The sequence below is a fragment of the Prionailurus viverrinus genome, chromosome B2, assembly GCF_022837055.1.
Source record: "Prionailurus viverrinus isolate Anna chromosome B2, UM_Priviv_1.0, whole genome shotgun sequence".
Classification (NCBI taxonomy): domain Eukaryota; kingdom Metazoa; phylum Chordata; class Mammalia; order Carnivora; family Felidae; genus Prionailurus; species Prionailurus viverrinus.
In genome coordinates this window covers 103,939,697-104,011,785 of record NC_062565.1, presented here as the reverse complement: position 1 = coordinate 104,011,785, position 72,089 = coordinate 103,939,697, and positions in this window count along the sequence as shown.

Here is a 72,089-nt window from a genome sequence, read left to right as displayed (position 1 = left end):
ATTAAATAATGGTTTAATGCAATGTTTTTTAAAAATCAAATTAATGTAAATATTTGTGATAAAAATTATCAAAGTTTTAAATTACTAATGTCACTCAATGTAGATACTGTGAAGCATTGGCACCTGACTGCCAAATAACTAACATAAACAATAAATGCGCCAACTGCATAAGAACAAAAGGCACTTCTGGATTTGTGAGGACTGGAAAGAGTTTTGAAGTAGGAACTGACCTGGATTTCAAAGGACAGGCAGAAGGGGCCAGTACTGGAAGCAGTAAACATAGTCACGTTTCCTGTTTATGACGAGCAACCTGTAAAAAGGAGTTAGTTTTATTCACCAGGTTTTCTCTTGGAGAGGGTATTGTTTGAGTTTGAAAGATTTCTTTTCATTAGGATCATTGGGTGCGGTTTACATTTCAAAGACATATTTTGAGTAACAAATCAGTGCACTTACATAAGGTATTTACAGATAGTCTTTTATTTTAATAGTGGCAAAAAAAAGCCCACACATATAAAATTCATCTTCCCAACAATTTCCAAATGCACAGGACAACAGTGTCAGGCACAGTCACATTGTTGTGTGAGTTGTGTAACTGATGCCCAGAATGCTCACATCCTATATGACTGAAACTTTATACTCACTGAACACAGACAACTCCCCACACCCCCACTTCTCCAGCCCTTAACTGAAAGTCTTTGTTTTAAAGATTAAAGATCGTCTGAAGTAACATTATGACATTTGGAGATAGAAGCTGGGTAGATCTAAATCTTCTCTCCATAAAAGAGGAAAGTGGAATCAGAGAGCGAGATAAGTAAAACCAGTAAATCTGGGGACAGTGTTGTCCAAGGGCAGAAAGAGGAATCCCTGGTTTGGGGACCATACAGTGAGGGGCAATTGAATGAAGGAAGCTCAGTTTTTTGTTATTTGATATGAACTGTAATCTGCCTCCCAGATGCCCCTTAATATATCATCAGTATTGTTCACTAATATTTTTGTGGAAGTCAGTAATGCAGGGGAATTTTAAAGAGGATGGTGAGGAAAGAGTAAGTATCTAAATTGCACAAGAAAAGAAATAAAGTATCTGTCATCAATTGTTTTGTTGGATGATTTTCACAGTTTGTAAAATGGGTGTAGAAGTCTTTTTGAGCTACTGTGGCTGTAGACCAAATGATTCTGATACATCTCCTTCCATTTTCCCCATAAAATTGGTGAAAACTGATGTTTGCACTGAGAACTGAAGAGAAGAACATTGGCTAGTATTTGGGATGCTTATGCTACTTCCTTTGTGGATAGTGTAGATTGTGAAACAATCCCCTAGACTATGCTCTTGGGTTCCATTCTTTGAAGCAGAATAAGACAGTTATCTTTAATGGAAATGGGCAAAGACATTAACTCTTCCCCACTCTTTGGCATTACTTTGTGACACATTAACACACTGAATGGAAAATTATACACTTGCCTTTTACTATGAACCAGAAAAAAAATCTGCTACGTCTTCTTCTAGGACTTGACCTTCCAGGATATAACCCAGATGAAAGAGAAGAGAAATGAGAAAAGACATACTGAACTTGACATATTTAGTTTGGGGGATATTGAAAACAAGGAAGGAGGCATGAAAAGTTCTGGTAGCAATGCAGTTGAGGATGTAGTCTTTCATGCACTAAAGTTAACCCCAGAAACATCGGTACCTTTATCTTAGCCTATTTGACCATACGATTCAAAAAAGATTTTTCCTTTATCCAGCAGCCTTAAAGTAGATCATTGTTGCTGAAATATTGCAACTGGACTGTACTTATTAACCTGAACTATTTTATATTGCAACATGTGAAAATACTGAGAAACAGATACTGAGAAGGGATAAGGTCATTCATTCCATCTCTCCAATCTGTAGCAAACATGAGATCTGGAGAAACTCTTTCCAATTTAAGGCTAAAAACAAAAGCAGGCACATAATAACAAGGAGCCTTGAAAGATATTAAATCATTAAAACAAAGGAAAGAGGAAGAAAGAGAAGAAATAAAGAGAAGAAAGAAAGAAAGAAAGAAAGAAGGAAAGAAAGAAAGAAAAGAGGGAGGCAGGAAAGGAGGGAGGGAGGAAAGGAGGGAGGATGGAAGGAAGGAAAGAGTTTGATGAAAATAAGAACATGTTCCTGAAAATAATTTTAAGAATATAAGGAGAATACTTTAAAAAATGTTTTTGTCCATAAAGGTTCTCAGCTTTTTAACAGTAAATATCTCACATGACATTAGGTGATAGGAGACAATGGAACAGTATCTATTGAGGCAAATATGTTGTGACCCAGGAATTTTATATTGAACCAAATTGCCAGATGAATATAAAAGGACAGAAAGACCTGACTCAGAACATTTAAAACTTCTGTGTATATTTTTTGAAATTGAACCCAAAGATCAAACATAATTATAAACTAATCAAAGACAGGCACTCAAGAATGAAAGTACATTGTTCCATTGTATAGGTATAGAATAAGTAATTAATCTCATGTTTTGCTGAGACTAACAAAGTTAAATTAAATTTGCCCTTTCTGAGAAGTATCTGTTAAGGCCTGGATTCTGACAAAGGCTGACTGGGTTCAAATTGGGTATAAACCATTACTAGATTTATGACTCAGTTTCCAAATCTGACATACAGAAATATTAATAGTATATGCCTCCACAAGTTGCTGTGAAAGTTACGCATGTAAAATTATACGTCTGGCACATAGTAAGTCCTTGGTCAATGGTAGACATTATTTTGTCAGCTCTTCAGATAATCTAATTTTTTTTCATTATAATAAATGATGTTTGATTCATTTGATATGTTTCCTTTTATGCATGCCATTACTTCTATTGGACAATTTCCTACAAATAGAATTTCCGGGTCAGAGTATGTGAACATTTCAAAGACTTTTAATACTAACTCTTTGCAGCAGAGTATATGAAAATATTATGTAAGAATAAATTTTTCCTTCTTCCATTTGAAGATTGTTCCTCTAATTTAAGTACAAATTTGTAACTAATAGGCAACAATATTATGCTGTTATTTACATTTTTAATTGTGAAGCTGACATTTTGGCATGATTAGCAGCAACTTACTTTCTTTTGTGAATTGCCTGTTTTTTCAGGATCTGTCTTGGTGTTTTGCTTGCTGATAAATAAGCCGAAGTTATTTTTCAAAAAAAAAAAAAACATATCCTTAAAGTAATAATTATATTTTAATAGATTATCTAACAGTGGATTAAATTAACAAAGCCTGAAAAGTATTAAAATAAACTTGTTTTCCTTCATTACAGAAAATCATAAATATCATATTATCATGACTGTAATAAGAAGCAAAATATAGTCTAACAAGTCAGAAAACAAAAGAAAGCAAAAAGAGAGAGGAAGTTAAATGAAGGAGAACTAAAGAATTTGCCTGAAACATGAGGACAGAAATCCAAACATATCAGAGATAACAATGAATTTAAATAAATTAATCTCTTACCTAATGGCTAAGTTTTTTAGAAATGGGTTTAAAAAAATTTTTTTAACGTTTATTTATTTTTGAGACAGAGAGAGACAGAGCATGAACAGGGGAGGGGCAGAGAGAGAGGGAGGCACAGAATCGGAAGTAGGCTCAAACTCACAGACCGGACCTTGAGATCGTGACCTGAGCTGAAGTCGGACGCTTAACGACTGAGCCACCCAGGCGCCCCTAGAAATGGGCTTTAAAAATAAAGTGATTCAAGTACACAGTGGTGAAAAGAGGCCAAATTAACATCAAATGTTACAGAAAAATTAAAAGTACACTTTAATTTTAAAGAAAAACTGAGAAATTTTTACTTAAAAAGGGAAAATGAGAGGATAATTTTCACATAAGCGATTTCTTAAATGTTTAAGCGTAGACCATTTTCTTCTTCTTCTTTTTTTTTAATTTGATACTGGAATAAAAGTCAAAAATTATATCAACCTTTCTACATAAATATACCTGTATAAATGTATACAATTAAATACATCTAAAAATTGAGGAATTGATTATTCAATAACCTGAGTATTTGGGGGAGGGGGAACCAAGTTACCTGGCTTGCAACTCATACAACACCCAAAAGAAAATCTGGGTCATTTAAATATTTTTAAAAGTAAAAAATGTAGTCATACAAGCTAGAAAAAAATAGAAGTGGATTTTCATTGGTCTTAACTGTGCAAAAAGTTTTTCTAAGCTTACAAAGAATGATAAGAATTATATACATGTGCACATCACTAAACTTGGCACTATAAAAATAACATCATTTCAATGCAGAAGAATACCATAAATAAGTTATAAGGCAATTTAAAAACTAGGAACATATGGGCCACAAATATGATAAACACTGGGTTAGTGCCATATATAAAGTCATCTTAAAATAGATGGGAAAGCACTAATAAACCAATAGAAAGGCCATGAACTGACAATTCCCAGAATGTTCATCCTCATTAGTAATGAAAGAAATTAAAATTAAAACAGCAGTGACATTGTTTCAATATGAATTGGTGAAAATGTTAAAAACTTATAATTGTCAATATGGCTGAAGAGATGAAATTGTCACTCTTATGCCCTCGTAGTGAGAGTATTTGTTATAGGAACTTTGAGTGGTTGGAAAACATATGTTAAGAGCTTTAATAATGTCCTCAATTGACCTGGCTATTTTTTCCTGTAGTTTTTTTTTTTAATTTTGTAAAAATGTTTATTTATTTTTGAGAGAGAGAGAGGGCATGAACAGGGAGGAGCAGAGAAAGAGGGGGACAGAAGATCCAAAGCAGACTATGTGTTGACAGCAGTAAACCTGACGGGCTCTAACCCAGGAACCGAGAGACCATAACCGGAGTCGAAGTCAGACACTTAACTGACTGAGCCACCCAGGCACCCCATTTCCTGTACTTTTTCTTAATGAAAAAAACCAGGCATAGATGTATATATGTGACCCTAACATATAAGAACATTTATCAGGTTATTATTTATGAAAGCAAATATTAGGAACAATCTCAACAGATTCTTGGTAGATAAATTATACGACATAGTTATAAAAAAACTAAATATTGGGGCGCCTGGGTGGCGCAGTCGGTTAAGCGTCCGACTTCAGCCAGGTCAGGATCTCGCGGTCCGTGAGTTCGAGCCCCGCGTCGGGCTCTGGGCTGATGGCTCAGAGCCTGGAGCCTGGTTCCGATTCTGTGTCTCCCTCTCTCTCTGCCCCTCCCCCGTTCATGCTCTGTCTCTCTCTGTCCCAAAAATAAAAAATAAAACATTGAAAAAAAAATTTAAAAAAAACCTAAATATCATTAAAATTAGGTTGGAAGAGTATTCCATCTAATGATAAAATGGTAATTATGTAATATTTAGTGAAAAAAATTAAGAGTATTTCATCCAAAATCATTTATGTAAATATGTATCTGGAGAGCAAAATGGAAGGGACTATTTCAAAATATGAATAACAAAACATGAGATGGCAAGTAATTTATGTTTTCATATTTACTTTCAGTAATTATTCATTATTACCATATAATACTTCTGTTACCAAAAAAAAGTAACACGAAATACAAATATCAGGATGTAGAAGTAGTATGGGATGGAAAGGAGAGCCACCCTCTAAAGACATGGCCTTAAAGAGACATGTACCAGGATGGGCCTCAGCCGCCCCTCAGAGCATCTACACAGGCTATTGTTTGCGGCTGCCATAGCGTTGGTATGGATCTCAGAACAACAGTGCTGTGTAGAGCAGAGCTCATAATCATTTTGTTCTATTTCCCAACCTTAACATAGTATTTCTAGCTCTATCATGTATTCTCTATATATGAGTGTGTGTGTGTGTGTGTGTGTGTGTGTGTATGTACAAAGCATATATATATATAGTGCTTTGATATGTGTAGATGTATGCTGTTGGGGAAAATATGTACATATTTTAAATTACTGAATCCACAAGCCAGAGGATGTTACATATACTAATCATCAGAATTATCTAGGATATTTTTTAAGAGTAATATACCCTTGTCTCATACATCGATATTCTAATCAGTCTGGGCGTGGTAATTAGACAGCTTCATGTATTGCTGTGTACCCTGTTTAAAGCTGGGAATCACTGAGCATAGACTCAAAGAAAGATTTTCATGTACATATACTTCCATATCTTGTTCAATAGGCCTTGGGTTTTTATTAGATATGCTCTAAATTGAGCTCTAAATTAGATATGCTCTTCAATTGAGCTCTAAAGATTCTGTCTCGGTCCTTGTATGAGTCAAGATTCTCCAAAGAAACAGAAGCAATAGAATGTGTATAGAGAAGCAAAGAGAGACTTATTCTGAGGAATTGGCTCATACCATTATGAGGGCTGGCAAGCCTGAAATCCGCAGGGCAGGCCTATGGACTGAAGACCCAGCAAAGAGCTGTTGCTCTCCTGAGTCTGAAGGCATCTGGAGACAGAATTCTTTCTTCCTCAGGGACCTGTCTTTTCTCTCAAGGCCTTCAAAAGACTGGATGAGGCTCACCCTCATGATGGAGGGTGATCTGCTTTACTGAAAGCAGTGTTTGACCAAAATCTGTATGCCCCTTCCAAGCCAAGTTGACATATTAAAATCAACCATACGATCTTCAAGTCAAAAATGATAGAATATTATAAAGTCATTAAAAGCAACTATGTTCATTTCCTTGAATGGCATCTTCTCTAATGATGTCCAAATAAAATATTTTTGGAAATAAGCAACTTATAAATATCCACTCAGGTTTCAGATCAAGGAGTTAGGAGATACTTTTGGTATAACGAGCTTTCTCAGATTATTAACTAGTATTCCGCAACTTTGTGTATCTCAAGTTGTCAAAATCTTCTAAACTGCCTTTACCTCAAGTGGGTAGGAAGAAAATAATTCATGAGAGAGGAACCCAGATATGGGTAACTGCAGTTTACTGCAGTCTCAATGGTTTTTTATTTATTTTTAATTTCAGGAGGGGTTATAAGAATGTAAAAGTGAGATTTCCTGTGAATCTCCAGGTAGATGAGGCACAGTCACTGCTTCTTCCCACCCCTGTGCTTTCCATCTCATCTGCCTGGTACATGCTCCAGTACATGTAACACTCTTATTATTTTTCATCATTTCCTGTGGGATGCTTGCCCAGGGTCTCAAGTGAGATCCACCACCATACTGCATGCTCTGTTTATTGCAGAACTAAATGAAGCATGCCGGGCAGCATCTGAAAACAATTAAAAATAATTGAAATGAGCTGTGGACTCTACTAGTCTCATTAAGCTTTATATTTCATCCACCACACATTGGGGATTTAGATCTGAACCTCCACTCCCTCAGGCCTCCTGCTGGCAGAAGGGATTCCTTTCCCAGGGCAGATAAAGGGCCATTGGTTTAGGATGTAGGAGCTGCAATCTATGACCAGGCAGGGAAAAGGCCTGATGGCTGCCAAGAGGCTTCTGTGAGAGGAGATGATGTCTCTCTCCACTAGCTGCCTTTGAGCAGCTGCTTTATGAATTAATAAACATCACTATGAATATGCACATATCCCTTATTAAGAATTCACAAGCACATTAATCACGCTGCTCAAATGCAACTCAGGATATTGAAGTTAGTTTTTCTGTTGCCTTTCTTTGAGAGAGATAGGAAGAGAGAGACAGAGACAGGGACAGACAGGAAACTAAAATATAAAAAATAATATTTTAAATATTTTTATATAAAATTAGACGTAATACAAATTTTGAAATAGTTTCTGAGATGATGCCCTATTTCCAGAGTCCACATTATGGTAACTTGGACACAAATAACTGAAATATCTCAAATGTTAGATTGGAACCCATTCGATAGTTAAACTATGTTAAAATAATACATATAATATTCTGCAGAATATAAAAATGGCTATCCTGGAAGACCCTATTTCTGACTGGATAAAGCCATTTCCTTTTTTTTTTTTTTTGTACCCAGGAAGGCCAGGAAAGTTTAGCTGTGTGAGGTAATTATTCTTGGTGAGATATTTAACATGATTCAGTGACAGGTATGAGGAAATGAGATTAGTTCTTACCATGAAGAATGACTTAGATGTGAGCTTGGAATAATGTGTGTATAAGAAAGATAACGGTAGGTATTTTATTAAACTGATAGTACTTGTGAAGATTATTCTATAGGCAACACTGTGGATTTGCATGTTTGACAAAAAAAAGAGCACTAGGAAGCTTCAAAGTATAATTGACCTTTTAATTTTCTCTATTTCAAAAAGATCTGATTACCCTTAGGCTTATCTGAGAATTTTCTTCCCCTGTCAACATTAGAACACTAATATTAACAATTTATTCTAGATAATCATGGTGATGAGACTTGAAGAGTTAGAATCTCTTCAGTTTCTTCTTTAAATTTGTATGAGTAAATTAACCACAAGAGAAACTCCAACATTTCAGATAGAGGGCCTTTTTCACATAATGCTGTAAATTTGTGCTCATTCTCATCAGAGCTGTATTCGTCAGTAACACCTCCCTCTCTGCCTTGTCTAAAGACAAACAGGAACTTTCCAATTTCTTCCTCTTTACAAAACATGTTCTCTATGATAACAACAGGTAGCACTTATTGAAGGCTTGCTATGTGCCATTCACTGCCCTCCATGCTTTGTTCGCACTCTTTTAACACAGTTGAACTGTGAGGTAGGAGACTCTTGTTATCTCCATTTTTGCACATACAAAGATGTAGTTGAATGGGGAGAAGTAACTTGCTTCTGTAACATTTAAAGGCAGGTCTAGGACTCAGACCCTAACATTCTGGCTCTTGTATCCATCTTCTTAGCCATCACACCTACTGTCTTCATAGAGCTTGTCTATTTTCCAATCATCTGATTTAGGGGCAAAGGCCAAAAGAGAAGAGAAAACAGGACACCTTTGAAGATATGGAAGGAGGTCAACAAATCTGGAATGGGGGAAGCACAGATTATGAGGGAGTTAGTTGAGAGTGGTTTGAAATGAGGAACAAATCGGGGTCTGACATGCCAATGGTCACATTTGTATTAAGGAGCGTGGACCTCATCTCACAGGAATAGGAGCCTGTGCAGAGTTTTAATCATGGAAGTTGATGAGTTTTTGCTTTTCAAGCCAATACTGATTGACAATTTATGAGTAAAATTAGGGATTGCATTAATTAGGCTACTGCCATGGTCCAGTCAAAGATGTAGCTCAATTTTTTGCCCTGAGCATGCTAAGGCAGTGTCTTATTTGGACTCCAACAATGTGTAGATAGGTGGAGTCACCAGAAATAGTCACCATCACCATATGTATGAATCATAGTAGGCCTTAACTACGTTTTAATTTCCTTACCTCTTTCTTTCATAGAACTAAATGAAAAAATTTCCTTAAATCTTTCTCACACTTTTCATACTTAGTGTGTTATGTAGACACTCAAGTAAGCGAGTACAGAATACCAGGAAAAAATTATCTGCTGTAGGGGATTGGATTTGAATTTTTTTTTTTAGCTCACTTAATAGCTCTCGGTTGAAGTTTTTCTAGTTGTGCCACTTTCCCCTTCTAGGCCTGTGGCCAACACTAATTTCCACTACTACATGAAATTGCAGCCCCCTATTGAAGGGAATGTGAAAATGATTTTGAGATGATTATGGCTCTATCATTATGTTTCTTGCATCACAAATCTCAGATTTAAACCATGAAGACAGTTTAAAGGAACGACAGCAATCAAGACAAGACAAAATAATATAAAACACAAAATTCTCTATATCCCTAGAGTCCTTTTGTCCTTTATTGCTCTTCTTTAACTTGTTTAGGAATAAAGAAATCTCACTTACAGGTTACAGTCCCTTTTTGAAATTCTAGCATATGGAAGTGATTCCTGTTGTCATCAGCAAGAAAGTGAGCACTAAAATTTGAGAATAAAACATGCAATAAAGAAATAGGACTAGAGGTTATTTTTATGAAATGCTTTTGGTGGGGGCAAAAAGTTTCTAAAGCCTGGAAGCAGAGAGTGAAAAATAACTATGAAGGAAATAACTGGAAGCTTATACAGTGGAAGGAAGTGATCATGGTCAAAATCAAGCTATAAATGCAAATATATGCAAGAAATGCAAATATATATAGAAAGACTGATAAAGATATAGATATATCAATGTTATATTTAAATGTATATGTATATATAACTATCTTGCATTTATATCTTTGTCTCCTTATGTATATTTTTGTCTATATACAGATCTTTATATCTATCTACAAAAATGATTAAGTAAAAGTCATCTAAACTTAAAATACTTAAATTTTCTACATCTTAGGATCTGTCTAGCTAGTCTAGAGAAACAAGACTCCATGACACTCAATTATAACATCAAGAACATTTGGATAAAAGAGTAGACACAGAGGAAATGTCATTTGGGATTCATTTTATCTATAATTTGATTTGTTTTGATTAAATCCTTCTGGAACTAACAAGGAGTGGAAGTATGTATGATGGATGTTACATTACCAAGTCGCTCACAAGGAGAGAAAATGAATTGAAAACAATTGCACATTTTTACTAACTTAACCATATTGAAAAAATGAGATTCTGTTTATTTGGAATGCTATCTTTTAAATTAATTTCAAAAGTACTTGTAAGGGCTTATTTATGACCTCATTCACGCAAACTATTGTTTTTCCTATTAAGGTTTGCTTACTTAGTGGTACACTTCTTTCCTATCACAACATATGAGCTCGTGAATTCTTTACAAATAGTCTTTGAAGAGGCTCAACAATTCAGCGTCCACTTTAGAGCCTTAGTGTTAGGCTATCTTTGTGAAATTATGAGTTTGAAAGCACGTCTAATTTGTTTTATATATCATGTAGTACATATTTACTCTGTAGAAATTTAAGTACTTTCTGATAATTGATTGGACTGGAGCTGTACTAGTTTTGACCGTGTCACCTTTTTTTTTTCCTGATGTTATTCGGTCTACATTCACCCCAAATACTCATATACTCCCAATTTAATAGATGAATGATTACCAAAAATAATAAATGAACTAAATTTTACAACATATATTGTTAATGACAAAGATGGCTTTAATGTTCTCCTCAGCTTGACTAAAGTTTCTTCCTGACCATAGGTCCTGACCTCCCTTTCCTTAGAGCATTCACTCTAGAAACCTTGGAATTGTAACTTTTTCTCTGCCTCTTTGTGATATAAATCTTTACTGCCTAAAAATGTTTTTCTCAAGGACCTGAAAGCCAAACCTTTACATTGCAATCAAGAAAAATAGAGCGCCTATCTCCTAGTCTCTGTGTGAAGATAGAAGTCTAATTTTGATAAGGTAAACAGCAAGATAAAGCACAGAGGGATTAATCACATTGGCTAAACCCCTTCCAACATCTTTTAGTATGTTACCACAAGCTAACCCCAGATTTAAAAATTATTTACAATAGCCAAAATATGGAAGCAACCAAAGTATCCATTAATAGATGAATAGAAAAAGCTGTCACACACACACACACACACACACACATGCATTCACACACACACACACACACACACACACACACACACACACATGCATTCACACACACACACACACACTAGAATACTACTGAGCCATAAAAAAAAAATCTTGCAATTTGCAACAACAGGGATGGACATAGAGGGTATTATGCTAAGTGAAATAAGTCACACAAAGAAAGACAAATATCATATGACTTCATTTACATGTAGAATCGAAAAAACAAAACAAAACAAAACAAAAAATACACAAACAAAACAACACAGAGTTTTAAATACAGAGAACAAATGAGTGGTTGCCAGAAGGGAGGTGGGAAGGGAGATGGGTGAAATAGGTGAAGGGATTAAGATGTACAAACTTGCAGCTACAAAATAAATGAGTTAAAACAGAGTTTCAAAGTACAGCATAAAGAATATATTCAATAATATTATAATAATGTGGTATGGTGACAGATCATAATTACACTTACCGTAGTGAGAGTTGAGTAATGCATAGAAGAGTCAGATCTCTGTGTTCTACATCTGAAACTATTGTAACAGTGTATGTCAGCTATTCTTCAATAATAAATTTAAAAAAATTCCCCTGCCTTTTTTTCATTGGAGTTGAGTTGAATATCTTTCCTCCATCACAATAGTCTTTAACCTTATTGCAACAGTACTGGATAAAGTCTTCCTTGCTTGTCTTACTTGTCTGGTGCAGTTTTCTTTGACGGTCTCAAATTTTATGTTTTATTTTCAAATATTTTATTGATAAGGTCAAGGATTTTTCCAAAGTATAGTTGAATATGACACCAAAACATGATAGGAAAAAATAAAGGTAAGAACTTTGTGTGTATATTAAAATGATTTTATACATTTAATGACAGAAAAAGTCATTAAGTCAAAAACATAATTTTAATGACTTTTATATGGATCCAGTTTTATGAGAAATGGATATCAATAATGTATGTATTTGTATGTGCATGTGTACATCAATACAGAAAAATATATAGTAGCCCCCATTACAAAGCAAAATTATTATATAATTTAAAATTTATTTTTTCTGGTTTTCTGATTTTTAAAAAAAAATTTAAGCTTAAGTGCCAATGTTTAAAATTATTAAATGCTAATATTTAATTATTTAACTAACCAAGATAGATTCTATTGTTGGCAAAGGCTTCGGGTGTATTCATCAGTTATGCCTGATAGCTCTCTTCTCCGTAAAAACCATAGGGAGAAACCTTAGTGCTCTCTGCAGGAAAAATTATAATGATAGTTAAGTTGTCTCAGTTTTCTAAAGCCAATATGGAAATTTTCTATGGAAAATTCAAAACTTCCCTTAAAAGTTTCTACTAAGCTAATATTGAGGGAATAGAGGGAATTCCTGAGCCTCAACATATAGAAAATAAATATGCCCTACAACCACAGGAATCCGTCTCTGTCGATTAAACATGAAAAAAAAAATCCTTACAAAAAATATTCTACATCTCCGTTCTCAAACCTCATTTGTATACCGGTCAAACTGAAGTCTTCTTTCCAGGAAGAGTAATTTACCACTTGAACGATTTTCATTCTTGTTTTATATATGGACTTAGGGAAAAGCAGACAGGAAGGCAAGACTGTGGAGTGCTGTGTCAGTTGTCAAGGTGCCAGAGTGACTCTGTCTATCATTTTTGCACATGGATAAACGTTGTGGTTGTCAGGGAGACTTTCTCTCATTTTCTTCAAACTTCTTTGTTTGTCGGGTTGAAAAGTTCCATTACAATATGGCTGTGCTAAAGCCATATGCCCTGCAGATGACTAACAGAGGTTCACATGGCTACCAAAATAGAATGCCCACAGTCTGGTAAACAGCACTGGAGCCTTTAGTAAAGAAAAGCAATGATACACTGAGTGGGGAGAAAGTAGTCTGCATTATTGTACTATTGCACTGTCTGTATTTTTTTTATAGAAATGAGTTAAAGAGAGACTGAAGAAATGTTTGCGTTGATGTGTTTTTAAAAATTCAGTTGCTAAATTATAAACATGTTGCTTTAAGAGAAGCTGAAAGGTGTTAAGAAGATTATTTGCATAATAAAACAGATTTTTTACATCACAAAAGAATTTCAAGGGAGAGCTTAAAAATAGGTGTCTTTAATCTCAAAGTCTAACTACATTTCCATTTCCAAAACTTAGCTTTCTGGAACCTCTAAAAACATTCATCTATTTACAAAGTTAGAATTTAAAAAAAAAATGTTTTTCAAAACATAGGGACAAATCTCATAAAAATGGTTAAATGCTTACAAATAATTGTAAGAATGTTTATTAGTTCCTATTGATTGATAGACAACACTGATCACAGACCATTTTCTCCATCTACTTTTAAATCTTTTACTTAAGTGAAAATAATTGATATGAGATAACTCATGGTTTTTTTTAGATATAATACTTTTGCAAACATAAACTCTGTGTGATCAAGTGTTCCTTTAGCCCTGATAGATTGTAATGTGATTCCACTATCCTGTGTGACTTGTGAACGAGCTGAAAACTCATTCTCCTCCTGTAAACAATCCTACATGGTTCAGCAGCTATCTTCTGCCAGAATCACTGATATGGATGATCGTTTTTTGACTTCTAACCTCTGCATGATAGAGATTAAATGCTAGATGAATGGAGTCAGTGTTGTCTAGTATTGTAACTCTAATAACTACGTTAGGATCTGGGGGAAGGTGGGAGTGAAGCAGAGGAGGAGTGTTCGATAAAGGGAAGGAGGGATTAACACAAACAGATTTCATATCTCTTACCCCCTTTATTGAAGTCTAGATTAAGTAGTTTATAACCTAGGTGCCTTATGGCTTGTCTAACTAGCTGGTGGGTGCTACCACATTTCCTGGGTTATATTTGTTGACCTGCTCTAGCTTGCTAAATGCTTTGAGATTTTGAACAGAAGGTGAATCTCTAAGACCACAGTAATGAAATCACTATGTCTTTCTCTGTAGATAAAGAAACTGGCCAAATGCATACATTCACTTGCATTTAAACTGGATAAAAAACCACTTTTTCTTTGTATCTTAGCACCATTTACAAAATGTATGTCTATAACAGATATATTTGGAACTTCATCTGTTTCTATTGTTAAGAGAATATTATAAAAATTAGCGTTATACTCTGAAAAACCAAAGCGCTAGTGGAAATTTTTTTAGAATTTGATAGGGCAAGGGCCTGCAAAAAAGGTAGTTGGAATTGGACAGAGGGAAGGCACTTCAACTTTCCCTGATATTCATAGATTTCTTTGAATATTTTATATTTTATAAATAAAATTATTTTTTTAGAAAGTAATTGCTTATTTATAAGTATTTTATTATATAAAGAAACATGCCTAACTTTTAGTTGATGCATAGACAGTTCTAATAATATGAACAAAACTTCTTTGAAAGACCCATTTATTCTGCTTTTCTCTCTGTGCCTATGGTAACACCTATTGATTGACTTTTCTGCATATATCTTTGAGAAGCCAAACTTCTTGTTTAATTGGGCGACAACAAACCTACCACATATTAGTTACTTAAGGGGAGAGCATTCCTTTCAGCAAACTGAAAATAAAGTAATAAAGAGACAGTAAGGCAACCTGAATTATGATTAGAAACACCGAAAAGATTGGGAAAATTATTCAGAGAACATCATAAAACTGAAATTTTATTATTAGTGGTCAGGAAGATCTACAGAAAATCATCTTTGAAAAAAAAAATGCTTAAATGTTGCTTGTAGAATTTGAAGATAGAGAGCAAAGGGAGTGAGTTAAATGACCACAGAGACTTCGGTCCCGGAGCCGGGCGAGTGTGATGGATTCATCTTCTTGAAGAAAACTACCCATCAGGAAGACCAGAGACTTAGATTTTTTCATCAGACATACTCTTCCGTATGTCTTCAAGATGCACTGTCAATTGTTTTTCACAAGATAGCTTTTTAGATATCCAAATGATGCTAGTATACGGTAATAATATGTGATCAAAATGTGAACACATATTCTCTGTTGCACAGATCTTTTTAACTAGAATCTAACAATGAAGACAAAGAAGCTTAATGATATTGACATTTTGAAGAAATAAAAAGCAATTGGGCTAGATAACTTTTGAAGTCTTTTGAAGATGTCTGCATAATTGTCTTTGCTAACCCAGCAATTACCTCCCTCCATACCCTCCATACCCAGAAACACACTTTTTATCTCTAGAGGCAGACAATTCAGCAAGGGAAAGACCATTTCAATGATCCTTAGAGTTGCTAGACATTCAGTGGTCTTTTCTCTTCTACATGCACCATGGATGCTCTATATACTTTGAACCCTGTCCATGTAATAAGAAGAGGTCCTAGGAGAGTGGTGAGCAGGAAGGGAGACAGGAGCTTCTTGCCCCACCTGAATGTTTGATGTTGAGGAATTAAGTGACCTTACTCTGGTGCCAACATCAGAATAAGTGTTGGCATAATAATTAGTCATGCTTTCTTGTGATGTGGTCACCTTCGAGAAAGCATGACTAATTCCCTGAGATTTCGTTCTGGTACATACACATGGTCACTAGAGCTTGCTACTTTCTGCAAAATTCTGGCAGTGAGAAGCTTGTTAAAGAAGTCCACATTATGAAGATGAGGAGGGATTATAGGGTTCCATGCCTAGAACAAGAATCCCATAGCTTCTCCAGTTTCCAATGGCCGTTGGAAGGCTGGAAAGCAGAGTAATGGTTTCTGTGGCTCTATCCAAAGAAATGTAAAAGTAAATGAATATAGAAGATTGCCTAGGTGGCTGCCAAGGAAGGAGATTTCCCACCTAAAATCAGGGCTGAGAGCCTGGTCTACTGCCAAGGACTGAAAGAAACGAGGAAGCCCTCGATGATGTTGGAGGCTGTAATAAACACTATTTACAAGAAAAAGACATGCCAGAACCAGCTCCGGCTGGAGTGAGATCAGCAATGACTCTGCCACCGATGGGCAGCGGCTGACAACACAACCGTGGCTGTCACTCCATTTCCTTCTCTCCATCTCAACATAAAGAAGGGTAGGATCTGGTATGTGCATTGCTTTCTACTGTCAGTCCCCAGAGCCAGGGTGAAGCGTGATGTGGAGGGAGAGGGAGCTCTCAGAGAAAAATGTGAGATGAGAACACATAACTGGCCAGAAGTGAATGATTTCATGTCTTAATCTTAAAGCGAGCAGGAAGTTAAGGATCTCCCTGAGATGTCATTAAGAGTTTAGAAAGAGACGGGGCGCCTGGGTGGCTCAGTCGGTTAAGCGGCCAACTTCGGCTCAGGTCATGATCTCGCGGTCTGTGAGTTTGAGCCCCGCCTCGGGCTCTGTGCTGACAGCTCAGAGCCTGGAGCCTGTTTCAGATTCTGTGTCTCCCTCTCTCTGCCCCTCCCCCGTTCATGCTCTGTCTCAAAAATAAATAAACGTTAAAAAAAAAAGAGTTTAGGGGCGCCTGGGTGGTGCAGTCGGTTAAGCGTCCGACTTCAGCTCAGGTCACGATCTCGCGGTCTGTGAGTTCGAGCCCCGCGTCGGGCTCTGGGCTGATGGCTCAGAGCCTGGAGCCTGTTTCCGATTCTGTGTCTCCCTCTCTGTCTGCCCCTCCCCCGTTCATGCTCTGTCTCTCTCTGTCCCCAAAAAATAAATAAAACGTTGAAAAAAAAAAGAGTTTAGAAAGAGAGACTTTAGAGCATGATTAAGGGCAATCTTAGAGAAAATAAAACTATTTTATATTTGTTTCCCCCTCCACACAGCCATGTTGCTCTGATTCAGAACAATAAATCTTAAAGAATTTCAAATTAAATATGATAAACAATCCAAAAAAAAGGCATTTTCTATTTTTGACTGTTCATATCCTAATCTATTTATTTCAGTCAGTAGATGAATTTAACACTCATTTTATCCTCACAGAAAGCAGCTAGTACCTGCTACACCTCACCTGGTCCCCCAAGAGTACCAAATTCATCTTTAACTCAGGATTTCAGCTCAGAGAGCCGGTTCCCTACTTCTGTTAAAACATAAAACAAAACAGGGGCGCCTGGGTGGCTCAGTCGGTTGAGCGTCTGACTTCAGCTTAGGTCATGGTCTTGCAGTTTTGGGGTTTGAGCCCCGCTTCGGGCTCTGTGCTAACAAACAGCTCAGAGCCTGGAGCCTGCTTCGGATTCTGTGTGTGTGTGTCTCTTTCTCCCCCTCCCCTGCTCATGCTCTGTCTCTCTCTGTCTCTCAAAAAATGAATAAATGTTAAAAAAAAATTAAAACAAATACAACAAAACAAACACACAAAAAACATAGTAATTATATTTCAGTTTTTGGGTAAAGAAGCCCACTTTGTAGGATGCGATCGATTTGAATACAAATCTTTTCAACAGGGGCCTACGATGCCAAGACGTGAGCATCAGGAAGCAATTTGTTATAACTGAAGGAACATGGGCTTCAGAAACAAATAAATCTGGACTCTAGTCACTCTTCCACAATTTATTTACATGAGACTTTGAATAAGACTTTTCTAAGCCTTAGTTTATTTAAGGGTAAGGAATATTGTTATGTGGTGAAAGATGAGAATAGTTGAAAACGCAAAGGTAAAGCACAATATTTATATTGTACCTAGGAGTCATCGAGCTGATATTTTTGAGTTTTAACTGTGGCTCCCGTCCTTCGCTGTAATTCGTGGTGCTGGGGTACATCTGTGAACAGTGGAGTCCTCTTCCCCGCAGGCAGAGACATGAGTGACAGGGACCCCCTTGGAAGCTGTCCTCTCCAGAGGAAACCAGAGTCAGGTAAGAATTCATTTAGTGAATAACAGAGTGATCGTAGGCACAAAATGACATCAAAATGATCTCCAGGCCCACCTCACCACGTACTTCTGTCTGAATCTCCAGAGGACATGAGCTCTGGGGTAGGACCTAAAGAATAAACAAAAAGAAGCAATCTTTTAATAAAAATTGAGCTATATATCAAAAATAAACAGTAATGTTAATTTGGCACTTATAAAGAAATTGCAAAACTAAATAGAGACTATAAAAGTCAAAGAGGGAAAAAAAAAGTAAATTTGATGGAGAAAATGACAGGTTTGGGGTATGATTACCAGACAAAATTCTTGAGACAACCAAAAATTATCTGAAGAACCTATATGTATTTCAGTAAAAGTAGATGCAAGAGTCAGTGAAAAATATGTTGTGTTGTACCTAACATTAAAAACTTATTTGGGGAGCATGACTGGTTCATTTGGTCGGGCGTCCGATTTCGACTCAGGTCACGATCTCACGGTTTGTGAGTTAGGCCCGACCTCCGGCTCTGTGCTGACAGCTCAGAGCCTGGAGCCTGCTTCTGACTCTGTGTCTCCCTCTCTCTCTGCCCCTTGCTTGCTCACATTCTGTCTCCCTCTCTCTCAAAAAAAAAAAAATTAAATTTTTAAAAAACTTATTTAAATCTCCAGGAGCAATTTGAATAGGTTAAGCTTAAATAAGGTATTTTTAATTTTTTGATGCCTGTCTTTTTGTCCTGTGCAATCCTAGCACAGGATATAATATATGATAGAAATTCTGGGCAGGAATTTTGAATAATTCTGTCTTTTGAAAGTTCTTTCATATTACTGATACTTAGTTGATGTTAAACATCTTGCATTTTTTAATGAAATTTCCTTCTTTTTCTTGTAAATGTTTCTATGAAACACTTGCAATTAGATACTTTGACAGGCTTAAATAATGACTCTGGAGCCATGTTTAAAAACATAATGTTTTAGATATATTGTTTAAAACATATTTGTATGTAACAATAATATTTAAGGTTCCCATGCGCATGTATGTATATACACTTTTACCAAAATGAATTATAGTAGTGATTAGAATTGATCAGCTAAATAGCCAATTCCACAAGGTGACTATAATGAACCTAACTTTAAAACCTTTCATGTATGGCTTTATCAATGCAGTCATCAATGAATAGGTAGAAGCCACGGGCATTTGCTGATATGTTTTATGGTAATATCTTTCTAAATGAAAGCCTTGATTTTCATTTGTTTCTTCTTAGTCACTACTATTGATGTTAAATTTTGATAACGCTCCTCAAATCTTTTATCTCATCTGTATTTTTTCCTCAAAGAGTTTTTAAGTAAAGCGTGCCTGGGTGGCTCAGTCAGTTAAGCATCTGATTCTTGATTTCAGTTCGGGTCATGATCTCGCAGTTTGTGAGTTCAAGCCCCACCTTGGGCTCTGTACTGACACAGCAGAAACTGCTTGGGATTCTGTCTCTCTCCCTCTCTCTGCCCCTCCCCAACTACCATTCTTCTTTCTCTCTCTCTCTCCCTCTCCCTCTCAAAATAAATACAAAACATTAGAAAAATCTTTCAAAAAAGAGTTTTTAAGTAACGTATAACATGTGTAAATAAAGTATGAAGCACTGCATAATATTTATTTTGGTATCTTATGATTTCAGTTTCATTCATTCATTTTCTTGTTCATTGAACAATAAGTCACTGAAACTTTCAAGTTTCTGGGTATTAAAAATTATTTTTCTGGGACAGCTGGGTGGCTCATTTGGTTGAGCGTCTGACTTCGGCTCAGGTCATGATCTCGCTGTTCGTGAGTTCGAGTCCCATTTCGGGCTCTGTGCTGACAGCTCGGAGCCTGGAGCCTGCTTCGGATCCTGTGTCTCCCTCTCTCTCTGTTCCTCCCCCACTTGCACTCTGTCTCTCTCTCTTTCAAAAATAAATAAAGATTTAAAAAATTTAAAAAAGTATTTTTCTCTTATGTCCTTCTTTCCTTTTACTCTGGAAATTTTCCATTTATCCATCAAGACTTAGGGAAAGTATGCTATTTTCAGTGTAGCAATCACAGACTCCTTCCTTCACATGAGGTCAATTGCTACCTTTTCAGTGTTCCCCTGGATCTTTATTTCTTATTGAGAGACCCGAGGGCAGGAGGTAGAACCTGAAAATGCATTCCCTCCATTCTCTGGTTTTACAAAAAGAATTGTGTTCCTGCTTATTCCATGGCTTTTGCTCCACATCTTATATATCTTCCTGGAGATAGAATGACTTATCTGGTTCCTGTGTGACAAGTCAAGAATATATTCTAGTTTCCCCACAGTTGGACGTTATGAGGTCTTTTATACTTAATTTAAATAAGGTTAAACAATGTGTTCTAATGCAAAGATCTTTTGTACTATTAATTTCTAAATGTATAAATGACTGGGTTTTCAGTATTCAGAACATGTTTACAGTGTCTAAAAAGTTTGTTTATAAATCCCTTTTATTTTTCCCACTGAAGATTTGTTATATCTTGTCATTTAAAAATAGTATAGCAGAAGGAAAAATGCACTGTGTGTCAATATACTTTGTAATGGTCTTAAGAAAATATTTCAGAATGAGCAAGGATGTCTTTTGTTTCTTATAGTCTCTTTTCTGTTCCTCGAATAGGTCTTTCATTTTATTGATTCTTTTTCACTGTTAATGAGTTCCTCAAGTCTGATAAACTTAAGTGGTTGATTTTGGGGGTTTCTATTTTTCTCCAGCATGTACTTTTACCTATTTTCGTCTTTCTCTTCTTGCATAAGACATTCTTTCTGTCCTGCAAGTGATTACTTATGTGAAAGAAAAACTCTGAAAGGTAATATATCATGGAAAGAGTAGATCAAGTGCTGTGTCCTCCCTGAGGGATAACAGACTTGCTTTGCATGATGCTGCAAGTGGCCTTGCCTTTGCTCAAGTAGAGAATGACTCATTTCAACACGTGCAATTATTATTTAACTCAATGTTGTCTTTGTACTTGTGTTAGCATTTAGATATTTTTAGATCTCTTTTGGATTATTTTTCATCCAGTTATTTTGTTTATATGTTTTATTATATTATTTATTATGTGGAGACAAAATATATCTATTATGTGGAGACAAAATATATCTAGCATTCAATGAACTTTTTCTTATAAAACAGTAGTCATATAGTAAATATTTGTTCAACTGAAGGTGTTGAACTTGATATATGCTAGGTATTTTTAAAATATAAGTGGTATGGTGTGGAACCTGCAATTACAATTTTTGATATTAACGTAAAGAATATTCTGACCCTTAGATCTACGATGTCCTGGTTCAGGAAATGCAGAATTATCCTTCTCTGAAGAGCTCAAAGGAACATGGATAATCACTAGACAGGAATATAGAAGAGGCATTCAATACCTCTTGACATTGGTCAACCTGCATATCCTTCCTACAATTCTAGAAAGTGCAAGTTTACAGGTAAGATATTCCATCTATCCATTCCAAAAATGTTGTATTAATTAGATTCTCAGTGTGATGAAACCTGTAGAGGAACCGGAAAACATGCCTAATGATTGGAAACATCCAATCTGCAACACAGCAAAGGTATGGATTTAGGAGAGAGGTCATAAAAGAAAAAAAGATATTAAAGTAGCCAATATGGAGAGATTTTCTAAGAAATCCATAGAAGCGAAGGTTCTTTGAAGGCCCATGACCACCAGCAAAGACAAAGAAGAATGAGCAGGGGTAAGATGTGATATGCCTGGGCTAACTTCTTTCCTTACATCCCCTCCCACAAGGTTGAAGATAGTCCGTATCCCTTCCTCTCATCCAGATACACAAAGCATTCCAGTATTCTCTCTCTCTGTTTCTTCCCCCACAACACACGCATACACACACACACACACACACACACACGCACATGTGTGTGTGTGTGTGTGTGTGTGTGTGTGCCAGCATCCAGATTAAGATTAAAAATAGTCTCAACATCTCAGAAAGCTCTGATGATCTTCTTCCAGGTAACTCAACATCTTCAACCCCAGCAGTGGCTACTATTTGCTGAATTCACTTACCACATTCTGTCTGTTTTTCAAATTTGCCTTCTTTACTCAACAATGTGTTCTCTTTAATATTGTTTAATAGAGTATTAACAGATATACAAAATTATAAAAACAATGAAATGGACAATGATGTATTCATCCACTATTTTAAGAAATAGAACATTGGGGTTTAAGATTTATCATTTTGAAACTTCTCTTCTGATTCATTCCAGACAGATAAAAAGGGAATTTTAGTGCAAATTTACATATATATAATATGATTTATTTAAGTACCACAAATCTCCAAGAAAACTTAGTTTATGTACACATTTTCATTGTTACCAAACTCTGCACAGACTAATAAGACTCTTAGAAGTATCCTAGAATTTATAAGATTTTTTGGTGTTGATACCTAGAAAATGGGTCAGAGAATATGTATTCTCCAGCTCTCCTATTTTTAAATGGCTCTCTAATGACCTTGCATTGCCACCAGCAATGTAGTTTCCCTTTCCTCCTCTTTGTTTACAGTATTTGGTGACATTGGACATTAATATTTCAAACTAATGAGTATGACCTGGCATTTAATTTTTGTTTAAATTTATAATCCCCTTAGTACTTTTAAAGTTGAATATTTTTATGCTGATTTTATTGATTTCTATAAACGATCTCTTTGCTCATTTCTCATTTCATTTTCCCTTTAATTCATGATTTGTAGAATTATTCGTATATTCTGGAAATTAGTCTTTAACTGCTGATATAATTTTCAAACATCTTCTCTGAGTGTACAGTTTGGATCTTAACTTTTAGTGCGGTGTCTGCTGAATATATGTGAAACGAAATCGAGTTTATCAATTTTTCCTCCGTGGCTTGTGCGTTTTGTCTCTTGTTTACAAAATCCTTTCCTACCCCTCACTACATAGAGATATTCTACGTTTTATTTTTTAAATCTTACATTTTTATTTATTTTTATTTATTTTTATTTTTTTTTCAACGTTTATTTATTTTTGGGACAGAGAGAGACAGAGCATGAACGGGGGAGGGGCAGAGAGAGAGGGAGACACAGAATCGGAAACAGGCTCCAGGCTCTGAGCCACCAGCCCAGAGCCGGAGGTGGGGCCCAAACTCACGGACCGCAAGATCGTGACCTGGCTGAAGTCGGATGCTTAACCGACTGCGCCACCCAGGCGCCCCATAAATCTTACATTTTTAAATCGTTATGCTTAAGCCTCTAATTCATCTGAAATTTTTAAAAGGTGGGAAAAAAAAGTGTCCTACAGAAATCCAATTTCATCTTTTTTTTTTTTTTGTCTGAATATCCAGTGGTTCTGGCACCATTTGTTTATCTGAGCATTTTTTAAGTTCCTAATTTATTAGATATGTCATCCTTTCCTTTTCGATGTGTGATGTTTCATCTATTATATAATTTATTTTTTGTTTTATGAAATCTCCTTCTAGGGTTACTATCCTGTTATATCGGTTTGTTGACTGTCTCTGTGTCAATAACACTATCTTAATAGTACGGCTTTATAGAAAATCTTAGAGCTGACAGAGTAAGTCTAAATTCTCCTTTTATAAATTGACTTGGTTACTATTGACCATTTAATAATTATATGTATGTTAAGAACATATTGTAAATTTTTGTACAAAATACTGTATAAATTTTGAATGGAATCATATTGAATTTAAAAGATTAGTTGTGAACAAATTGTCACTCTTAAAATACGGATTCTGCATGTGTTTTATCTCTATAATTATTTAGATTAATTTTTATATTTTATTTATTTTTGCTATATTTTTCTGTAGAAGTTGTTTTTTTTTTAAGTTTATTTATCTTGAGAAAGAGCATGAGTGGGAGAGAGGCAGAGAGGGGGAGAGAGAGAATTCCAAGCATTGCCAGCCCAGAGCCCCATACGGGCTTGAACTCAGGAAACTGCAAGATCATTACTTGAGCTGAAACCAAGAGTTGGAGCCACCCAGGCACCATTCCTATAGAAATGTTAATATCTTTCACACAATTTAAAATGTTTTAATTATTTTCCCTTCAAGAGTGTTTCCATTTATTGGTCAATGTATATATACCCTTTATGGTTTTGGTTTCTATTATAAATAAGACATTTTTTTTCTTAATTACATGTTCATAAATTTATTGTGCAATCCTTTATGTAAGAAAATCCTGATTTTGACCATGATCTTGTGTTTCCAGAAAATTATAATTTTGGTTTGTATTTGCCCCTTGATTTGGGTAGATAATCATAGTGTTTGTGAATTTTAACTATTTCTTCTTTTTGGTTCCTCATCACTTCTTTTTGGTCTCTTTTGTCAATGCATTTGGTAGAGCCTCAAGTAAAATATAAATTAAAATAAATATAGTGATAGTGGTTATTCTTGCCTTTTGTATGGTGCTTTAAAATTTTATCATGAAGTCAACTTTTCATTCTAATTTTCTGGTAAATATGCCTTGTGTTAAGTAAAAGTTTTGTTGAGTTAGAAACTTGAGTGAGTGCTGAATTTTATCAAGCCCTTTTTCTTCATCTACAGAGAAGAAGATATATTTTTTCCTCCATCACTCTTTTAGTGTATTTTGTGAACACATTTTCTAATATAAAAACATTCTCAGGGTGCCTGGGTGGCTCAGTCAGTTAAGTATCCAACTCTTGGTTTCAGCTCAGGTCATGATCTCATGGTCTGTGCTGACAGAGTGGAACCTGTGTGATATTCTCTCTGCCCCTCTCAGTTTGTACTTGTGCTCTCTCTCTCTTAAAGATAAATGAATAAACTTAAAAAAGGTACATTCTCAAATTTCTGTGATAGATTTTACCATATATATATATATATATATATATATCCATTCAGATTCAGTTTGCTATTATCTTCTTTTCTTTAATATGTTTAAATCTATTTTTTAATATAATTTATTGGCAAGTTGGCTAACATACAGTGTATATAATGTGCTCTTGTTTTGGGGGTAGATTCCCGTGATTCATCTCTTACATACAACAGCCAGTGCTCATCCCAACAAGTGCCTTCCTCAATGCCCATCACCCATTTTCCTCCCTCCCCCACCCCCCATCAACCCTCAGTTTGTTTTAAATGAAATTGGCCCATAATTTTACTGGTATAGCTTTTTTCCAGTTTTAATACCAAAGCAATTTAGTTTCCTAAACTATATTAGGAAGAATTATCTCTACTTGTTTACCTTTAAGACAACATATATACATTTGGATTACTTATCCTGTGAAAACTTGAAAGAACCCATAAGTAAGAATTTGTGGTAAGAACAAGAGTATGGCATGATGGAAGACATATAAAAGTATTATTCAGGGGTAGAAGAATGTTGGATCAGATAAGAGAACTAAGAATTGATCACTTGACTTAGCAAAACGGAGATCATTGTTGACTCTGCCAGGAGAGTCAGTGAATTAATATTAGTGAACACCTATATGATGTTGATTTAAGAAAAAAGTGTGAGAAGAGGATTTGGAAACCATGAGAATGGATCACACTTTCAGCAAAGTTTACTGAAATGAGAAGCAGATAATTAGGTGGCACGTTGGAGATGGTTTTTTTTTTCAACGTTTTTTATTTATTTTTGGGACAGAGAGAGACAGAGCATGAATGGGGGAGGGGCAGAGAGAGAGGGAGACACAGAATCCTAAACAGGCTCCAGGCTCCAAGCCATCAGCCCAGAGCCTGACGTGGGGCTCGAACTCACGGACTGCGAGATCGTGACCTGGCTGAAGTCGGACGCTTAACCGACTGCGCCACCCAGGCGCCCCGGGATGGTTTTTATAGTATTACTGCTTTTCTCTTTGTTTCTCTTTCCTCAGCTAAATTAAAGGCAAAATTGTAAGCTAAAATGGAGAATGGAGAGGAGGTATTGGAAGCTAAGGAAAGAAGAGAAGGTATGGAATGGTAATCTAACACAAAAGTATATATATATACTAGGGAAATGTGTGATGTTGCTAGATAGCTCTAACTACCCCAGTTAAGAGTAGTGACAATTAAAGTGGGACTGTCAGCAAGATTATATGATTTCTTCTGCTGTACTCAACTCTATTGATGTAAGTGTACAGTAGCTAGAGAGTTCAACTAATTTGAGATCCTTTTCTTTTTTTTCTCCTTTTTTGGGGGGGAGGGGGGCCACTAAGTACAACAAAATGAAAGAAATTAAAAGAAGTTGAGAGTTACAGAATGATTAAGATGATAGTACATGGAATTTAAGTTGAGTATGAAAGAAAATGAGGACAAGTCATGTGCAAAGTAAGAGATTGTAGAAAGTGTCAGGAACAATAAATTGTAAGTTTATTCCGGGGGAAAGATTGTTAGTGTCAGAATAGTAAAGGGGGAAACTGGAGAGTACGTAAAGATCAGAGAGTAAAATTCTTAAAATTAAGATTATAAAGGAGCTGGAGTTATTGATAATCTCAATATTTAGTAAGTGAATGGCTGAGTTAAAGTGACACAAAATCTCAGGAGTAGATAAGGTCAAGGATTTGAGCAATCTGGATCAGTCATATAGATATTAGTCATACGATACAAATAGAGTGTCAATGTAATTACAAATAAGCTTAAGAATAAAATATTTAGAAATCGATCCAGATTTTATAGATGTAAGTGTTCTACAGTTGTAAGCTCTGATGACAGGATATTTGAAACTAAGAATGTCAGGAAAGACAGAGTTAGAAAGTTCTGGAAGAAGAAATATGAAGCCAGAAACATACTTCCTGATCACCAGAAGATATCAAAGATATGGGAGAAACGAAGCCCCTACTTGAGAGGGTTTCCAGGGAAGCAATATCCTAGGAAGATTCTGGGGGAAGAGCATGAGGATGATCCTAAGCCTTCAGAGAAGTTGAGGATACAGGGAAAATGAGATGAGGAGGAGTGCCCCCGTATGAGAGTGGACAGTTAATAAATGGTACTTCCATGGATGTCTTTCCATTTTTCCCTAAGACTTTTTATCTCCTCTTTAAAAAATTCCTCCAAACAATATTAGTCATCAAATCTCTGTATAAAACTCACCTGCTCAATAAGACCAATTCTGGGGTACCTGGGCGGTTGAGTCAGTTAACCATCTGACTTCAGCTCAGGTCACCATCTCACTGTTGGTGAGTTCCAGCCCTGCATCAGGCTCTCTGCTGTCAGCACAAGGCCCACTTCAGATCCTCTGTCCCCCTCTCTCTCTGCCCCTCCCCTGCTTCTGCTCTCTCTCTGTCACTCTCAAAATAAATACATAAACTTAAAAAGAAAAGACCAATTCTTACTATGATCATGCTCTCATCCATCTTATTCTTTTGTCATGAAAACTTTCACCTTCTAACAAACTGCATAGTTTACTTATTTGGTATGTCTATTATCAGTCTCCCTCCTGTTTCCCCTGCTAGACTGAAAACTCCATGAAAGAATAGATCTTTATCTCATTCAACCTCACACCCAGAATGGCGTCATGCCCATGGTCACATTCAATAAATACTTCTTTCATTACAACTTGTGCAGCTAAGTATTTTCTTTCAGCTTCTTGAATATAGAGGTAATCTCTTATGTTTAATATTTTTCCTTCTCCTCCTGCCCAATAAGCCCTGTTGTCTAACACACACTCTTTGAATCTGTTCATGAAAGCATTAGTGTCATCTTATAGAAACCTAGTGGGGGAAATGATGATGAGGGTCTGATGTAAAAGCAGTTTCTTTTCAGGGCACTGAAAGAATATGCATGTTTCTAAACACCTCCAATTACTTATTTTTCTTTTTCATAATCTCCATGTTTTTTTGTTTTGTTTTATTTATTTTCTGCTATTCTATTAATTAGTTTCCTTAATTACAAAGAAAAAGCATTAGAAGAAATTTAACTGTTTTGCCTGACATCCAAGAATTTTACGTATCAGGATGAGACAGAAGTAGAACAAATTACAGAACAAGTCATTGAAATTTTTCAGTGACTCCACTATCATACTAATAATAAGTCTTGTACACCCAAACTTTACTATGTATTGATTTTCTCGATTAATATTTAGCCATTTTTTATGCTTTATGTTCTACTACTACACAGCAAGTTAAAGTACAGGAAATTAGCCTTTAATATTTTGTATATTAATACATTTGATACACATGGATACAGATTTGGTACAATACCCTAAGCTTCTTCAGGAAGACTAGGATGGAAACTAGAAATGCTGAGTTTCTGGTGGTATACATGTGACTGATGGAAGTCATGAGAATTTGTCTAAAAATCTTAATGCAAATGTTTTCTTGCAGAAAGGTGAAGGCTAAAGATATTTAAGTCAACCTAAAATACAAATGGCTATTTAATGGACTCTTTAAAAATACTGGGGATAATATATAAAGTTTATGTCTTGTAGAAAAAAAAAAGATTTAGGATAAATTTTAAAGAGTCATTCCATTCACTGATGTTTTAACATTGGTCTTTTTTAGAATCTATAAATAAAACATGTGGTATGAAATCTCAACAGTGAAAAAGTTAGTACTGTAGTACAATTTTCTACTCTCTAAGATCCTTTTTGGATCAAGTCCCCTAAATTTGTGACAGTGACTTCATAGAATGATTTATATCTTTCATCTTTTGAAATATTTGGATTCTCAACTCTGATAAAACATAAAAATAAAACTTCAGTTTAGAGTATAAAGAAAATCAAGAATTGCTGAGGCCCACAAATGATTGAGCTGCACCTATAAAGAATTTACTAAAAATATGGAAATGTTACATGCTAGGAGAGAGTTCTTGCTGAGCTGGGTTAATGGGTTCAGTCAGATAAGCCAGTGGCCTAAGTGGGTTCTTCACTACTTAGCTTTTTCCTTCAAGGACCCCTCCAGGTGTGTCTGCTGTGACAGCAGATTTAGGACTTTAACAACACAGTGGCTTTTGATCTCATTTCAGCTGCTGTGATTAAACAGACACACATCACTTGCTGTGCCATAGCGAAAGAAGCTTGTGGTTCACCTTTGGTGAATTAGTACCCACTGAGCACTGCAAATATTTAAAGTGTCAATCCATTTGATAATGTCAGGGAGGCCTGCAAATACCACAAAATGGCACCAAGAAAGCATTCAACACAGACAAAAGAACATTTAACATCTCTCTCATTCAAGGTAAAATGAGAGTTAAATGGAAACAGTAAACCTCTGGTGAAGTTACTAAGGTCAGCAAATTTAATAACCCTAAGTGGGACATGAGTTTATAACTCACCGTTTTAGTATGTTCTCTCACCAAAAAGCATTCTATTACTGATCTTAAAACCAGTGCTGTTGCAGAAGAATTAATTTATACTGACATAAGATTAGGGAGTTACCGCAAAATCCATCTGATGTCATCCTTGGGCAATTTTGCCCCAAGAGCTCCACTCCAAGGGGAGACTTCAAATTTCAAAAGACATCTTTATTTCATTGCAAGTTTTCAACTCCAAAAGGCAACAAAGAAGGACACCATACTGGTGTGAAATTTGGAAATGTCAGCAAAACCAAAGACCTCCCAGAAATCTCATGATCTTTCTATAACCTGCTAATACTAAACTCAAGCCCAAATACAACATGTTTTGGGGGTATTTTTGTTTTGTTTAGATTATAACTATTTATACGCAATGCATAAGATCTTTAACAATTTTGTTTTCCTGCTTACATAGGTATTAATTCGAGTAGAAGGTTTTAAATGCTTTGAGAAACTATCAGATCATTTCCTAATCAGGGAATGTTAGGGAGTAAGTGTTTAACGTCACTGGATAGCTTGATTCACAGGGTTATTTAGGGTCCAAGAATGTGTCTCTGCCATGTTCACAGAGGACTTCCAAGGCCATTGGAGTGATTAATCATTCTTGCCTGTGATAAAAGGGAAAGAGCTCTAGATTATCTCTTAATATGTGAGACGAAAGTTGCACATACACTTTTCTCTAACATTCTACTGGTGTGAGCTTACTTGTATGACCAAACACAGCTACACGTCTGGGAAATATGATCTAGTGTCCAAGAAGAAGACAAAGAGATTAATTTTCTCCATGGAATATTTGTTCATCTATGTGTTTCAGAGTGATTCTATTTTTGTCATCGTACCAGGAAAAGAATGGCAGTTGGAATCGAACCTGACAAACAGAGAGACAAGAAATATGTGAACACAAAAGTCAAGAACATTCAAATATTGATAAATATAAAATTCTCATATAAAATGTTAAAATACGTTTTAGACATTTGTCTTAGCAGCTAAGATCAAAAATCTCTTCTGATGAACACGGGTGGGGGGTTGCTCTAATAAAGCAATTAAATTTTATTTTTGTCATCAGATACTTCTAATTTTCCAATGTAAAAATGTTTACAAAGTAGAATTAAAGTTAACTTAAAATATAGTAAATATTTTTAAGATGTACATTTGTACATGTTTATTTTTGAGAGAGAGAGAGAGAGAGAGACAGTGAGAGCAAGGGAGGGGCAGAGAGAAAGAGAGAGAGAGAGAGAGAGAGAGAGAGAGAGAGAGAGAAGAGAATCTGAAGCAGGTTCCAGGTTCTGGGCTGTCAGCTCCAGAGCCCAATGTGGGGCTCGAACTCACAAACTGTGAGATCATGATCTGAGCCAAAGTTGGACGCTTAACTGACTGAGCCACTCAGATGCCCCTATAGTAAATATTTATAAGGACCCAATGTTTGAAAATTATAGGGAAAGTCATACTTGAAAGTAAAACATTATGAGCAGCACTATCTTTCTAATATTTGCTTTATTTATATTTAATTTTTATATATTTATATGTTTATTTATATACTTATTTTTTGAGTTTTAGGCCCCATACTCAATACCACCTCAGTCTGGCTATTCCTTTCAATGATTTAAATATAATAGATACTATGAGCATTCACTCATATTAGGAAAACCAATATTTGGAAAGGAATTTTATGTTTTGTTGAAAATTTCTCAAGTCTAATTTCATTTTATTAATTTTAGAACTAATTCTTCTATCCAACACCTTCTATTTTCAATTGGTGTTGGTGTGCCTCCAATAATTACAGATGGTTATTATATTTTCTTTAAACCATCTTTGAGCCTTGCTTTTAAAGTGTAATTACTTTAGTTGCAATCAGTCTAATTTGATGAAATGTATCACAATTACAATAGAGTGGATACTTATAGCACAGAAAACAAGCTCTGTCCTGTGTAGTCTACAAAGAACCCAATTTCACATTCAGTGCTGAGCTGATTGTCACTATTCTACCCACGTGAATCAATCACTCTAACTCATTAATCCCTTTCACTGTCTTTCTTAGAAGTGCCCCCACTTTGTCTTCATCATATACAACTTTTCTAACATGCTACACCTAAATGATACTATTGTTTGAGATGTAGATTTAACAAAACCAAATAGTGATATACTTATCACACTTCCAGACTTGGTCATTGTTCTTAATTTTAACTTGAATTTCTGTCAGGTTAACAGTTATAATAACAATTCCTTCTCAGTATCAGAATTTCCATTCTCCTAAGTATAACATCCAACATTCATTCATTTATTTTATCACCCAGAAAATTTTCTTGAGGGCCTATTAAGTGCTAGGTACTTTACTAAATACTGAAGTTTCCATGATGAGTACAGGGAGACACAGAACCTGCTCTCATGGTTTGTGTAGTAGAATAGACAGATAGTAATGTAAAATTCAAATATTTATTTTTAAGAATTTAGATGCAACAAACATTTTGAGTGGGTTACTAAGTATTCTACAAACTTGCAATGAAGAAAACTTATCTAGTCAGTAAGGATAGAGAAGCCCTCTTTGAAAAGGATCTGGCTGAACTATAATCCAGGGAAATGCTGGAAATAACTAGGTAAGAACAGAGATTAGGTTAAGAGAAGTATCAAGGGTAACAATTTGTGTTATAATGGAATATAGGCACATCTAGAAAATAGTAGATTTTAGGTATAAACCAGTCTTGTGAAAAGCATATTGTAAAGTAAGACCAGGAATATAGGAAGTGGCTTACAAAGCTAAGTTACAGAAATCTTTATTTGATTCTTAGAATTCTTTTAACCATATGAGTGATATGATCAGCCTTATGTTTTGGAAAAATCACTTTGGCTGGCTATGGAGATGCCAGTGAGGCTGGCATGAGATGATCCAATAAGTGAAGTAAAGGGGCTATCGCTGTCCTTTATATGAGAAATTATTGTCATTTGGACCATAGTTATGGAAATGGAGAGGCAGAGAGGTGGGTTGACTCAAGAGTTCCTTAGTAGGCAGAAACAATAGGATTGTATATAATACATGTGGATGAAAAGGGAGAGACCGGTATTGAGAAAGGCCCCTTGATGAGGGTTAGCTCCCGGAACCAAAGGGGAGGTATCATAAAGTTCAATTTGAAAAGTTTTGATTTAAATTTTTCTAGAGGTCTAGTAGATATCTAGTAGAAATGTCATGTGAGTAACTGGATACATGGGTCTGGTGCTCAGAGGAGAGGTATAGTTTGTATATAAAAAGTCATAAGTCTTCCTTCATGAAAATGAAAATTTAAGCCATTGTTATGAATGCCATTACCTAGGCATAACATATGGAGTGAAAAGATAGGAGGTAGAAAAAAAATCTTGAAGAACTTCAACTTATAAAGCTTGGTAAAGATGAGCCTACAGACAAGAGGAAGGCAATACATATAAAGAAATAGAAGAAATGTTAAGATATTGTTTTATATCAAGTAAGCTAAGGTAATAGAGTGTCTAGAGACAAAGGGTAAGGCCAACAATGTCAAATGCTTTTGAAAGCTCCCATAAACTTGATAATGAAAAATGTTCATTAGACCAAATGACATTGTAGTCACAGTTCACCACAGGATGAAATGAGAAATGTGAATCAAACCGAAGGGTTGAGGATTCAGTGATTGGTGACAAAATGGAGATAGTAAACATAGATCTCTCTTACGAAAAGTTGACCTCGAAAAAGTAGGATGAGATTAAACAACAGTGGGAAGGACTGGAGTAGTCATTGATTCTACTAATCTTTTTGTTGATATCTTTTCAAATGCTTGCATAAGAAATACTTGATTACATTTAAAAATTATTAAAAAGAAACACGTTACATACACGAAAGAAAGAAGGGATAAGTATTAGTAGAGAGTGAAGGTGTGAGGGCTTAGTTCGCAAAACACAGGTGGGAAAGAGGTGCTGTAATTTTATCAGCACAGAAGAAAATGGTGGATAAATTTAGTAAGGTAGACTTGCATGTTTAATAGAGGTGATATTAAGAATCCTAGCTTCTCATGGCTTCTAGCTTCTCTGTCAGAAATTTGAGGGGACTGGAAAATGTAAAAAAGTTCTTGTAAAAAGAAAGAGAGTGCAAGTTTAAGGGGAAGCAATTGTTCATATATCTCTTAGGAGACATCTCCCGTGATAAATTCTAATTTTACTGGGGCTATTACATTAATAGAAAGAAAAATAAATGTGTCTCTTTCCAGTATTCATTTGTATATGAATGATACTAAAATCTATAGAAAAAAAAGTAGGAGGCCAAGGACTCTTTTAAGTTCCTAATAAAATATGAGATTGAAAACAATTTGACATTTAAAATGAGAAACTTTACCTTTTGTTAAATATTTTTTTCCATTTGACTAACCTACTATTTCAACTGTCTCAGGTATGTTTAGTATAATAAAATACTTCCCCAAGACTTTTAACTTAATTGCTAAAAGCTTGACTTTTAGAAAGATACTGTAGTCTATAAATGGTAAAACTATCCATGTGGCATCAGTGTTCTAAATCATTTCTTGGATGATACATCTTCAAAATATTTTGAGGCAATTTTTGCATTGAAAAAGAAGAAAAATTTAAAAAAAAACAATCTTTGACAAAAACATTTTAAAATAAAAGTATACTTTTCTATTGTAAATGATTCAAAACCTTAAATAATTTGGAGGGTAAGAATAAAATCTCGTTAGGCCTCATTGTTCAGGTTAGTGTTATCATACAAGCTCAAAGTGTATCAGGGGTAATTAACCAGAGGACTAGACAGTGTGTCTAACTATTATACCCATAATCTAATGAAAACTCCCACTTCTTTCCCCCGAAGTATGAATTACCACTTTTACAACATTTCTTTCTCTCTTTTTAATTTTATTACCATTCAACTTCCTGTAGAACAAGTAAATTATCAAACAGTGATAACAGTGGTTTCATACTGGCTTCAAAATGATATACTGTTGGGGCGCCCTCGTGGCTCAGTCAGTAAAGCATCTGACTTCAGCTCAGGTCATGATCTCACTGCTCTTGAGTTCAAGTCCCGTGTCAGGCTCTGTGCTTGACAGCTCAAGGCCTGGAGCCTGCTTCGGTTTCTGTAGCTCCCTCTCTCTCTCTGTCCCTCCCCTGCTCACACTCTGTCTGTCTCTCTCTCTCTCTCAAAAATAAACATTAAAAATTTAAAAGAAAAAATGATATACTGTTAAAAAAAACCAACACTCACACCACATTCTCATCTTGCTCAAGCTTAAATGCTTTTTGAAACACCACTAAATTCCAAATAGATAAATTAATGCATTTATTTCTGCAAAAGTGACAGATTCCTACATTTTTAAAGATGTATCGTAAAGTTACAGGTTTAATAGTGATTCTCAAGCTTCTTTGTAACGTTTGGCTCAATTTAATCAACAATCACTGCTATGGCAGTATTTCTTGAAAAGGAAGATATGCTGGTGAAAAGAAATATAGTTTGGTGACATATAAGAATAGAAAAGCTATAGGTAGTCGGTGGAGATGAGACAGCAATTTTTAAAAATGCTCATGTACTTATCAGAATAAATTCTCAACGGAATAACTCTGAAACCACTGCTGAAAATCAGTAGCTTACTATTCTTGACTCAGGGGTAGAAATCTGGCTCCTTTACTGACACATGTTTCCGTTAATGAATATAGGAAAGAAAGAGACAGAAACAGATCGAGATATCAGTCTCTTTCACAAGGCTTTAACTGTTAGAGGATCAACATTGTACTTCCATATTTTAAAATGTAGCAACAGCCCAAATTGCCATCACCAGATGAATCGATAAATAAATTGTAGTATATGTACACATTCACCTATAAAAAGGAAAGTACTGATAAATGCTGCAAAGTAGACAAACCTTAGAAATATTATGCTAAGTAAAAGAAGTCAGACACAGAGTATTACATGACTACATTTATATGAAATATGCAGAATAGATAAATTCATAGACATAAGTCCATAGAACGCTTATGGTTGGGATTAGTGCCTTTAAATATAAAAGAGCCATCAGAGAGCTAATTCACCCCTTCCACCATGTGAAGACTCAATGAGAAGACTGTCATCTGTGAACCAGAAATCAGGGACTCACCAAACACAAAACTTTCCAGTACCTTGATATTGGACTTAACTTCCAGAATTGTGAGAAATACATTTTTGTTGTTTTTAAGCTATGCAGGTGTTTTTTATAGCAGGCCAAAGAGACTAAGTGAATTTCAACTCATCATATTAATTAAAAAATGTTAATGTACCATATTATAAATGAGATTTCATTAACTTTAATAAACGATGGTGAGTTTAAGGTCCATATTTTTATATAATAATATTAACTCTCACTTATCAAGCATCTATGTCTCTCACTGAATTCATCCAGTGATCTTTTGAAGTATGTATTGTCATTCTGCTTTCTCATATTGATAAAGCAAAAGTCACAAAGTTTGAGTTATTTGCTGAAAATAACACTTAGTGAATGGCAAAAGTAAACTTTCTTTTCCTGACTTCAAAATTTGTGCTCTTTCCATTATATTTCCCTGCCTTTATTATGAATTCTTTAATTGTTATACACTTTTTCAATTGGACTCTCTTACATTATGATCTATAATGAGGACTATGTGACCCTTACTTCCTAAGAGGAAAAGTTAGTACAAGCCAGAGAAGCCAAGGAAATATATTTGGGGAAGGAAGAGAAAACAGAAAGGGAATAAAAACAAATGCATAAACATACCTGGGAGAAATATTTGAAATTCCAATTTTTATTTCAGTCTTGAAAATGTAAAAATATTGAAAATATGTGAAAAGCTAAGAGAAAAGAAATGAGCCTATTTGTTATTTAAAAGAATAAGTTGAGGGAATAGCTAATATAATACAATAATTACATGGAAATGACTAAGCAATTAATTATTTTTTTCTTTAGAATCATGAGCATGAGAAAATAAGTATAGATTCTAGTGCGTCTCCTTGAACGTGAAGAATTGTTTGGTGTAGAAAGGAGACCTTGAGGGTTAAGATGGGTGGCACTGGGCACATAAAAAGATTTAAGTGGAATATGGTGGAATATTCTTTTGTGGAGACGTTATAAAATATAAGGCAGAAATAAAGCTACAATACCTTTTCCAAAATTGTAACTTTTTAGGAGGACTAAGAACAAAAAATTAGCGAAATAAAGCTACAATACCTTTTCCAAAATTGTAACTTTTTAGGAGGACTAAGAACAAAAAATTAGCAATATTGAAATTTATACATATATAAATATATATACAATCACAAATATATATATATATATATATATATATATATGCACACATACACATACAGGTATACACACATATGTGCACATGAAACTCTAGATTTATTATAATCTGCTCATATTTTTTTTACTTCTCCCATTATTTTTTGTAGCATTTATTATACTTTCTCTAAGAAGGAAATCTAAGAACCAGTTAACTCTGGTTCCTTTCAAATTCATCTACTTCACATCTAAAAAAATATGTATTCTGAAAATTCATGAAAACAACATCAAATTTTTAAAAATCAATTGAAGAATCTCATTTTTACTTTATCTTTTCAAAAGCTAAACTTCTGATTTACTGTATTATTATCGTCACTATGTTTGTCTGCCTCTCTCTCTCTATCTCTCTCTCTCTCTCTGTCTGTAACAAACCCTCTACATGCTTGCACACTGCTTTTGAGCAAACCATGGAACTCAGAAAAAACATTATAGCATTTCATAACTATGCATCATTATATATCTTGTCTTCTGCCATATAAGTTTCTATCAATCATTATGGCTGTCATTGTATTACATTACTACATTTATATGCACAGATAGTTTAAAAAATGTTTCTATGCCACTTCTAGGATAACTGGATGCCTCTAGTTGCATCATTTTCAAGTAAGAGGAGTAAGATTAGAAAATGACTCTGACATTTAAAAAAACGCAGATTTGCAAAATGACAATAGTCACATTTTCTCTCAGATGCCTCCAGTTTGGATATTTGAAATCCATATTTCTTTATTTTGTTTTATGTATCAAAATGAGGGGACTAAAACATTCAATCTCTACTCAGATTTAATCCTGCTCAGCGTATTTATTTTGCTTTTGCAGGCTCAAGTTTTAAGGTCAGTGAGGAACTTACCATGGACACTGCATATTTTCTTAAAACACTTCATAATTTTCCTTATGTGATTTTCTCAGTTGACGGTTTCTCACATGGAAAAGATAAAGGAAAGTGCTGAATATGAAAATAATTATTTAATATCTTGGAGCTTTATTTTTACATTGCTCTAACTTGTTCTTGGATTATGTTATTAGAGAAGCGTTTAAAATAGTGTTATTCCTCTTTTGTAATTTAGTTCAAATCCCCACTCTCCACCCTCCATGGAGAAACCAGTGTACTTGTGATTAATGCTCACATTACTCAGGCGTTCATTATTGGGTAGTTTGACTGATTGATTTTCTTAAACACCCTCTTCAAATATTTCCACTACTTCTAAATATTGTAGTACAAATAGAAATTGCTTAGGCAATGGAAGTGTAACTCTCAGGTTAATCCGTGTACTATTCTATAAACACAGAACAAACTTAATGAAGAGTCATTTGATATAGTAGATACTAGAAGTATATGAGATCCTGATCCAAAGGTATGCTTGGCTTTTTTTTTTCCTTGAATGAAAGAAAAGGAAGGAAAAATTTTTGCGGAAAAGCCTGCCACAGAATTGAACTTTAAATAAAAAATGTAATGAATGGGAAATCATCTGAGTATCAGAAAACAAAACAAGTAAATTGTATAATTATTTTGCTCTGCTACACAGCCTCTTTTGCCCGTGTGCTAGCAGACACAGATTATTGAGCCTAATGGTCCCAGGTTTCAATGTCAATGATGCTCCCCAAATGCTAACTGTGTGAACTCAAGCAAATCATTTAATGAAAGCTTCCGTAGAATGGGAACAATTCACAATTTGCAGCGTTGTTAAAAAAAAAAAATTAAATCAGATCTATTTCTAAAGTGTTCAATAGGTTCCATGGGTCGTATAGAGAAAGTAACAATCGACAGATGTCGTCATCGACTACTGTTCCCTTTCTCACAAACAAAGCAAATTTTCACATCTACTAATGCTTACTCAACTCTTGTTCCCTAGGTCAATTCTGCACAAATTATATTCAACCCAATGACAATATCTTTCTTGAGACCTACTTATTCTGATCCTCACCTATAACACTTACTATAGGTCCTCATACTTATTAATCATACCTACATCCATATATGAAATTCTAATATAGTCTTTCTATTGGTGTGAATATATAATTTTTTTATTCATAGGTACTCCTTGTCTTATAATCACTTGCTAACTACAACGTGACTAAGAATTAAGTTGGCCAAGTGTTTTAAGTTCTAATATTATGAACACTGTTTTCTAGATTCTGGAGACACAAGGATTTCACTTGTCGAGAAGCATCTGGAATCAGAAAACCTTTCTTACATTGATAAAAGTATGCTTATTTCTTTTATATACAGAGAATTGCATTTGGAAAGGAACATGTTAAGCACATATGTCTAAAATGAACCTGTAGCTTCTTTTACCCTCTACATTTACCCAAGGACCTATTGATCTTAACATTTTGACCACACTGTATGATTTAAAATGGTGACGTTCCCAATGAGCATAAAATTTAAAGAGCATAAAGAGTAATTGTAAAGGAAATCAAAGATAAAAATTGACTGGAGAATTATATCTTATGTTTATATTAAAATTACAAAAAGTGACTTAAAATCATACTGATAGGATATTTCCTTTTTGGAAATTGGTGAGAGGCCACTATGGCACCAATGGAAGGATAGAATTGGATACAGACTAATCCTTGTATCAAACTTCATTCCTATATGTGGTTATCATACATCTTAGTTTTCCCAGGACAGCTCTAGTTCATGCTTATTTTTCACGCTCAATTATTGATAAGTAACACTCACTTTCACTGTTAAAATAGCATCGATTCAAGATAAATTCTGTACACATTACTAAAGCATGGAGGTCTCTAGTTCATTACAAAATATTGCCCTGTGGTGTTGGAGTCCCCACACACTAGTACAAAGGTATCTGTTCATTTGGGTTATACCATTCAACAGATTTCTCTGTTTCTGTTGGAATGTGTGTATATGTGTATGTGTGTGTGTGTGTGTGTGTGTGTGTGCATTTTCAAATTTCTAATGTTATCATACTTGGATTATTATTCTATATCTGGCATTTTAACTTATAATTATATTATAATTATTCCTCATTTAAATATATAAAAGATCAAATTCATTCATCTTAATAATGTATATGCAGTTGACCCTCAACAAAATGGGTTTGAACTGTGTAGGTATCCTTATACATGATTTTTTTCTCAATAAATACAACACAGTCCAGTAAATTTATTTTTTGATCCTTAGGTTTTTCTAAATAACTTTTTCTTTTCTCTAGCTTACTGTATTGTAAAATTACATCATATAATATATATATATATATTTATATGACATATGAAATATGTGTTATTTGACTGTTCATGTTACCAGTAAGGCTTTTAGTGAATAGTACTCTATTAGTAGTTATGTTTTGGGGGAGTTATAAGTGATACACAATTTTTTTACCAAAAAGGCGGTCAGAACTCATAATGCCCAAGTTATTAAAGGGTAAAGTGTATACCATAATCTTTTTAATCATGATCATTTGATAGCCATACATATTTCCATTTGGGATGGAGTGTCAATATTTTATGCAATAAATATCCTTGTCTCTTTGGCCAGGAATCAAAGCTGAACATGGAAATCATCTTTATCTGAGAAGATCGAAGACAAAATTCAGGGTAGTTGAAGCATTTGGACCTGTAAAGCAGAACACTGGAGAAGAAGCTAAATTAGAGACCAGATTTGCCCATATATCCTTTACCAGGGGCTATCTTGTGCATTTTCAGGTTGAGTAGAGTAGTTGCTATGAGTTTGGGGGAAAAAAGAGAGAGAGAGAGAGAGAGAGAGAGAGAGAGAGATTGAAATGGCTGGTCAGTGCCAGGGAACACTGAAGATCTGGCGCTGCCAGACTATAGAGACCTTGTTAAAACTTCTCAACCACACTGAGCACCCAGCTGAAATATGAGGAGTAATGTGCTTTAAGTTTAAGAAATATTCCCTAGAACAAGGTACTCAGTAGGTAGATCTGCTTGAACAAAGCCTTAAAATAAACCTTGATAATAACCACGGGGGACAGGAAATATGGGCATTCAATGGTATCAGGAAGGGTTGCAAGAACATCTTGATGATGGTACATATATGCACTAACACAACATATAAACAAACTTACATGAGATCAAGATGACATGTCATTTATTGAACTAGTTACTTAAATAAAACAAACACTATTTAAAGGAAAATAAAAGATCCAAAGTCTTTATATCTTGTCAATGATGTAAAGTACACAGTCAAATATTACTGGACAAGGAAAGGCCCAGGTAGTTTTTAATCTATGATTAAAAAATAATTAATTTAAATTTAAAAAGTCATAAGCAGGATCCAGTCCTAAGATGATTCAGATATACCTAGCTGTTGGATTCGGTGAACAAATATTTTAAAGTATATGTAAATACTTGGCAAAATAAAATTACATTCTCAGTGTCAGCTCTGACATGTTGAAGACTTGGAAATCTTCACTTTTAACCATAGAAGAAAGAAAGCTCAACAAACTGAAAATCAGTATATTTTCTTGAACCTGTATCAGAGATTTGAGGTCACAGGACAAACCACAGAAACCTGGAGAAAGAAGCAAATATGAAAAATCACAGCTGATATGAGCTTACCTGGAGGAGAAACTGCTGGGCCCTTAAACAATTAGTAAGTATTTTTTGTTTGTTTGTTTGTTTATTCTTGAGAGAGAGAGAGAGAAGGAGAAAGTGAGTGGAGAAGGGGCAGGGAGGGAGACAGAGAATCTGAATCAAGCTCTGTGCTGTCATTACAAAGCCCAAATGCAGGGCTTGAACCCATGAACTCTGAGATCAAGACTTAAGCTGAAGTCCAAGGCTCAACTGACTGAGCCACTCAGCCACCCCAAACTAGTAGTAACTCTTAAATGGTAACTTTAATGAATTGCTAGAGACTAAGTGTTGACTAACATAAGACTGGGAAATGCCTGGGGATTGTAGTCTTTGGGGTAGCCCACACCTTCATGGGTCTTAATTTCAGGAACAACACTAGGTACCATGGTGAAAAGCCAAGAAAAAACCCTCATGTTTCTGGCAAGGAGGGAAAAGTTAATCATTTTGAAATACTTCTAGTGTGTTCTCCATAAACCTCCAGCCAGGCTAAAAAAGAGAAAGAGAAAGAGAAAATAAATAAATTATTCATATTAAAAATGAAAGAGGAGGCATCAATATGATCTCATAGATATTAAAAGGATGATAAAAGAATGTTATAAACAACCTATGCCAACTATCTGATAACCTGGGTGAAAAGTACAAATTCCTTGACATACACAAACTATCAAAGTTCACCTAATCTGATTAGGTCTATGTTTATTTAAAACATAACTGAAAATCTATAATCTTCCAAAAAAAGCTTCAGTCCCAGATGGTTTCAATGATGAATTCTACCTAGAATTTAAAGAGGATATTAGACTAATTCTGTACAGTCTAAGTTAGTAAAAAAAAAGTAGAGGGAACAATTTGTAATTCATTCCATAAGGGCAATTTTATACTAATGCAAAAACTCCATAGACATTACAAGAAAAGAAAAAAAAACAGGACAATAGTTCTCAAAAATATAGGTGCAAGTGTTTGCAATGAAAAAAAAAATGGAAACTGATCCAATAATGTATAAAGTGGGATTTATTTTAGGTCAACAAATCTATTAAATTTAATTTAAAAACCAGCAAATCAATCCATCATATCAACAAGCTAAAGAGTAAAAACCATACCATCATATCAATAAAAGCAGTAGAAGCAGTTGGCAATATCCAAGACAAGATAGATAAGAAGAAGAAATAAAGATTATGTGGATAGAGAAGAAAAAATAAAACCGACTTTATTTGCAGATGACATGATTGTGCGTGTAGAAAAATCTCAAATAATTGACCAAACAAACAAACCCTTCCAGAACTAGAAAGCAATTTCAGCAAGGTCACACGATTGTGATTTTGTAAATATACAAAAGTACAAAAGTTAGTTGGCTGGAGTTTGGAAGACAAAGAAAACAACAACAACAACAAAAGGAAACAGAAACACATCATTTTCAATTGCACTACAAAAAGGAAATATATTTAAGTATATGTCTAACAACATATACACTGAATCTCTATGTGGAAAACAACAGAACTCTGATCAAAGTAATCAAATAAGATCTAAACATATGTAGAGAGATTCCATTTTTGTAAATTGGAAGCACAATATTCTGTATTTATTTTTTTTTATTTTTTTTTCAACGTTTATTTATTTTTGGGACAGAGAGAGACAGAGCATGAATGAGGGAGGGGCAGAGAGAGAGGGAGACACAGAATCGGAAACAGGCTCCAGGCTCTGAGCCATCAGCCCAGAGCCTGATGCGGGGCTCGAACTCACGGACCGTGAGATCGTGACCTGGCTGAAGTCGGACGCTCAACCGACTGCGCCACCCAGGCGCCCCAATATTCTGTATTTAAATACTTCCCAACTTGATCTGTAGAGTCAATGCAATATCAGTCAAAATCTAGCAAGTTCTTTGTTGTATTCTAAATTGTATGCTAAAAGATAAAATATCCATATAACCAACACAATATGGAAGAACATGGTTGAAAGACTGACACTACTTGAATACAGAACTCACTCTAAATCTTCAGTAATCAAGACAGCAGGGAATTACCAAAAAAGTAGACACATAAACCAATGGAACACAATAGAGAGCTCCAAAATACAACAACACAGTTATATTCAACTGACCTTTGACAAAGTAGCAAAAGAAAGGCAATGGAAAAAAAAAGTGTTTTCAACAAATGATGTCAGAAGAGCGGGATGTATATATTAAAAAGATTAATCTATACAGACCTTACATCTTTCCTAAATATTACCTCAACATATATCATAAACCTAAATGTAAAATCAAAAAGTATAAAACTTCTATAAAAAAAGAGGTAAAAATCTAGCTGACCTTTTGGCAGTAGTGTTTTAGATACATCATCAAACATAATACACAAAAAACCAAAATTGATAAGGTAGATTTTGTTAAAATTAAAAACTTCAGCTCTACGAAAGATACTCTTAATGGAATGAAAAGACAATCCATAGAAGTGGAAGCAATATTTGCAAAACACGTATTTGATAAAGGATTTATATCTAAAATATGCAAAGAACTCTTAAAGTTCAACCATATAAAAACAAAAACGCAATTACAATATGGGCAAAAAATACCTGAAGAGACACCTCACCAACGAAGATACACATATAGCAAAAAAGGCATATAAAAATATACTTAAAATCATTAGTTATATAGAAATTGAAAATTAAAACAAAAATGAGATGTAACCACTCAAGTATAAAATGGCTAAAATCCAATTTTAAAAAGTTGACCATATCAAATGCTGGATGATATATAACAACAGGAAAGCTCATTCTTGGCTAGTGGAACTTCAAAATGGTACAGTCATTGGAAGATACTTAGGCAGCTTCTTAAAAAGCTATCATCTTGCCAGTTGACCCAACAATCACACTGCTAGATATCTACCCAATAGATTTGAAAAGTATATTCATACAAAAACCTGCACATGAATACTTATAGCAGGTTTCTTCATAATTTCCAAGACCTGGAAGCAGAAAAACTGATGCCTTTCAATAGGTGAATGGAAAAGTAAAACTGTGGTACATATATAAAATGAAAAATTATTTAGTAACAAAAAGAAATGAGGTAGGTCATTTGAAAATGAAAAGACATGTGAGAACTTTAAGTGTATATTCCTAAGTGGAAGAAACCAATCTGAAAAGGATACATACTATATGATCTATCTGTACACATTCTGGAAAAGGCAAAACTATTAATATGGCAAATAGATCAGTGGTTGTCAGAGATTCAGTGTGGAGTGAAGGAGGTATACAGGATTGAATATACGAAGCACAGGGAGTTTTTACAATGGGGAAACTCTCCTCGTATGATAACTGTAATAGTGATGCATGAACTTGTGCATTTTCAAAACCTGTAGAAATTTACAGCACAAAAAATGACTCTTAATGTATACAAAATTATAAATGTATTAAGGAGGTTAGATGATTCCAGGAAGGAATGTAGACTTGACACGAGAATCTAACTTTATTACGAAGGGACGCACTAGTCTCACTGAAGGAAGTGGGGAAAGAAAGGCACTGACCTAAGTAACTGAAAAGGAGTGAAGTCCGGAAGACCAAAACAAAATAATTGTGTGTAAGTGCTGTACTATAGTCGATAATGTTTTTCTCTACAGGAGTATGGGTTAAAACTTTTGACACTGCTGTATGTGTATACCGGAAGTGAATGATTAAATAAAAGGATGACAGATGGGGAGAGCCAGATTTCTCACTTATGACATAGGAATTTGCCAGCAAGCAAGAGGAAGAGGCTAAATGATCCAGATGTTAATGTATTAGAGTTGGAGACATCAGTAAGAAGTCATATTTAGTTTTAAATAGATAAAGGTTATTACATTTAGAAGGAACTCTGGCTTACATGCGTGTATTTCTTTGCTCTATCAGTTGAGAAGTTCTACTCAGGTTTAATACATATGTTAACAGTTATCCCAGAAATAGAGTGAAGACAGCAAAAATATGTGAAATAACAAAGACCAAAGTTATTTAAAATTTTGATGATAAATATTAATTTGTAGATCCACAAAGCTTGGCAAACTGAAAACAAGATAAATTCAAACTAAACAATACCTAGGGCCATCACAGAATAAACACCTGAAAAAATAAAGAAATAATACTGAAACAATATTCAAAATAGCCAGAGAAAAAGAGGCATATTGCTTATGGTGAACAATGATAAAAAAAAAATACTGTGATTTCTCATTAGAAATAATAGAAGCCAGATGTCAAAGGAATGGAATACTTGAAATGAAAACAAGTCTATAAAATTCTAATGCAATGAAAATACTCTGCATAATGAGAGTGAAATGAAAACTTTTTCAGAGAAACTAATAGCATAAAGGCATAAAGGCAAAGATAATCATTTGGAATCAACTCTATGTTGTCTACCAGAGAAATACTTCATAAATAACATCACAAATACATTAGTTTTTAAATCATTTTTTATTTTAATTCCAGTATTGTTAACATACAGTGTTATATTAATTTCAGGTATACAATACAGTGATTCAACACCTCTATACATTACTCAGTGCTCATCATGATAATTACACTCTTTTATCCCCATTACCTATTTCACCCTGACCGCTCCTGCCTCCCTGCTGGTAACCATCAGTTTGTTCTCAAATGAAAAATATTTACCTATGCAACTGGAAGCAAAAGAAAGCTTGCATGCCTACCTTAATATTAAAGAAAGTATATTTCAAGACAAAATATAAAGAGAGTAATTTCTTAGAGGTAAAAGGGCCAATTTCTAAGAAGCACATATCAACCAAAAATATATATGCACTTAGTAACAAAGTTTCAAATTTTATGAAAAAAAAAAAGTTAAAGCAAATGGAAATAATACAAATTTCCACAGCCATAGTTGTAGAAACTATCACTTGCTATAGTCTGAATGTGTGTACCCCCTTAAATTTCATATGTTGAAACCCAGTTCCCAGTGTGATGGTTTGGAGGTATGGCCTTTGGGAGGTGATTAGGTCATAAGAGCAGAGCTCCATGAATTGTATGAGTACCCTTAGAAGAGACCCAGGAGAACTCTCACTCTTTCCACTATGTGAAGACACATCAAAATGGCCATCTATAAACTATGAAGTAGGCTCTCATCAGACACTAAACCTACTGATGTCTTGAACTTCTCAAACTCTAGAATGTGAGAAATAAATTTCTGTTGATTATAAGCCACCCAGTCTATGGTATTCTGTTATAGCACATCAAATGGACTAAGACATCACCCTTATCTCAGTAGTCAATAAAAAATTTTAGGAAAAAAAAATCAGAATACAAAAGATCTGAAAAGCTCTATCACCCATTACCCTTTAATTAAAATTTTAAAAAGACAGTTCAACTTCTGCAGAATCCATATTCTTTTCAAGTAAACATAAAATATTAATGAAGGTAGACCAAATTATGGGCCATAAAATAATTTTAATCAATAAAAAACTGAAATATTACACAATGTATTCTCTAATCCCAACAGAAATAAATTAAATAATAAAATTACATACCCTGAAATGTTTGGAAAGTATATAAAACCCAAGTGATCTATAATTTAAAAAAAGATATAGAAAAGTAAAAAACGTTTGGAGATGAGTGACAATTAAAAAATCAACACTTCTGGGTATGCAGTTAAAGCATTACCTGAAGTTTAAAGACTTACATTAGGGAAGAAAGAAAGGGGAGGAAAGAAAAAAGGAGGGGAGGGAAGAGGAAGGGAGGGAATAAAAAGAAAAGGAAAATAAATATTTAGAAAAAAATTATCTAAGTTTCTATTTTAAAAGGCAAGAAAATATAGAGTAAAATTAAACAATAAGTAGGATGGAAAACTAACATTTTAGGATATGACACTAAAAACAATGGCAGCAAAAGCAAAAAATTAATCAAATGGAACTACATCAAACTATAGCGTTTCTGCACAGCAAAGGAACAACAACAAAATGAAAAGGAACAGCAACAAAATGGAAAGACAACCTATGGAATGGGGGAACATATTTGCAAATTATATCTGGTAAGGAGTTAATATCTTAAATATATAGGAAACTCATGCAACTGTAGAGCAATCATCATCATCATCATCATCATCATCGTCATCACCATCATCTGATTTAAAAATAAGCAGAGGAACTAAATAGACCTTTCTCCAAAGAAGACATACAGATGGCCAACAGGTATAGGCAAAGGTGGTCAACATCACTAATCATCAAGAAAACGCAAATAAAAATCAAAATGAGATATTGCTTTACCACCGCTTGAATGTCTATTGCCAAAAAGACAGTGGATAACAAGTGTTGGTGAGGATATGGATAAAGGGGAACTCTTGTCTACTGTTGGTGGGAATGTAAATTGTTGCAGCCACTGTGGAAAAGAGTATGGAGGTTCCTCAAAAAAATTAAAAATAGAACTACCATATGCATATATATATATATGTTTCTGTGTGTGTGTGTGTGTGTGTACACACACTGAAATATTCTAAGCCATAAAAAAGAATAAAATCTTGCCATTTGCAACAACAACATGGATGGAGCTAGATTGTATTATGCTAAGTAAAATAAGTCAGACAGAGAAAGACAAATACATGATTTCAATCATATGTGGAATTTAAGAAACAAATGAGGAACGGGGAAAAAAGGGAGGGGGGAGCAAAACAAGAAACAGACTCAAAGATAGAGAACAAACTGATGGTGACCAGAGGGGAGTTGGGTGGGGTAATGGGTAAAATAAGTAATGGGGGTTAAGGAGTGCACTTGTGATGAGCACTGGGTGTTGTATGGAAGTGTTGAATCACTATATTGTATACCTGAAACTATGTTAACAATACTGGAATTTAAATAAAAACTTAAGAAAAAAATAGAACTACCATATTATCCGACAATCCCACTTCTAGGTATATACTCAAAGGAAATGAAAACATAATATCAGACAGACATCTGTCTGTACATTCACACACACACACACATGCGCACACACATGGTAGAATGCTATTCAGCCATGAGAAAGAAGGAAATCCTTCCATTAAGTTGAATACTGAATGGTATCATTTATATGTGGAATCTTAAAAAAAAATTCAAGCTCCTAGACTAGAAACAGAGAGTAAAAAGTGGTTGCCAGGGGCTGGATGGGAGCACCGTTGGGGGAGGTGAGAATAGGGAGAAGCTGGTAAAGGGTACAAACTTTGAACTGCAAGATGAATACGCCTGAAGATCTAATGTATTAAATGGTGGCTATAGTTCTACAGCTGATAACACTGTATTGTAGAATTGAAATTGCTAAGCATTTGGAACTTAAATGTTGCCACCAACATACATATATAGGAAGTAATGGATGTGTCAATTAGTTATATGGGAGGAATTCTTTCACAATATATACATATATTAATATTCACAATGTACACTTTAAATATGTTACAATTTTGGGGCGCCTGGGTGGCGCAGTCGGTTAAGCGTCTGACTTCAGCCAGGTCACGATCTCGGGGTCCGTGAGTTCGAGCCCCGCGTCAGGCTCTGGGCTGATGGCTCGGAGCCTGGAGCCTGTTTCCGATTCTGTGTCTCCCTCTCTCTCTGCCCCTCCCCCATTCATGCTCTGTCTCTCTCTGTCACAAAAATAAATAAAAAACGTTGAAAAAAAATTAAAAAAAATAAATATGTTACAATTTTGTCAATTATTCCTCAATAAAGCTGAAAAAAAAAGAAAAGACAGTCTACTGACACAAGCAAGGTCACATGGATGAATAGAACAGCACTAAGAGTTCCGAGATAAACTCATACATCTATGGCTAACTGACTTTTGGTAAGTGTGCCCAAACCATTTAATGGACAAAGGACAGTCTTTTCAATGAATTGGAAAACTGGAAGTCCCCATGCAAAAGAACGAAATTGGACACTTACCTTGCACTTCATACAAAAATCAACTTAAGATGGATCAAGGACCTAAACGTAAGAGCTAAAACTAAAAAAAAAAAATCTTTTAACAAAACAGACATAATCATCATCAAGACATTTTTTAATATGATACCAAAAGCACAAACAAAAGAAAAATTAGATTAACTTAATCAAAATTCAAAACTTTGTGCTTCAAAGGACACTACCAAGAATGTGAAAAGACAATCATGAAACTGTGCCCCATGTTAATGAGGTTGAAACTAGCAAAAATTTAAAGCTCGTTTTTCCAAGAACTGTTTCTCCCTAATCAGCTATTGTGTCTTTTCAGACTCCACTAACTAATTCACCAGCTATCTAGGCAGAAGCTTGGACTCAGGGTCAAATGACATGGTTCAAGCCTATGAACAAGCGAGGCCCTGCATACCTTGCCTGACATAACTAGCCCAAGACTTCATGCAGTTTATACCAGCTCTCAGAGCATGCCCTTAGCTCCTTCTCCTGTCCTAAGGTCCTCCTGATGTCAGAGGCTGAATTTTGCCTCATTCTGATGTTGTCTCCATCTCAAAGTGAACATGAGATACATGTTACCTATATGTTTGCCCAGTGTGCATCCTCCATCTTTTCTTGTGAATAGTTGTAAGTTTGCCCTCCCTTTTCATCAATATGTATGTAATCTCAACCCCTATGGTTATAAAATACTTGTTCTCTCCCATTTCAGGAAGGGGGATTTTAGTCTTGTCCTCCTATCTTCTTGTTTGGCTACCTCTTGAATCAACCCTTTCCTCGATGCATGCCTGAGGTCTTAGTGATTTTCTTTGCTGTGCATCGGGCAGACAAATTCGGGTTCAGTTACAATCACAGAATGGAAGAAAACATTTGCCAATCATATATCTGAAGACAGATTTTGCATGAAATATATAAAGAACCTTCACAATTTAATATGAAGACAAATAACCCAAGCAATCAATTGGGAAAAAATTAGAATAGGCATTTTCCAGGGAAGGCAGATATTCAAATGGCCAATAAGCACAAGCAAAGATGCTCAGCATCATTGGTCATTAGGCACATGCTAAGCAAAACCACAATGAGATATCACTTCATACCAGTTAGGATGGGTAGGATCAAAAAATCAAGTAACAAGTATTGGTGAAGATGTAGAGAAATGGGAATTCTCATACATTACTTGTGGGAATTTAAAATAGTGCAACCACTTTGGCAAACAATAAGGTAGTCCCTCAAATGGTTAAAAATAGAATTATCATATGACTCCGCAATTCCCCTGCAAAATGAGAACATGTTTACACAAATAAACTTACATAACAACACATATACTAGCATAATTTATAATAGTCAAAAGGTAGAAACAATCCACATGTTTATCAATGGATAAATGAATAAACAACATGCGTTATATACATACAATGGGATATTATTTGTCCATAAAAAGGAATGGAGGTCTGATACATACTGCAACGTGGATAAACTTCTTAAACATTGAACTAAGTGAAAGTAGCCAATCACATAAAGCTATATGCCCCGATTCTATCCATATGAAAATCCAGAATAGGAAAAGCTACAGAGACAGAAAGTAGAATAATGATTTCTTGGGGATGAGGAGAGAAGTAGGAGGGGACAGAGGAGGGTCAGTTAAGACACATAAGGTTTCTTTTTAAAGTGAAGGAAATGTTCTATAATTTACTGTGGTGATGTTGCAAATATCTGTGAATATCCTAACAATCATTGAACTGTAAACTTTCAGGGGGTGAATTGCATGGTATGTGAATTATATTTCAATAAATTAGGTAAAATTATTTTATCTTTTAATTTTATATCCAAGTTAGCATATAGTGCAATGATGATTTCAGAAGTAGAACCCAGTGATTCATTCCCTACATATAACACCTAGTGTTCATTCCAGCAAGCATCCTCTTTAATGCCTCCTGCTCATTTAACCTATCCCAAACCCCTCCAGCAACTCTCAATTTTTCTATGTATTTAAGTCTCTTATGTTTTATCCTCCATACTGTTTTTATATTATATTTGCTTCCCTTCCCTTATGTTCATCTATTTTGTATCTTAAATTTCACATATGAGTAAAGTCATATAATATTTGTCTTTCTCTGACTAATTTCACTTAACATAATACATTCTAGTTCCATCCACATTGTTGCAAATGGCAAGATTTCATTCTTTTTGATTGCCGACTAATATTCCATGGTACATATACACACACACACACACACACACACACACACACACCACATCTTCTTTACCCATTCATCAGTTGATGGACATTTGGGCTCTTTCCATACTATGGCTATTGTCAATAACGCTGCTATAAACATTGGGGTGAATGCGCCCCTTCCAAACAGCATACCTGTATCCTTTGGATAAATATCTAGTAGTGCAATTGCTGGGTCATAGGGAAACACAGAATCTGAAGCAGACTCCAGGCTCTGAGCTATCAGCACATAGCCTGACGGGGCACTCAAACTCATGAACGGTGATCTCATGACCTGAGCCAAAGTCAGATGCTTAACCAACTGAGCCACCCAGGTGCCCCAGGTAAAATTATTTTAAAATGCACTTACTATATGAATTAGTAATCCCACTCTTAGGAATTCACACAAGAGAACAGTTCAAATATGCTCATAAAAGAATGATACATTAAAGTATAATATCAGAATAACAACTTTAATAAGGCCCCCAAACTAGAAATTACCAAACTGTCCATGAACAGGTGAAGGGAGGTGGAAACATTATATAATCTTATGATGAGATACGCAAATTAAGGAATGAACCACTTATACAACCATGGATTCAATAACGAGCATAAATTTTGAAAACCTTATATAGAGTGAAGGAAGCCAAATACAAGAGTAGCTGTTATATTACTATATTTATGTGCAGTTCTAAAATGCCAAATCTAATCTATACTGATAGAAATCAGATCAGTGGTTTCCTGAGATTTCCTGTAAGAGGAGCATTCCCTATAGGGGGCACAAGAGAATCTACTGATGTGATGCAGATGTTCCATATCTCAAAATAGGTGGAAATTATAGTGATGTATACATTCATTAAAACCTATCGGCTACACAATTAAAATGTATACATTTTACTGTATATAATCATACTTCAATCAAGTTCATTAAAGTATCTGTACTTGATTTTATAAAATCAGATCTTCCTGTTCAGTGGGAGTATATCTCTATTTATTCACATTTCTTATGTTCTTCAATAATGTTTTATAGTCCAATAGCTTTTTAGAACTTTATTAGTGTTTTATAATCTTGATTACCATTGTCAATGATGTACTAATTTTCCACTTGAATTTCTGATTATTGCGAATATAGAGAAAGTTATTGACTTTTGTATATTCATCTGATATACAGCCAGTATTCCAAATGGTCTTATTCAGTTTCATAAGGTTTTAATAAATTTTCTTTCATTTTCTAGAAATGAGTTATATCATCTTCAAATGAAGGAAAATTTTGTATTTTTTTCCTTATATATCTTATTTTTATTCTATTCTTGCTTCATTGTACTACCTAAGTCTTCAAAAAGAAGTTCACCAATTTTGCTGACTGTGACCTGTAATACTAGAAATAATTCTCTTACTGATATGTTGAATTGTTGAAAGTGCAGGCATTGTATTTTTAAATCCCTTTGTGTTTTGTTTTTAAACTACTTTATTTTGGACTTACTTTTTAATGTCTTCTTAATTTATTATAAGTTATTTTTCTAATTTATTAACATGAAAATTTATTTACTTGTATATTTCTTTTTAAATAATAAATAAATTTTAATTATCTATTTTGCTTTGAGTACAGTTTTAATTGTAATCCATAGGTTTTCTTATGGAGTATTGTTTATTTCAATAAATTCATAATAATTTGTCATTTTGTTTTTGTATACCTCATTGACAAAGAGGCATTTTACCAGTATCTTTCTTAATATCAGAGAGCTTTTGTTTGTTGCCACTTTATGCTTACAAGTATCTGATGCTTGAAAATTATAAAACATCTTTGTTTTGAACTATATGCGAAAGTTCTTGACCTCACTGATTTCTGCTTGTGGGTACAAGGGTATTTATTGAATTGGGCCTCTTGGAGGAGCATGGTTGGCTCAGTTGGTTAAGTGTCGAATTTGGCTCAGGTCATGATCTTACCATTTGTGAGTTCAAGCCCCACATTGGGCTGTCTGCTGTCAGCACAGAGCCTGCTTCAGATCTTCTGTCTCTGTCTGTCTGTCTGTCTCTCTCTCTCTGCACCTCCCCCACTCATGCTCTCAATCTCCCTCAAAAATAAATAAAAACATTAAAAACAGTAGGCCTCTTAGATTTATGGTACATAAAAACTATACGAATATATGTTGATTCAGAATATTTATGGTACATAAAAACTATACGGATATATGTTGATTCAGAAGATTTAGGATCTGATAAAATAATGAAATCCTGAATGTAAACATCAACAGGAAAGATGCAACTAGTATTATAAATAGAAGTGGAATGAAAAAAAGAATTTAAGTAATGTAGAGAAAATGGAAACTATATTATAAATGCCTGTTTGATTACCATAATATCTTAATTCTCTTCTAGAAGAACTTTGAAATTTTAGAGTTGTAAGAACAATTACTAACTTATCTAATATGTATTGACGTGGAAGTGTATTAAGAGTAGGAACTATAAGGAAATGATTAAACTGTTAACATTAAATCCTACTTGAACTGTCATTCTTGGAAAATTGACAAAAAAATTAGGCATTTAATAGTCATAATGGGTAAAATTACTTAATTCCTTTATTACAGTGCTTATTTTAAGGCCTAAAATAACTAGCTAAAAAGCCCCAAACAATTTTGAGGTGAAATAGCTCAAAATTCAAACAAATCAAGCAACAATAGAGTTACCCAGATAATCATAAATACAGAATGAATTAGAATAAATCTACCAAAAATAATAAGCATAATATCATATGAATTGTTGCTTATTCACAATAAGCCAGGTGATAGACACTGTAAATCATTTAATCCTAAAACAACCTTATGCAATAGTTACTAAGACTTGCATTTAACAAAGAGAAAAATGAAGCTTAGAGAAATATTTTGCCAAGGTTCATTTTTTCCATCAGCCTAGGCTGTCTCCCGTGCTGCCAATTAAAGTAAAAACATCAATGTCAATATACAACTTTATAGAATGGGCAATTTTTCAAGCTTTTTGTGACAGAAACTAACTCAAGAAAGTAAAAGATGGAGTTTATCTTAATTATTGAGAGTTATCCCATGAAATCCAATGGCAAGAATAGTAATATCTGCTCACGTTTATCAAAGTGCTTATTAGGTGCCAAGATCTGCTCTAAACACATTATATGTATTAACTCATTTAATCTTTGCAACAAAACCCATAGGATTTCTACTGGGATAACATACTATAATTATCACAGTCATATATAGTGTTATCATGGAGTAGCATACTATTACGATCATTTCCCTTTTACAAATGAGGAAACTGAGGTACAAAATTTAAGTTTCTCGCTTGTGGTCACAAGGACAAAGGTAGGTACCTGGTGGGAAGACTGATAGTCTGGTGCAGGTTTTACTGCCTTTTGAAGAGTGGAGTTAAACAGTGAAACTAAAAACTCCGTCAGTACTTTCTTCTCAGCTCCCCCCTGTTGTGTACATATTCTAGCCTATCTCTGTGTCTGGATTTCTCTGGTTCTTGGGCCAAAAGAATATGAACTACTATTTCCAAGTTTACATGTCACAGGTTGGTCATACATGACATTCACAGCCATTGTAGTTCTAACAACGTGAAAGAGAAACTACTTGGCTCATCTTGAGTCATTGTCCCACCCGGGTCCAGTAAGTTATAAGCGGGAAGAAGAAATCACCTGTTAACATTTTTTTTTCCTGTGGTCCTTCTATAATGTAAATAATGAGGAGAAAAAAAAACTCCTCCCCCAAAAGAGTTGCTCTGAATAGACAAAGAAAAACTACTATTGACGAAAAAGTAAGAATCAGGAAAAACTAAAAATGGACTATGAGCTATGGTATAGCATGATCATTATTTGGTTTTAAGCCGGTTTCTCTTTCTAGACGGCCTGTTTCTTCATATCGTAAACTCTGTCTTGTTGAGCTTTGAATTTCCACATTTGTGGGCATTGTCCAATACAAGAAGTTGTCTTAAAATATTTTGGAAGTGATCTGAGTAACATACTAATTATTATTCTTCCCATTACATGTGTATAATTTGTTAAGTATTCTTCCAAGGAGTAAATTTGAGAGAGAAAATAACTCCAGATTTCAAATTTTTTTTAATGCTTATTTATTTTTGAGAGAGAGACAGAGTGAGAGTGGAGGACGGGTAGAGAGAGAGAGAGGGAGACACAGAATCCGAAGCAGGCTCCAGGGTCTGAGCTGGCAGCACAGAGCCCGACACAGGGCTCAAACTCACAGACCGTGATATCATGACCTGAGCTGAAGTCCCACGCTTAACCGAATGAGCCATCCCGATGACTCCAGATTTCTAAATAATTACATTTTTTATTATCTCCATAAGTAAATTAGCTGTAGAAGTGAGTCACTTTAATTGGGAGCAGGAATAAAGAAATAATAGTAAGTAATGTGTTCACAAAAAACAGATATTAACAAAGCAAGGAACTCTGAATTGATACAGTGTAAACCTCATCCCATACATAGAGGAGCCCAAGAGCACAATGAAAAATTCAGTGATCTCCCACAGGCCAGCAGGGCACTAAGGGGCCAGAGCGGGTCCAACATCTAACCATTCTTTAAAAGGCCTCAGAAGAAATTAGAAAATGTTTGGCTTAATTTAGATAAATAACAGAGGTTCACCCAAGAGCTTCTATGCTGTAATTGAAAACATTTATTATGTTAAATAAACAGAGATATTATGGAACAGTAGGAAGAAAGGCATGAGCTCTGAGGGAAAAAAAGGCATTTTTAAAAGAAATTTGGGTCTACAGAGAGCCATGTCCCTCCATTTTCCCAGATCTCTAGTTTACCCCTCCCTGCCAAAGTGTGGTTTTTCACCTTATTTTGGATCACAAGTAATTTCTTGGGTTTGATGAAGGTTGTTCCTGAAAACAATAATACAAGCATAAAGACAAAATTTAACAAGCAATTTTAGGGGGTCTAGAATCATCCATGTAGTTTCTTTTTTTTTTTTTAATGTTCGTTTATTATTGAAACACAGAGTCAGAGCATGAGCAGGGGAGGGGCAGAGGGAGAGGAAGACACAGAATCTGAAGCAGGATCCAGGCTCTGAGCTGTCAGCACAGAGCCGGACGCGGGGCTCAAACTCACAAACCGCGAGATCATAACCTGAGATGAAGTCGGAAGCTTAACGACTGAGCCACCCAGGCACCCCCCACCCATGTAGTTTCTATTGGTCATTGCACGCCAACATAAAAGGACCTATTGGATTAGAGTACACCAATCAAAAATTCCGGGGAGTCCTGTACAAAAACGTGAGCCAAGGGTGAGAGGGGAGACTAGGCTAAGCCACTGTAAATAATTACTATTTTATTGTAGTTTTCCCAACTCTTTTCCATTCAATACCTGACTCAGGCACATATACAGAGTAGGAAATTTGACTAGATACACAAATCTTTTTTTTAAAGTGTATTTATTTATTTATTTTGAGAGAGAGAGAGAGAGAGGGGAGCACAATCTGGGGAGGGGCAGAGAAAGAGGGAGAGAAAGAATCGTAAGCAGGCTCCATGCTGTCAGCACAAAGCCCAATGCAGGGCAGCATCTCACAACCGCGAGATCATGACCTGAGTTGAAATCAAGAGGCGGTCGCCTAACTGCCTAACTGAGCTGTCAGTCGCCCCTAGGTACACAGATCTTAAATACAATTATCTGATGAGCTAAATATTAACTCAAAGGGAGCTTAAGAATATAGTCAAGGACAGGGGACATGCTACAGTTAACAATTTTTGCCAAAATTTTATTCATAATCTAAGTGGATACCAGTAGTGCATCCCCTATCCAAGAAAGAAATTTTGACATAAGCCATTTTCAAATTTAAAGTTTAAAAATAATATCTAAAAACTGCAGCGTAATTATTCAAACAATGTATGAGTATTTGTGTGTAGGTGGTGTGCGTAGGGTGTGTGTGAGAGAGAGACAGAGACAACTGGGGAGAAACAAAAACACAAATTTACAGGCACAAGTCTCAATAGAGAACTAAATAATTGTGAAAATTATATTAACTATGTCCATAAAAGACTTCTTGCTTGGAATCTTAGGTGTTATGAAGATTGCTAAGAATATTAAAATTTGAAAGATTTCGTTTTGTTGCAATTACCAATTATTTCTGGAAATGTAATTTTGACTTAAAAGCACCAGTGAAATAATACCTGTAGGTTAAATGTTTGGCTATATCAATATTCAATTCCGAGAAAAGATTTCCTTTAGGAGATGTGTTGGAACCTGGAAGAACTGATTTGTGGAAAGCAACTTACTACTGTGTCCGTGTTAAAGGTACCAGTCCTTTTGTTGATCTATGATTCCAAAATTCTAAGTTATTAAAAAATGCATTAACTTTTTTCTGGAAATGATGGGACCACTCAACCCATTACACATGTGCTATTAGAATAAAGGATAATTAATGAGCTCAAATGACATAATCAAATGTATATTGTAAGCTTCTTGAAAATCATGATTTTCATTTTCAGCATAAATAATTTTTGGCTAACTATGTTTCACCATAGGTGAACAAATCCTTATGCTCCTCACATTTTCCTATAACACGATCAAATAGCATTCTGATCATTTGTTATGAAGCAATTCTTTTTATTGTTGTACTCAAAACTAATAACCTACTCATTCATGTTTTCTAATTATTGAAATGTACTATGAAGGATTTTAATATATCATGCTATAAATTTTATGATGCTCCAGCAAGAAAGAACTATATTAAAGCATATACAATATATAAATCCTTAACATAGAATTTATACTTCTTTTATAAGAATATATCAGTTTAGCAAAATCTTCTTTTTTATACACAACTCACCAAAACAGTGTAAGATAGAAAGAATTAGCCTAATTATAATGATATGTAACTCTTCTCCTAACCCATTAGTTATTTTGTGAAGTATATATGAAAATAGGCAATATTACCTATGAAAGTTTGTTGCCTATATGCATGCCTTCTTGTTTCCAATCCATGCAATATCTTGCTGCAAAAAAAAAAAAAAAAAGAGTCATTTCTTTATCTGTATTGCTTCCCTGTTCAACTAGCCATGATGATTTCCACTTGTCTGTTGTATCAAATTTGAACAGTGTGTAGTTTCCATAATTCTTCATACCTGGACTTGCTCTGTCTTTTCAGTCTTATTCTTCCTCAGTACCTAATCACCTTTGCCTCCAGTTTAGGCCAAATCCATTATTCGCTCAGCAGCGCATCACGGCTAAATGAATTATCCTATCATTCACTCTAATGTTCAACATTTTTTCTTTTAAAACATATGTATTCAGTCTGTATTTCCTATGCCGAATATCAAAGGGCATTGAAAAAACTCATCAAGGCCTTATGACAATAATATCATTTATGAAGCACAATTTAGGTGGTAGACAATGTTCTATCCTCTTTTCAACATATAATCCTTTAACACGGGAATTATTTCGATCCACATTTTACAGATGAGGAAATCGAATCTTGGGGAAAGTTAAGTAGTTTCCCCAAGGTCAGACCTTGGAAGTGACATAGCTGGAACTAGAACCCAGGCATTTGGATTCTTGGCATAAAAAAAAATAAATCTAATCCAATCTTCTCCATTGTTCTGTGAGGTAGACAGAGTGCATGTTACTTATCTATTTATAGACTAGAGGGGGGAAAAATTTTAGAAATTAAATGACTTGTTCAGCATTTAGTGGCAACCCAGAGTTAAAATGTGGCTTTTAGGTTCTTACTATTTTTTTAATTTATACCACATTCTACAAAGTAAGTGTTAAACTCTATCAAGCATGGATTTACCTTCAGTTGAGCCTTGCTGAATGGAATTAGTACAGAAAATGACCCTTGGCACCACATTTTGAATGAATGGTATTTATATTTCTTAGATACAAAATAAAGGAAGGGAGTATAAAAAGAAATAGATGGAAATTTCCTGGAGATTATTTGAGTGATGGCAAGTCTTTTGTTTGAAGGAAGCACAGGGTAAGCACAAGATGATTTCCTTATCTATGAGCTGGAAACAGATTATGGAATGCCTTAAAACTTGGACTTCATTAGCCACAGGAAGATAAGCACCAAATGCTGCTTAGCCCGGAATCTGGGATTTAGGATGACCCATCTGAGAATGATGTATGCGATGCAGTACAACAGTGGTATATGATTACTAGTATGTGTGCTGTTGAATCAGACCCACCTAGAGAGCTTGTATGAGACCATGAGTTTCTGAACATCAGACTAGGTAGGTTTGACATGGTCCTTGGAACCTATATCATTTATATGAAAGGCTATATTTGAGTTTAAATTAGAAGATAGAAAAATAGAGTAGAAGTATGGAAGTTCGATTAGGTTTAGTTAGAATATTGAAGTATTGAATGTGAGAAGGAAAGAAAATTTGAACTTGGATAGTTTCAAAAAAAAAGGGGGGGGGAGTGTGGCAAATGCACACTATAAAAGATCCCATATATGTTTGCAAGAAATTCAAGACATTTCTAAGGCATTGAGGCTGTGATACTTTGAGGTTATGGAACTCGAAGAATTCATAAATACGTGAATCAAGATAGGGCGAAAGAAAGGAAGGGAGGTTGTGAGGAGATTAGGGATTTTACTTTGAACATGGAGTAGAGACGGTCAAGATTGTCTCTCTCCTGGTGGTCCCTTCTAAAGCAGGAGTCACATCTCACCTCCATCTCCTTCTAAATAAGTGAGTCTAGATGGCCTTGTTTATACCAGGTGACACCATCTCCTAGGTCACAGCTTTGAAGAACAGAGATGGTGTCAGATCCAACCTGCATGAGTCTTATGGGAATGTGTCTAGCAACTCAGTCTACAATGTTAGAAATTATCCACAACTTTGAGGCTTCAGTTTATGTTCATCAATAACAGAATTTCTATTTCATATTCTGATATCTAGCTATTCATACACTTCTTTGTGTAACCATATATCATTTAATCCAGATGTCAGCTGTCACCTCGTTCTCCTCTTTGAGCACCTAAAGATGAAAAACAAACTCACAGATACTTGCATATTTTTGAACAATATAGTGTTTATGAAATACGTCATAGAGGAAATGGAGGAGAGTGTACATATTTCATGCCACACAGCAAATTTAGTAAAACCCCAGGAGACATAGAGCAGCAGGCTGTCTTTGTGTAAAAGTGCACTAGACAAAGGCTCCCCACGGAGATGCTGAATAGAGATCAAAATCTAGGCTAGGTTCCACTCATGAAGACAAGTCCTGGTGAGAGACTGTATCAATCAAGATCAGGAAAAGAGCCGTTGTATACCATATCTTCTGAGAGACCTGCTTTCTTGAAAATCATCTTCTTGAGGGGTGCCTGGTCAGCTCAGTCAGTTAAGTGTCCAACTCGCTTTCAGCTCAGGCCATGAACTCATGGTTCATGGGTTCGAGCCCCGCATCTGGCTCTGTGCCGACAGTATGGAGCCTGCCTGAGATTCTTTCTCTCCCTCTCTCTCTGTCCTTCCCCTGCTAGTGTTCTCTCTCTCTCTCTCTCTCCCTCTCTCTCTCTCTCTCTCTCCCCCTCCTTCTCTCTCTCTCAAAAATAAATAAAAACATTTAAATTTTTTTTAAAAAAGATAGAACAAAAAAGAAAATCATCTTATTGAAAGGGGATTTTTTAGTAATTCATACAATGGTGTCATCAAGGCTAGGAGGCACGCCTAAATAAATATTTTGTTTGACCCCAAAACCCCTCTTTGGCCATGCCACCACTGGTCATCTTCCTCCCTTTATTCATGTCTTCTCCATTAATCTTGTTCCCTCAGTCTTCTAGCTCTAGTAATTATAGAGAGATCCATTTATCACCACGAAATGCAGCCTAAAGCAGGAAAGGAACAGGAAAAACTATACTCTTTTTCTCCTTCCCCGGGATCCCCTGCCAGTGCCTCCTATCAGCTGACACCAGTGGGAAGGCAGAAAGCAAAGGAACCTTGGTGAACTGACCCTTAGGCATGAGCCTTCTGGTCGAAAGCATAGGGTGGAGAAGTGTGGAAAGTGGATCAGGGTGGGAGAGGGACTAACAAAATCCCTTTGCATCCAGCCTTGGCAGTCTAAATACCTCAGCCATCTCTCCCAAGTTCAGTTAGCTTCAGGTGTGAAAGAATGACTTTCACACAATCTTTTTTCTGGAACCTAGAATTTTAACAGCATTAATTTGAGACTCACACTTCATTTGTGCTCATCTGGTCTTCGCTTATCTAAGCAACCCTTTTAAATCAAGGAAAACATTGATCCCAAATATTTAATAAGAACTTGAAAACTCAAAAACACAGACTACAGTTAATTTAAGAAACTAGAGAAGTTAACTTAATAATATTTTAAATTCTTCTCAGCGTATAATGGACAATTTTTCCTAGAAGTCTTTTTTTTAATGTAACATGATACAGGGTCCCCCAAAGTATATTTTGTTGTTATGCAAAAGAGAAGCATGTCCAGCAGATCATTTCCAGACTCAATTCATTTAGTCACCTTTTAGCAGAAGAATCATGCTTCAGACAGCACAAATCCCCTGGGGATGCCCAAGGATACTCACTATTTAGCCTAGTCAGCCATTCTGAGTAAATTGAAAAGGCTTGATCTCACATACAACGATAGAGGGTCAAGTAACTAAAAAAAAAAATCACAAGCTTCAATTTAGTGTTGGTAGGAGTTCTGTTTTTTATCGGCAATTGACAATGCTTTTCAATTTCATCAAGATGAGAAGTTAAGTAATTTCTATTTGATAGCATTGTTAAATAAATGTGTATTGTCAGAAAAGGAGGAAAGCAGAGTTTATTGAGAAGTAAGAATATACAAATAAGCCACTCCCAATCAAAATTCTGTACACCATAACTGGAATGCATGAATATAATAAACGAGATAGAAAGTAGGGCTCTGACAAAAAAAAAAAAAAACAAAAAAACAAAAAAACAACAGGTTCAGGGGAAGGTGGTGAAGACAGGTAAACAAAATTCAAGAAGAAATTTCAAAAAAGGGTGTCCTCTAATTAATCTATTTGTAACTGAGGCTCGTCTGTCACAAGACAATGTTTCATGATAGTTAAACAAATATATTCACTGAAACTTGGGAGTGGATCTGGGACTCCTGGTGGCTCGGTTGGTTGAATATCTGACTTGGCTCAGGTCATGATCTCACAGTACGGGTTCGAGGCCCATGTTGGACTCTGTGCTGATAACTCAGAGCCTAGAGCCTGCTTTGGAGTCTGTGTCTCCCTCTCTTTTCTCTGCCCCTCCCCCACTTGTGCTCTCCCTCTCTCTCTTAAAAATAAATAAAAATTTAAAAATATAAAAAGAAAACTTAGGAGTGGATCAATGAACCGATTATATGATGTATATGTCATTTTTGTATAAAGACAGTTTGTAACTAGCACAATATTACCGCTCAAGTCTTTGGTGAATAAGCTGAAATTTAATAAGCAGAAGTTAGATTACTTTGTACCTCCTATAGACAAATACAGAAGGATTCAATATGAAGGTACACCGAATACTGCCAACACACAATTAACTGTATGGCTCCAGATAAAACCTTATACATTTTTCTCTTTACTGTTACTTTTGTTCACTGTGGTACACATTCGGCCTTAAAAAAAAAAATAGGACAAATTTATACTTGGATGCTGACGATGGGTAAAGAAATGGAAAACATTTTGAGAGTTTTTACCAAGATCAATCTGAAAACAAATGAGACTAATGGAAAGAAAGTTCTGAACTGGAGGAATGGACAAGTGCATACAGTAGAACTTAGAGGGATGGTCGATGGTCTTAAGCTCTTCATTGAAAGTGAGAGGAGGTGGGCAACAATTATCTGAATCCTGTTTCAAGGGAATATATTAAAACTTGATACTAATGACTACCTTTTACTGTGGTGACTCAGCCTGTAATCTGGCAATCCTCCCAGGGATTCGTTTTGTTGGGAAACTGTCTGAAAGGGTATACAAAGGATTTGGTGGCCTGTTTTCACTGAAGCAGAGGGTAAACATGCTTTCTTCTGAGGGTGTCTTCCAAAGCAGCACCTGGTACTTTCAACAAGGTGAAAGGGCCACTTTCTGCAACCCAGATTTCCAGCACATAATTCCTCCCATATGTTTCTTTATAGAAAGCATCTGGTTGTTGAAAATGTCAATCATATGTCTCAGTTTTATCCAAAAGAATCCCAGCCAGAATACCAGGATCCCCTAAAACTTCTGAGTTTAGTCAACACTTAATGAAAGTAAATTTTACATTCCATTTAATATATTGAGGACCACACTGAGAATGAAATCTTCAGATACCTTTAAGAGTAGGAGAGATGCACTGGTTACACCCAAAGATTTCTACATTTTCACTTAAGAAAATGAGGACCAAAATAGAGCAACTTAAAATTTACCTTGGTCTCTAAATATGCCCAATTCTATCATTTTTTTACATCTCATGAAGCACTGTTAATGTGATAGAAAATAATTATCTGAGACTATGTTTCATGTCTTTGGAATATTGGCAGTGGACCAATTTTGGAGCAATTTTTAGCATTTTGAAGGCCAACTGGGTAGATAGAAATGGAAAAGAAAACTTACTGAGTAGTCAATATTTGGAGAATTCATACAGATAAAATGGTGCGCACCCATTAGAAAAATGTAACAGCATTTATGCATTTTTTTTGGTTTTTGGTTTTTTTTTAATGGAACAACATTTAAATAAAATATGACATCAAAGAGATTGAATTGACTGTAGGCATATGCATTAATATGATGAATCTGAAAAAAAATTGAGAGATATAAATCTCAGAAGACGTATATTAAGATTACATTTATATAAAATGAAAAAGAAGAAAGTCAACACTAAGTAATATATTGTTTAAGGATCCAAGCCTCTATGGTAATGCAATAGATAGAACAGGGTCAGCAAACTACAAACCTCAGGCCAAATCCAGCCTTCCACCTAAATAAAGCTTTTTTCCCCCCTCCCAGATACACATCCATTTACTTATGTATTATCTGTGACTTCTTTCACACCACAATAGCTGAGTTGAGTGGTTATAACAGAGACCATATGGCCTGTAATGACTAAACTATTTACTATCCAGCCCGAGGTAGTTTTTATATTTTATGGAACCTGATAAATGTTTTTTTCTATAATTAACATGAAAGAATACAGTCCAATAATTGCCAAGCCCATCTTGAGCAAGAAAACATGGTGCAGTTTGCTTTATCAGACATCAAAAGTTATTATATAACTCAATTGAATCACACAAGGTAAATGGATACAAGTGTAGAAAAACAAATCAAAGGAAGAAAGCGTGGAACCTAGAAATAGACTATACTGATAAGCCAAATTTATTTATAACTTATCTAATACTGCAGATCAGTAGGAAAAGAAGAGTTTTTAAAGATGGTAAGATAAAAGTTTTATGTGGAAAAATGAACATGGACACCTACATAAATAACAGATCTATTCCACGTGGGTTGAATTCATAAATGTTAAAAAAAATATAATACATTAAGAAGAAAATACATGAAAATATCTTTGGATAAGGAAGCATTTCTTTTAAGTTTATTTATTTTGAGAGAGAGTGCTCACATGCACATGCGTGTGCACACAAGAGGGGGAGGGGAGGAGAGAGAAGTCCAAGCAGGCTCCACGGGGCTCCATCTCACAAACATGAGATCATGACCTGAGCCAGAATCGACAGTCAATCCTTAATTGCCTGGCAACCCTGGATATGGAAGCATTTCTTAGGCAAGAAACAAAATTTTCAAACCACAAAGTATGACTGCGTTAAAATTAAAAGTTTCAGTTCATCAAATATATCACCTAGAAAATAAAAAAGGCAAATCAGACACAGGAAGAAATTATTTGTATTGCTATTAAAGTAAAGCTTTTGGTGAACATGCCCCACCCATAAAATAGAAGAAAGCCAATCCAAGCAAAAAGAGAGCAAAAGAATTTAAAAGACATTCCATATGATGGTTTTTAAAAAATTCAATAAACGTAAGAAATTACATAAAATCAAATTGTATGTCATTTTATTTTATTTTAAATTTAATGTTTATTTATTTTTGAGAGAAAGAGAGACGGCCAGACAGAGTATGAGTAACAAGGGACAGAGAGGCGGACACAGAATTCAAAGCAGCCTCCAGACTCTGAACTGTTAGCACAGAGCCCAATGCGGGGCTCGAACTCATGGACTGCAAGTTCATGACCTGAGCCAAAGTCAGACGCTCAACTGACTGAGCCACCCAGTCGCCCCTTTTTTTAGCATTTTTTAAAAAAATTTTTTTTTCAACGTTTATTTATTTTTGGGACAGAGAGAGACAGAGCATGAACGGGGGAGGGTCAGAGAGAGAGGGAGACACAGAATCCGAAACAGGCTCCAGGCTCTGAGCCATCAGCCCAGAGCCCGACGCGGGGCTCGAACTCACGGACCGCGAGATCCTGACCTGGCTGAAGTCGGACGCTTAACCGACTGCGCCACCCAGGCGCCCCAACATTTTTTAAAAAAATTATGCCATTTTATATCTTGCCTTCCTTCTACATCTACACTTAATTTCTTTGGACATATTAATTTTTACATTCTGGTGGGTGTAAAATGACTGTCATCAGTTACTTGTTTTTCCACATAGAACAATTCCCTAATCAATTCTTCACACCTTGTCAATACCATAAGTAATGGATTTATATTATATGCTTTGTTTGTAAATGCCATTCCCAGCTATGCTATAAAAAAGTCTCACAGACCTTCACAGAGAATTAAAGACTTTCCCGGAGCACCATATGTTGAAGACTACTGGTCACATTAACAATGAGATGTGGAAAGGAGAAAAGGAGGACATTTGAAATAGAATGTACACATGTGAGTTTATACGTGCACTCACTTTTATTTTCTTGAATATTTGCTCACTGGGAACAAACAGCAATGTAAAGACTTTTTCTTTGGGAAGCAAGCTGTGTCCCAATCGTATTAAAGTCTGATCTATAGAGAACGAAGCAGTGTCCAAATGCACCGATTTTTCCCTGCAGGAGTAATGAGTCCAGTAGAGCTGTTTTAGAGCTACATGCTGGTTTCCCCCTCCCCCCCACTGGAACAAGACATGCCCAATGAAGCTAGGTGAGAGGAGCAATAACTGAGAGACAGTGAGTACGGGAACCTGTGGGTCAGACAAGGACTAAAAATGAAGAGATTTAATTATTAGAAAAGAGGTGTGCAGGAAGAAGACAATCATGTGGAAGAAAGGCACAAATAAGCACTGAGAAGGAGACAGAAACAAAATAGATGGAGGCAGAGACTTCACATGATCACACAATTAAGAAAGACGAATTTAAAGGAAAAATCGCCTTCTTTTTATTATAGCTCATTAAGCTGTATCTGTTTTCAACTACACGAGGATTCCCATTTCCTTAGAATTTTAATTTCAAGAAAAACAGACTATTTTTTTCTGCTTCCCCTGTAACTGCGTTTTGAAACTTTTTCAAAAGCAGTATAAGCGATGTATAATTCTCCATTCTTGCTACTGAAATTCTATATTGATATTTCTGTAAAGCACCCTCTGTCAATTACCTAACTTCCTTTATTGCAGCCCATGTTCCCTTATTTCCCTAAAGCCAATTTTATTGTCATACTTTACTTTTTGTCTAATCTCCTAGTCCAAATACAGATATCATTTTGCAGAATGTATTTCAGATGATGGAGCAGTGATGAACTGAGGGTTTTGATATTTTTTGGTAGTTATCTATTTATCAATAGGGAGATTTTCTGGTAAGCATTATTGTATAGCCTCGGAATTTCTTTTTTTAAGTTATTTCCTTATCCTCTCTTTTTAGCACTTGAATGTAGTGGTTTGTTTCTGTCAGTTGCAAGCAACAGTAATCAACTGATTAACTGAAGCAGAAAATAAGGGGGTGAAATTGTATTTCAACATTCACAAACTTCCAGCTTGCACAATGCTTGCACAATGGGTGAGAACCAAAGAAGCTGGCTAGCAAAGAACTTGCCCAAAGTTGTGGCCAAGAGTATTGTGTTTCACACAGTTTTGGTAACACCAATATCAGACACTCCACCAACCTCCTCAGGATGGAAGTGGGCCATCACCACACCGTGCAGGCGTCCCTAGATAATGTCTCCAATGGTCTTCCCTCTTTGGCTCATTGTCTCAAGATTCAGAGCCCTACACAGAAGCTCAGAAACTTGCATCATATGCCTGTGTCCTATCTCCCAGGAGTTACCTAAGAGAAAATACTCAATGTCTTGTGCTTCCAATAATGAGAATCTCTGCCTCTGACTGCATCTGTAACAATGAAGGATGCCCATAATTTCAGAATGGTATTTGGATATGAAACCGAAAAGTAACAATTGCCCACATATCACTGTTAAAGTCACTTTTCTCTTTATATGCGTCACTGAGCCTTCTATAATTTCCCAGATTTTATGCACCTATGACCTCTTCTCCGATATTCAAATTACAAATTTTCTAGCACCCCACATATCAGAAATCACCTTCCTTTTTGCAGTCAGGAACCGTTATCAGTCTTCTGCATTATTTATGCCATTCTATGAGATTAAAATTAGTCATGTTTTGACTTATTTGGTATGAAAAATAATGATTAAAAGTTATGAAGTGACTACATATATTTAGAAAATCATGTTGAAATTCTATCCTTTTAAAGTAATGCAAAATAGAATATACATAGCTGTGCTTTGGTAGAAGAAAAGTATCTTTAAGAGAAAACATGTAACTTTTGATATTATATTCCATTCAGGAAACTGATATTCCACGATTAAGTAGATCCTGAGAATTAAGGGATAGAAAAGTTAGCTGAGATCCCTGTGCTCATGAAGTTTGTGTTGCCATATATGATATCTTTATAATTCCTTCACTAGATTACCAGGTTATATAGGTTAGGGATCATGAATTCTACACTTTCTCTATTGCTAAACCTGTGACAAGAACACGATACACAAATGAGTAAATATGATCTTAGAATTTCAATTAAATTTTTACTCTTTTATCATTATTATTTGATGAAGGTTTTGTTTTCCTTTTGGTTTTCTATCTAAGCAGTCTCTTTAAATTGAGACGGGACCTTTTATCTAATTAAATATCGCACAAACTTTATAAAATGGAGAATGGTACTAAGGCCTGATCTCCATGAACTAGACTGTTTTTGTTGCTCTTGATTGATTTAGAAGAATATATGCTCAGGGTGAAAAAATAAAATTGAAAATTGAAAACCTATATACAATTAGAAATATGTTGGGGCGTCTGGCTGGCTCAGTCTGTAGAGCACATGACTCTTGATCTTGGGGTTGTAAGTTAGAGTCCCACGCTGGGTTCAGAGATTGATTAAAAATAAAACCTTTATTTTTTTAATATTTGTTTTTGAGAGAAAGAGAGAGAGAGAGAGAGAGAGAGAGAGAGAGAGAAAGAGAGTGCAAGCAGGGGAAGATCAGAAAGAGAGGGAAACAGAGGATCCAAAGCAGAGTCTGGGCTGACAGCAAAGAGCCCCATGTGGGGCTTGAACTCAAGAACTGCAAGATCATGACCTGAGCCAAAGTTGGGCACTTAATCAACTGAGCCACCCAGGTGCCCCAAAAATAAAATCTTTAAAAACAAACAAACAAAAAGTATGTTTCTTATTAAAGTACCAGTAAGCTTATTAAAGTACCAGTGTGGAAATTGACAAGGTAACTCTAGATTTTATAGAGAACTGCAAAAGTCACAGAGTAGCCAACATAGTACTGAAGGGGTGAGATGGAGCGAAGGTGATCAATTGGTTACTTTGGAAATGAAAGAAGTCTATAATATTAAAGGCAAAAAAAACCTGCATGAAATTAAAATCTAGTCGATAAAGTTCTGTTCCATGATGATCCAGGTTAATTGTACTGATACAACTATAATGCATATTCAAATTGAGAAAATAGATGGTGGATTATAGTAAAAAGATTTCTCGTTATTGGAGTGAGAAGTTGCAAATAAGCAAGGGGAGGGAACTAAAATGATCCATGTTATAATGAATTAAAGCTGTATACATCCATAAGAATTCATGTTTGCCTTAATATAAATTCAGATGCTTAGACATGGAAATATTTACAGGTACAGGTATGCACAAAGCTTAGTATCTACACATATATTTCTTTGTCCTGTCTACAAAGAGGGTCTAGATGCAGACCCATCCCACTAATAAGGAACACTTGCTCGGATAGTGGTTTCTAATACAATTATCCAATAAAATGAATCTTTGGATAGTATTAAGTATAATCAAAATTTTAAAATGAATATCTAAGAGTCTATACAGGTATAAATAAATGAATCCTGTGCACAAGCATTCCAACTGATTTATGCATTCACTTCACTCCCACGGAAGTGGAGCATAACTCTGCATTCTTTAAATGTAGACTGACATAGAGTGACTTTTTTCAAAAGGACTTAGCATGGGGCTGTGAGGAATAAATTTACAGTGAAGAAGCATGACAAACCCTACCTCTGCCAAGTGATCAAGGTTAATATCAACAGTGATAGTCACGTTTGATGGTGTGCACCCCTGTTGTGATGTGATGTGATGGCAGTGGAAATATACATCTGTGGTTTCCCTCCAAAAAACCTCAAATTCTTATCAAATCATAAGAAAACCATCAGACCGGTTCAAATAGATGGGTATCCTATGATGCAACAGACCAGTATTCCTCAAAACTGTTAAGGTTGAGTAAAGTTAAGTCAACAGTCAACAGGCACCTAAAGAGGAATGACCACTAAATGCATTGTGTTGTCCTGATTGGGATCTGGGAACAACAACAACAAAAAAGGACATTGGAGAAAAACGAGAAGAGTTTGAAATTAGGGACTTTAGTTACTAACAGTATATCAATGTTGGTTCATTAATCTCGAAAATCGTACCATACTACTATTAGATGTTGCAGAAGAAAAAGATTGTGAGACATATGGAAATTCTATGTACTATCTTCACAATTTTTCATTGAATTTAAAACTATTTTAAAATAATGTAGTTAATCATATTTATGTTCATAATACTATATGCTTTATATATTTAAAAGCATATATTTTTATACACACATATATTTTTGTTTACATCAATTTCAGTGTTCTACATTATATACTATTCTGAATATTTATTTATCATTTAATAATTCTCAGAAATAAGTTTATACTGTTACATATAGAGCTACTTCATGATCCAACAGTTTCTGGCATAGCATTGAGTCAATGTATCTGAAGAGAATTAATGAATCTCTTAATGGGAAAGTACGTTGTTTTGCACGTATTTGTGTGATTATATTGATGTTACAATTAGAATTGCTGTATCAAAATTATGTGCACATGAATTGTTATAGATGATACCAAATTGCTGTCCAATAAGGTTTCACAATTTACCCCCCATCAGCTATGTATGAAAGTCCCTATTGTCCCTCACAATCAGCATTATTATCTATTAGTAAATTTTTCTATGAAAATATATTGTTTTTGTTTTAACATATTTCTAAATGTATAATCAAGGTTATGCATCAATGTATATTTAAAAACCCTTTGTACCACAAGTCAGCAGTGGTAATTATGAACTTATTACTCAATTGTGTTACACAAAAGAGTAGCCACTTAGAAGAGGATTAAAATTGGATTAATATTTCATACCCAACCACAGGTCTAAACCACAAAATTGCCAATAACTTAAATGTTTACAAAAATGAATCCTTCAAGTAATTGAAGAGAACAGGTTGGAATTATATTATGGTTTTGGAGTTGGAAGGCCTTTTCTATCTATGCCTCAGGAACTACTAAAACATTTTCCAGGAGCCACAGAAGAAAAGTTTAATCATTCAACTGTATAGAAATTGAATTATTTGCAAGTTCAAGAAAAAATAAAAGCAAAACAAAGAAAACAAATAGCATAATGTATTCATACACACACAAACAAGAAAAATAATGGTGAAACACAGGAAAAGATATTCTTATTCATATTAAAAGTTACACTAACACGTATGTGTGTGTATATATATATATATATGTACATATACATATATATGTATACATCTATGTAATATCCACATAGTTAACAAGTTAAAAATTTGACAACTCTATTTGCAGAGCTTTGAGAAAAGAGGAACACTCAAACACTGTTGGCAGGAAGGGGAAATAGTTCAACCTCTAATAAAGGGAAACTTGACAGTGTCTTGCAATTACGTTTACTCTTTGACTCAGGAATTCCACTTTGGGAAACAGATCTTACAGATATACCGATAAACGTAGAAAATGACCTATGTACACCACTCTTCATAGCATTCCTGTTCATTATAGCAAAATACTGAGAACACGCCAAAGGCCCATCTTTATGGGAGCTGTTAAGTAAACTATAGCATATCCACAGTGAAATATGTAGAGACCCGTGAACAGTGAGAATGAATTCCATGTGAAAAAAAAGGTAAACCTCCACATTAGTGTGTACATCCCCCTCCCCCCAAAAAAAGGTGTGGTACAGAAGAATGGATATTATATGGTATGTTTTGTGTAAAACGAGGGGAAATAAACCTGTATATTTCCATGTCTTATGTCTGCATGAATGAACACTGCACAGATACATTTTAAAGACTACTAAAACTTGTTTTGTCCAGAAGGTGGAGGTATGGTGTGGACATGGGCACAAGGAGAGGAATGAATTTTCAATGTTCATCAGTGTATATCATTTGGATTTTGGTTATTCTGAATATATTACTTATTGAAAAAAA